Source organism: Lissotriton helveticus, chromosome 5_1 (genome assembly GCF_964261635.1).
Source record: "Lissotriton helveticus chromosome 5_1, aLisHel1.1, whole genome shotgun sequence".
In the NCBI taxonomy this organism is placed as follows: domain Eukaryota; kingdom Metazoa; phylum Chordata; class Amphibia; order Caudata; family Salamandridae; genus Lissotriton; species Lissotriton helveticus.
This window is the reverse complement of record NC_136065.1, coordinates 595,747,422-595,819,510: the sequence shown is the minus strand read 5'-3', so window position 1 is coordinate 595,819,510 and position 72,089 is coordinate 595,747,422.

Below are 72,089 nucleotides of genomic sequence, written 5' to 3'. Positions count from 1 at the left end.
CAGATCTCCCATGATTAGGTATGACATGTATGATCGATCTTCTATTATATGAATGATTGCTTCCATGATATCCTCAAATAGGGCATCTTGGTTAGTGCCGGGTGGGGCATATATGTTAAAGAGCAGAATTGCCTTTTGGGGAGCTGTAATGTGTGTTTTCAGTGACACCTTGATACACTGAAAGTTTTCGGAAATGGTCTCGACGATTTCTTGAGCCCATAAGTATTCCTCGCTTAACAGGATTGCCAATCCACCCTTAGCATGGCCCCGATTGGATTCTTTTGCAGGAATATCATAAACATAATAGCCTTTCTGGCAAAAAGATTTTGTTGCCCAAGTTTCCTGTAAAACCAGGATATCAGGTTGATTTTTAGTTGCTTCGATCATTTTATTAGTTGTTTTTCCGGCCATATTCCATGAAGTGATCTCCAAGCCATTGCTAAACAGTATATTGTTGGTGGTTAATAATTTTTTTACTGTTTAACGTCTCCGAGATCCAAGCCCAAGACTTTGTGGTTTTTTTGACCTCATTTTCTTCTAAGTCCTGGCTCCATACTACCCTTTCACCATTATATACTATTCTGTCTGTCTATGTAAAATGGTTTACTTTCTGGGGGTGAGACATGTCTCACCCCCAGAAAGTAAACCATTTTACATAGACAGACAGAATCCGTTACGAGAAGTCCACCCAGTTAGAGGAACGGGTGGCGAAATGCAACGAGTGTTTGTATACACTCCAATCACAAAGATGGAACTTCTTGAGATGAAGAAATTAATTCCCTGTCATGACAAAGATCCAGCAGGGTTCCATAGAGAATTAAAAGACATGCTCCGTATGGGAGAATACACGTATCCAGATATAATTAAAATGTTAAAAGTTCTGCTGCCCGCAGGGGTGTATGAAAAGCTCAAGGAAAAAGAATGGGAGGTGGGAGAGAAAAAGATCGATTGGGCAGTTCTAGAAGCTGAAGACAAGGCACGAGTACCAGGTACCGGTCTTGGAGATAAATGTAAAGAATTACCGGAATTATTAATACAAGTTTTACCCAGATTATTGACAACTAGAAAAGAAGACTGGGATGCAATCTCAGCCTGTAAACAGAAACAAGACGAAGATATTAGTGATTTTTATTCTAGATTTGAAAAATGTTTTAGTATCAACAGTGGCCTCAAGACAAGTAGTGAGTCATACCCTCACCTTTTTGTTACCAAATTAGTCGAGAATTCAAATCCATCAATTAAAAATCGAGTTTTGAAAGTCGAAAGTACCTGGCAAGCTAATACCCCGTCCCAGATGTTGCAAATGCTTCAATACCACCAGAATAGAATCAGAGAAGAACAAGAACACGAAAGAAAACGTATGAAAGACACGAAGATGAAAGTACTAGTTGCACAATCTGTTCCTCAAGACAGTCAGAAGAGGGGTCCAAATCAAGCCAGTCATCCTGCAGCTCCCGTTAAAGGGAACTGCAATTATTGTAAACAACCAGGTCATTTTATAAATGAGTGTGCAGTTCTGAAACACAACATAGCTACTGGTAAGACTAAAGAAAGACCACGTCCGTCTAGACAAGAACAAGTTTCACAGATTCCTCAGCCACAGAATGCACCACAGACAGTTACAGCACCGCAGCCTATCGCTGCAACACAGCACGTCACACAGCAGATGTACCAGTATGCACAGTCTGAGTATCCAGAGTACCAGCAGTATTCATGAAACAGCCTAGAGAGGGAGGTAGGCTTGCCTCTCATCGAGATACCTGTAGATCAAGAAGGTCCCTATGTTCATAGTCAAGTATTAGGGAAAGACAGAAAGTTTTTGATTGATACAGGGGCAAGTAGGACCACAATTAGTCACGCCGAAGTTCCAGGGGCTCCGCTCTCAGGCTCAAGAAATGTTTCCCTTGGATTTTCAGGAAAACCCATCGTAAATGAAATATCAAAGCCAGTTACTCTAGAAGTAGGTCCATTGTCCCGTACTACTGATCTGTTACTTACTAAGTCATGTCCAGAAAATCTATTAGGCATTAAAACACTGAAAGAGTTAGGTGCAGTTATATGCTGTTCCCCAGAGGGAATACGATTGTTCCTACGTGACTTTAAGGGTCACTATGTATTACGAGATTTTGATTCAAGACTGTCTAATGTCCCGCAGCATCTATGGGCACAAGGTCCAACTGATGTTGGTTATATGCAAATCACACCCTATCGTGTGACTCTCAAGCCAGGTGTAGTGTTACCACGAATCAGGCAGTACAGATTGCCACCTGAGGCTGTAGCAGCCTTATCCAAAATTATTGACGAGCTCATGGCTCAAGGAGTGGTTGTAGAAACTGACTCCAATGTATGCAATTCTCCGATCATTCCAGTTATGAAACGTACTGATCCTAATGCACCCCCAGTATATCGATTAGTGATTGACCTACGAGAGCTTAATAAATGTATTATTCCTCAGTACCCAGTTGTCCCAGATATCTCTTCCCTATTGACAGCCATTGATTCCGAAGCCACGGTCTTTACTGTCATTGACCTCAAGAACGCATTTTTCAGCGTTCCTATTCATCCAGACAGCCAGTTCCTTTTCGGATTTTGTTTAAATGGAAGGAGCTATATGTTTACACGAGCTCCTCAAGGTTTCACAGAAAGTCCTAGTATTTACAGTCAAGCACTTAAGAGACAACTAGACAACATTCACATGCCAACTGACACTGCCCTGCTCCAGTATGTCGATGATCTTCTGATCACAGCCCGTTCTGAACGTGCTTGCGAGCAAGCATCCCTTACAGTCTTGTATTTCCTAGCCGAGATGGGGCACAAGGTGTCCCCTTCTAAGCTTCAATTCTGTGTCCAGCAAGTGGTATACTTAGGACACTTACTGTCCAAGAGGGGTAGGCAGTTGACACCAGACCGTATCCAGTTAATAGCGAGTCTTCCTCAGCCCAAGACCCAGAAGGAGGTACGTGCTTTTATCGGCCTTACTTTTTATTGCAGACAATGGATTTCTCAGTATGCATTTCTAGCCAAGCCACTGATACAGTTAACGACACAGGAGGCAGCCGTATCGACTGTCCTCCCTTGGACATCTGAACATACACTTAGTTTCAATGAGTTAAAGAAAGCCCTATGCCAAGCTCCAGTTCTAGCTACACCGAACTACAGTAAGCCTTTTACACTTTTCGTCACTGAACGTGAAGGTACAGCATTATCTGTTCTCACACAAGATCAAGCAGGACAATACAAGCCCTGTGCTTATTTTTCGAGCACATTAGATCCTGTAGCCCAGGCTCTGCCTGCGTGCCTCAAGTCAGTTGCAGCCACAGCACTAGCTATCAGACAAAGTGATTCCATAGTTTTAGGACACACCCTGACAGTACAAGTTCCACATTCCGTGGAAGTTCTTTTAAACCGAACACAAACTCAGCACTTGACAATTGCACGTTTAACAGGTTATGAATTGACACTGTTCCAGCCACACATAGAAATCAGACGCTGCAACGTTTTAAATCCTGCTACACTGTTACCATCAGTTACTCCGAATTCTGCCACACATGACTGTGTGGAAGTAGTTAACATTACGACAAAGCCAAGACAAGATCTGACAGATATTCCGTTACCAGATCCCGACCTGACACTTTATGTGGATGGTTCATGTATGAGAACAAGTACAGGAGAACTAGTCGCCGCTTATGCAGTGACTACTGACACTGAAGTTATTGAAACCCACCGCATTGACACTCTGTCTGCTCAAGCAGCAGAGCTAGTTGCTCTGACACAAGCCTGTATACACGCCAAGAACTTGAAAGTTAACGTTTACACAGATTCACGCTACGCATTTGGAGTCGTACACGACTTCGGAGTGCTCTGGCAGGAGAGAGGTTTCATGACTTCTCATGGAACCAAGATTCAGCATGGTCTCCTTATTCAAGCTCTGTTAGATGCCATACATTTACCGACATCTATTGCTATCATGAAGTGTAAAGCACATACGAAAGTTACTGACATTATTTCCCAAGGTAATGATCTAGCAGATCGCACAGCCAAGCTTACAGCACAGACTCCAGACATTTCAGTTAATCCGATACAGACACATACTCCAGATCCGATTACATGCATGACAGTTAAGGACCCTACACAAGATGTCATAGACATACAGTTACATGCTACTCCTGAAGAAATCAAGAAATGGTCCGAACAAGGAGGGGTCCAGACAGATCAAGGATGGTTAACGAAGGGTAGAGCCACATGGTTTCTCCCCGACTCTATGGTTCAAGTTATTATTAATACCACACATAGTCCAGCACATCTAGGAGAAAAAGCAATGTTAGATAGTATCCAGAACATTTGGTTCAACAAGCATTTACGAGCTGCAGCCAAGCAGAAAGTCCATACCTGTATGATATGTTGTCAGTTTAATCCAGGTAAAAGTGTCCCGGTGGAACAAGGTGGATTCCAGCCCCCTGACCACCCTTTTGAAGTCCTCCAGATGGATTATATTCAGATGGAGCGATGTCGAGGTTTCAAGTATGTCCTTGTAGTTGTATGCGCTTTGTCCAGGTGGACAGAAGCATATCCAGTCCCAGATTACACAGCCGCGACCACTGCCAAGCAGTTGGTTCGTGAGTTCTTCCCTCGTTATGGACTCCCTAGAGTCGTATATTCTGACAACGGCCAGCCATTCTCATCCGAACTCATGAAGCATGTTTCCCTTCTGTTAGGGTACCAGTGGAAGTTCCATTGTGTACGCCATCCTGAAGCAGCCGGTCTCGTAGAGAGACATAACCAGACTCTGAAAATCCGAATCGCCAAAGTATGCAAAGAAAAAGGTGTGGACTGGCTAGTAGCTCTGCCAGTCGCTTTATTTTATATGCGCATGGTCGCACATTCCAGATCAGGTCTGTCCCCGTACGAGGTCGTTTTCGGCCGCCCCCCAAATATGTGGGGTACTCCTAGACCCCGAAGTATTACCGATGTTTCAAGTAATATGTTGACAGATTACCTAGCTTCCTTGATGTCTGCCCTCAACTCATGTCGTTCACAGGTTGCCGCTGCATTTCCAGACAATACCGAGGTGGCACCGCATGAAATCGTTCCAGGATCCATGGTGATGGTCCGCAATTTTGACAGATCAAGTCCGTTGGAGCCTCGTTGGAAAGAGCCCCGACAGGTCCTCCTCACCACCCGTACAGCCGTGAAGTTGGAAGGACGCAAAGGCTGGGTGCACCTTTCTCATATAAAACCATTTAATGGATTGAAACCCGTCTTAAAGAACATTTCCCAGGATTTGAAGGATTGCCAAAATATTGTTCTCAAGGACTGTCCCGCAAAAGACATTGCTACAACCCCTCCCCTGTTAGAGAAAACTCCGCAACAGGAGTACAAGCTCAAACTCCGGTCTAGTAAGATAAGTCAGTCAGTTTGATTGTCTAAGTCCTCCCCTAGGTGAAACGGTTAGACTGTTTCTGACATGTATAAAATAGACCCCCATAGTGAGAGAGTCAGTCAAAACTCAATTCGATGTATCGTTTTTCTAAGTTTCATTTTATTTCTCAGCATTATGATTTCCTGCACCAGTTATGCATTTTTCCTGTATTTCCCAGTTCTTCATGTAAATAAGTCTGCTAATGCTACAGTAGAGCACATGTTTAGTGATCTGCCTCCTCATGAACTCTCTTACCGCCTCGCTATGCGAAACAACTCATTCATCCGCATGTTACATTACTCACACCAGACCAGCAATGCCACTAATTGTTGGGTGTGTGGTCGACTCCCCCCTTTCCAGACCCCGAAGGGAGTTCTGCCACTTTTTCCTTATCCGTTTTCACATAATGGTTCGTGTGGAGCATGGTCCACGTTAACGTCATCCTCAACAGATATGTCTTTTCTTAACAGTACATGTTTTCCAGACAAGCAAGGTCTCCCCCACAGAACCGGGTTAGATCTAGAAAATGAAGTGTATAATTTAGGTAATTATTCGTCGAATTTCATGGTCCTGAATGTTCAGTCTGATTCTACTCCAGACTTACCTGCTATTTCAGTACTACCAGTTAAAGGCGAATTATGTGTCCGAAATAATGGTTCCGTACATGTAGGACATAGTGATTGTACTACCATTGTCAAGTATAGTGACAGTGGGAAATCTATTTTCAAAGCTTCACGTCATTCTTATTTTATTTGTGGTCAAACTGCATATGTTCGTCTGCCCCTCGATTGGGAGGGAACCTGTTACATTGCCTTCCTACTGCCACCTGTTTTTCTAGCCCCATCTGATTATCACAGGAATACACATCTAGTACACATTAGACATAGAAGGGAGTCCCCAATTGTCGATTATACTGAAACTGCTCTAGAACAATATACAGATTTCAATAGAGGTTTCTTCTTCTTTATAGGACCTATCCAGAATAGTAAGCTAATCCGTAGGTTAACCAGAACCCTCGAAGCTGTAGTAAATGAGACTGCCTCTGCTCTAGGTAACTTAACCGAAGAGCAATCTGCTATGAGATTTGTCGTTTTACAGAATCGTCTCGTCCTTGACGTCATATTGGCCGATAGGGGCGGGGCCTGTAGAGTCATCGGATCTAGTTGCTGCATTTTCATTCCAAATAACGCGCCGTCTGTTTATTCAGCTATAACCAGACTCCATAAAATTGCCCATCTGTTACACCAAGATCCAGGCACCTGGACATGGTCCGGTTGGTTCTGGAATATAATTTCCGCATGGGGATGGAAAATATTGTCCTTTCTAGGTATTGCAGTAGCGATCATATTCAGCTGCTGTCTCTGTATACAATGTGGCCCTGCGATTTGCGGCATTTGTGCTACCTCTTGTATTCCTAGTCCCAAGCCCCGTTCTAAATCCCGTTCCAGGATAATTCGAGACGAACAAATGATACTGTATGAAATGATAGACGGTATCATGAAAATTGATGTTTCCTGATGGAAACGTAGTGACAAGGAGGGAATGTGGAAAAGTAAATTTTGCCATGTTCTGTGTCCCTACGCCTCCTCCATCATATGTTATGTGTGCATGATTAAATATGCATATGTATTCCCTATGTTTGATTAATGACGCAATTATAGTTGTGTCCACCTCTAGTATGCCAGTTTCCAGTCCTCGTGAATACTACGAATATCAGGCCTATGTAAAGCTACGTTGCCACGTTTCCCAGTGTGCACGTTATTTCACTGAAAGTCCCCGTCTCTAGGCCTCAAAAGGGCCTGGACTCCAGATTCAGCTCATGTCTCCTAAAAGCCTCGCTGAGGAGCGATCCAGCCCCCACCTGTATCCTCGACCCTTCACTTACTTCCTGCCACGCAGTGCCCGGCCCAGCCTGGCTCAGTCTCTGAGTCTGCCAAGAATATGTTATGATTCCAGTTATCAGTTCAGTCCTCCTTCTCTGCATTCCTAAGCTACTGAACTGCATCAATAGTTTCCGTCATTGTCTAGCCTTCTCGGCTCCACGTTAGAGAAATACTGTATTTAATGGTCATTTAGTATTCTTCATCACGCACTACATGTAGAATAATGCATGGTCCAGTCTTAGAATCAAGTTAGCCTTTCCCCTCCTGACTTCTAGTTTATATCAACATGTTCTCTAAACATCAGATACTAGATACTGTTTAGGTACATGTCGCCCTGACTCTCCAGACTTCAGTCTCTGCTCCTAGCACAGAGTTCATAGCCCCCAGCTTCTCCCAGTGATACGTCATTGCAAGTTTGCGCGCACCATCAGGTTAGAGGTCCCGGCTCCTCAGGTAGCCCCCTCCATGGTTTCCGCCCCATTCATGACATATTCTGTTACGTTTACATCACATGTCTATGTATACGCCCTGTTACACCTCTTTTCCCCCTTATCTTTCGCGACTGCTACGCGTCACGCCTTCTGCTCCACCCACTGTTACGCCTACTGCAATGTAATGTTATGTGTTTGCGTTATGTATATATGCTCATGTATTGTTATTACAAGTTATTCCCCTTCCCTTCCTGCCCTTGTCCCGATCCTGTCCCCAGCAGCGCTGCTGGGCCCTGTCATCCTATTACTATGCAGGTTGTCCTGTTCCTGTCCTTTATGCTGTAATAAACCTGCAAACTCCTACTACCTCGAATCTTGACTCTTATTTTATTGAGCTATCTGTTATTCATTTATACATTCAAAAAATAGGGTATTATTTATTTATTTACCACAGTAACATTCCTTTCCATAGTAGTATCGGAGTCCTTTCCTTCTGATTTAATTGGGTTTGCTTTATATAAATCACTCAAATAAGTTTCCCAGTCCTGAGGTGAGACTGGGATAGCTTGAAGTTTCTTTTTTGTTCCGGTTATTTTAGCAATTAGAGACCAATATTTTCGCTGATTATATTGTTTAGCAGCTATTTGAATGTCAACCCAGTTGTAGTCCTGCAGCATTCTTTTCTGGTTGTATTTCTCTCTTCGTAATTGATTTTTTAGTTTATTAATTTCTGCCTGAGTTGTTATTGAGAAATTCAAGTATTGTGCTCTAATGAGTTTATTAAGCCTTTTTGCAGTAGGTGAGTTCCAGGTATTGTTTTTATTGTTGTTCTTATTTTTTCCAGAAGTGACCAGTTGTAACTTATTTAAGATAGCACACTTGAGATTGTTAACTATACATTCGAAATTTGTTATTGGATCGTCTGAATGTATATTAGTTAGAAGTTGAGTGTGTGCAATCAGTGCGGTTATGTTGTCCAAGGTAGATGAATTCCAGAAAATCCGCCTCTGATTGGTGTTGACTTCAATTGTGCTATTATAAAATGTTATCTGGCTTATAGGGGAAGGGGTGGCCATCCAGAGGGTAGTTAGATGTAACAATGCATGATCACTCTCATCTATAAAGTTGGTATGCAAATGCGTAACTGTCTCCAATGAATCCATTCCGCAGATTATATAATCGATAATTGAGAAAGATCCATTTCCCCGTCTAGTATAAGATGCCGGTATATCTCCTTCCACATTGCCATTCAGGATTGTCCCATTTAAACTTGGCAATAATGATAATAACAATTTACCTCTCTTGTCCGAATTTTTACCTTTAGGAAATTTTGGGATGGACATTTCCAATGTTTCTTCTTTGTATAGGTTTACCCATTTTCCAATTTCAATGTTTGAGATTTTTCCGTTCAGATCTCCCATGATTAGGTATGACATGTATGATCGATCTTCTATTATATGAATGATTGCTTCCATGATATCCTCAAATAGGGCATCTTGGTTAGTGCCGGGTGGGGCATATATGTTAAAGAGCAGAATTGCCTTTTGGGGAGCTGTAATGTGTGTTTTCAGTGACACCTTGATACACTGAAAGTTTTCGGAAATGGTCTCGACGATTCCTTGAGCCCATAAGTATTCCTCGCTTAACAGGATTGCCAATCCACCCTTAGCATGGCCCCGATTGGATTCTTTTGCAGGAATATCATAAACATAATAGCCTTTCTGGCAAAAAGATTTTGTTGCCCAAGTTTCCTGTAAAACCAGGATATCAGGTTGATTTTTAGTTGCTTCGATCATTTTATTAGTTGTTTTTCCGGCCATATTCCATGAAGTGATCTCCAAGCCATTGCTAAACAGTATATTGTTGGTGGTTAATAATGTTTTTACTGTTTAACGTCTCCGAGATCCAAGCCCAAGACTTTGTGGTTTTTTTGACCTCATTTTCTTCTAAGTCCTGGCTCCATACTACCCTTTCACCATTATTCACATGAATTTTTAGGATGTCATTTCCTAAACAGTTTAATACAGAATCTTCCAAATTGATAGTGTTTTTATACTGATATTTGTTTTGTATGTCAGAATTTAAACTTGAAGGGCCATTGTACCTTTTATTAGGTTTGTTTTCCTTTGGTTCAGGTCTTTCAATTACATCATAGCCATATTTGTGTAATATCTCCTTCTCTCTGAGAATTATCCCGGGAAGTACTGGTGACCAGAATGATACCAACGCTAATTTGCTGTTTTCTTTTTTGGGGAAGATCACCAAGTCTATTTCTTTACTTGTCAGAGATTGTAGAGGCAATATTTTTTGGAGAAGATTGATTATTCTTCCTCGATTGAGTGGCACGTTATCGATAGGGAAGAGTTCTTCAATTATTAGATGTTTTGACGATGTTCCTTCCCCGCGTAAAGATATCTTATCGTCATCTTCTCCTGCTCCTTTAACTCTCAGCCCTATTTTTGAGAGTAGTGTGGCCGGGAGATATTCATCAGCTCTTGGATTCAATGATTTTACATTCTGTATGATTTTTCTGTCACTAGTTGCCTCTATTGTGGTAGTATTGGGAATTGTAGTGACATTTTGACCCTCTCGGATTTTTAGAGGAGTGATTGGTTTTTGAAATTTGAGTTTACGCGCTTTCTTTTTAAGAATTCTTCTTTGCGGCTTTCTTCTCCTTTTTTTCCCCCCCTTCTTCCTGGGTTTCTTTTGTTTTAGAAATCTTGTCTCCTTGATCTGCATCAGGTATATTTTTAGTTATGGTTTCCTGATCATCTTTGTCACACACAGTTTTATGTGAATCTATTTTTTTGTTAGGATTCGAAAAAATGGAGTACTGTTTGAGAGTATTTGATGGTTCTTCTCTGAAGAGTTTCTTCAGGGAATATATGGTAGAGTCTTTGTGATTTTTCCGAGTTTCCTTTATTTTTCTTTCTAGTATTACTATTTCTGATGTTTGTGTACTAATATCACATTTTGTTAGATTCTGTGTATTTTTAGTGATATTTGTTATGTTACTATTCTGATCTTGCATCATATCAGATGTTTGTTGTTTTTTCGTTACATCAGCTGATTCTTTTTTTCTTTTTTCCTCTACTAGAAATTTGAGTATACCAATTTGTACATCAAGGGTTTGATCCGAATTTTCAAGAATGTGACCTAAGAAAGTAAGGACCGATTCCAAAATTTCCTGTAGAGAGAAAAGTGCCTTTGACATTGGTGTTACAGAATTTGTAGAATTAGTATTAAGAATGAAAGGGTCTGGAAAAGATTCTAGTGCAGGATCATGTTCTAATGATTTTTTTTTTCAGAGAGCTAGTGAATAACTTATCTGGGCTTGACTGTAGTTCTGATTTATTATCTGCTGACTTCATGCTGTTACCATAGGGATCCTCAGTGCGGTCAGGGCTACCTAAACGTTTTATTGGAGTTAAAGATGTTGAGTGTGACACCTCATGATCCAAGATTTGTAGATCCTCTGATGATAAAGTTATCTTTTGATTACATTCAAGATCTAGATCGCTTAAGTTTTGAGTGGATTGATGGTTCAAAGAAGAGAGCTGTTTTTCCTCCTTAGTTTCCAAAGGATCAAGGTTTTTTCCTACTTCCAGAGCATGAGTGAGTGATTGTTTTTTTGGTGATAAGGCAGAAAAATAATTGCTTATTGCCGGGGTCCTAGTTATCCGGCCATGTTTTACTGCTTTGTCAGAGGATTTCCTAACTGCTTCCTCGGTGCCCATTCGCTTCATACATATTGTGCGAGATCTTAACTTTTTTAATGCCATTATACTTTCCTAAGATAGACCTGGTGGATGTGAGTTTTAACTCCTACTCCGATGATTTATTTGAGAAATTTTCTTTTAGAATTTGTTTAAAATCTTCTTGAGGTTTGGGTACAGATTTCTCAGGTATCGATGACTGCTCCAATCTCCTTTACCCGTGCCTCAATCTCAGTATTTCAATTTATTACACTCCCCAACCTACCTTGCAAATTTACTACTTGACACCAAATTGCCAAGTACCAAGGATCAGAGATAGGAATGTAAATAGGATGGCCCGTCCCGTCCTTGTACGTCCCAGGACGGCCACAGACGGCCCGCCCTTTGCCCGGGCTTCGCCTGGCGTCCCGCTCGCGTCCCACGAGACGGGGGTGACGCTGTATTTCAGCGCCTCCTGGCGCGCAAATGTCGCGGCGGGTGCCGCTAAGGATGCTGGGTTCTGTAGTCTTTGGCCCTCGCACCGCGCTCCACTCGGCGGCCAGACCCCGAGATGGTAAAGGGGTCAGGCGGCGGGAGGCGGGTGGGCAGAGAACCAGGTTTTGGCAATCCTCGTCGTGCAAAGAGTTTCACAGATCAACAGGAGACACAGCAGAGTAAGTTGCAGAATACTCAAGATTGGGATCTTATTATCTATGGTACTGACTCATCAGAGGAAAAGGGACTGTGGTGAGAGATCTACAAGAACATTATGAATCCATCAAAAATATCATCACCAAACGTAAGCAACTTTTTCCGATGGATACTTCTTCCTGAAGATTGCAGACTTTAAGAAGAAGTTCCAAAGCAAAAATCTTAGGGAAGTAGGAACGAGTAGTGCTGATTAACCCTGGAGGTCAAGTAACAATGCCTTGGCAAACTGTCTGTCACTGCGTGATTGGCCAGTGAGGAAATAATGTGTAACAAATGTATACAGGAATGGCAACTGTAACACCTGTAGACAGAGCAGCGGAAGCAGCCATAGACCTCCAGAAGTAAGCACAACTGCCCTCTGGGGTCTCTCCTAGCCGAGGTGTAGTAGATCTTGACGCACAGAATGACCCAATGTGAAACCGTGCGTTTGGTCACTGCTCTGCCTTTTTGGGCCCCAGAAGAGCCCACAATGAGCTGGCCATCCACTCTGCCCACTCGCGTGCAATGTACTTGGAGACTGCACGACTGGTTACCAGCTCAGCAACTGTAGGATAGTAGAACCTGCTTCTTATGGCTACCCCCACTTTTTGCTTGATATAATGCTGTTTTTTACTAATCTGATGGGGATCCTGCTAATTAGGACCCCGGTCTATCTGCTTTCTCCTTAAACTGTTATGTTATGTACTTAGGTACACTCCAGATTGGATACTGGGGTGCCGTTGTCAGTCCCTAGTATATGATGCACATATACCCAGGGCATAGGTACCACTGAGGTCTCCCATGGGCTGCAGTATGTATTATGCCACCCATGAGAGACCATGCTAAATGGAACTACAGGCCTGACATTGCAGCCTGTGTAAGTTGGTGCATGCCCCACTTACTAAAGATATAGGTTTACTATACCTAAGGGTAACTGCACTTAAAACCTATAAGTCACCCCTACAGCAGGCCTTTACAATCCTGAAGGCAGGGTGCTTGGTTCTAAGTGAGAGGGCGCCCCTGCACAAGAAGGGCAACCATGCAGCCTACAGAGTCCATTCTCCCAGGTTGTCAGTAATGCAGCTATAGACTAACATAGAGGAGCATTATGCGACCGGGTGATGACCAACTCTAAAACGGCTGAAACAAACACTTTCGTGTTTGGTGTCAAACATGTTGGAATCATACCCCACACCAGTAACCGTTGTGCAAGGTATGATTCCACCTATCAGAAGCCTCCTTCGTGGGGCTCCTGTTGTTCCCTGTACCAGCCATCTAGTCCCAGACAGCACAAAATGGTTACTGCCGACCAGAGAAACATTTCTGTCCTCCTGCTTCTGAGCCAAGCTCCAGCAGGGGAAAGCAGGACAATAGGCATCCTGTCACAGGGAGGTGTGACCACCTCCCAGACAAGATTTAGTATATTGGGGATGGGTTGGTGCGCTTGCCAGCACCTGAAAGTCTGCATTTGGTGTCCCTGTGTATAGTCCAGTTCAAACTAGTCCTGGGAGCTGTTGGCTCCCGCTCTGGTGCAAAATTGGACAAAGGACACAGAAGTAACCTCTCCTCTGTCCAGACCCTCCCCTGGGAGGGTCCCCTGAATTTTCCCAACCCTCTACCGTGGGTACTTAAGGGCTTACCTGGCTGTATGTCTTTAGATTAATCGTGGACAAGATTAAAACCTGAAACCATTGCACCTTGACCATCTGGGGACTCTGGACCTTGTTTGGGCCTGACTTCATCTCCCTCTCAGTCTGCTGCACTGTCTGTGCCTGTGCACCTTACAGGATCCATGCAGGACCTGTGGAGCATCAAAGACAACTGAAGATAATCTCCCTTGAGGTGAATGAGTCACTCCCCTGCTTTCGCAGGCAACACAAAACTGTGGATCAGTCTGTTTATCCACAATTCAACATACCGATCCTACGGAGTCCGGAGGGTCCAGCAACACAGTAGGTGGGTTGCTACATCCATCAATGCCCAAGCTGCCCACTCACTCAGTTTGAGGTCAGAATCCCTCGTGGGGGCTGCAATAACAAAACCCCTTTGCACCGGTGTACTTTTGCAAGTGCAAATGCTTGTTGCCAATTCTGCAACAAGTGCATTGGGTTACGAGTAGCCCCAACCTCTAGCAACTTCTCCTGCAAAAATCGTCAACCACCTCGCACGAGTGCTCCATGGCCTGTTGTTTTGAAGTGCTGATTGAGGTCCTCTTGCGACTCCAGTGCCTCCGGCCTATGGGTCCACTTGAGGGTTAATTTTGCATTTCTTGGGCTCCAGTGATTGCTCAGGGCCTGCTGTGACTCCCCTGCCTTTGGCTAGTCTCTTGGGCCTTGCTGGTCTGAACCTTCCTATGCATTGACCTTCTGCTTGTGTTGCTGTTGCCAAGGCCTGTTGGTAACCTGCCGCACAATGGCCCCTCAGCACTCGACATCCTTCGTGAGACAGCTCGCATCCGGCTCCTGGTTATCCTCGCCATCTCCTGGTCCCCGCAGCTGCAGAGTCAAGGACACCATCAACTAGCCGGAAGCACCCGACATAGGTGTGCATTCGTCTACTGAGCCCCTGGTCACTCCCAAGTGACCCAGACTCTGTCCCCTCTGCTTTCAGGTACCTCTCGACAACAATCCATGTTTGGATTTAATCTGACACTTTTCTGCCTTCCAGCAGCGGCACTTCTTCGAAGTCCTCTATTGTGTTTGACAGAGGTTTCCGAAGCCCCTTCAAACCTCTGCACCCAGCTTCCCTGGGATAGGTAACTTGGGTACTTCGGTATCCATGGGTGGGGTGGCTCTCCAACCTACTGTCTTCCATGGGGTTTCTTCGTAATCCAGTGGGAAGGGTCCTTAAACTTTAAAATTCCAACTGTGACTTTCACATGGACTTGTACGGAGCCTGCGGTTGTGTTCTCACACTGCACACACACTTCGTGGGGTCCCTATCTACTTACCTTGGGTGGTTCCTTGGGGTCCCAGCAATTCTACGTCCTCTCGACACTGCCTTGACTTGAGTCGTGATTCTTAAACCACTTTTTTAGTATATGGTTTGGTCCCCCCGGGGCCCACTGTGTATTAGTGCTATTTACTGTGATTTCTTTGCTAAAGTATTGTGTGCTTTGTGTCTATCTCCGTGTAGGAGATACTGTAACGTACTAGGTAGTGTTATATAATAAATACATATTTTTATAACTACTGTGTGGTTCTCTTTCCATTTAATCTATACTATGAGATTGCATTCTGGTAAAACAAGCTGCTTTACACTCCTTCATGACTAAGCCTGAAGGCTGCTCTCCACATCTACCCCTTGGATAGCTTTCTAAGGTTGTCTGAGACCACTTAAATCCCCATAAGGGTTGTCTGGACTGGTGCAAGGTGCCCGTTTTAATTAGTGGACAGCATATACCAGGCCAACTTCTCACAGCAACCATTCCTCCTTTTTGGTGGAATCAGTAGGAGGAGGGAAGAAGGATGGAACGATGATAGAATTGAACAATAAGAAAGGCCGAAACCCGCTGGGCAAGTAGGCTGGCTGAGCAGGTACTGAGGACTGACATATCTGGGTAGAAAACTATATAAAGGGGACACACCAAGCAGGACAAAGAGTTCTCCAACTTTTTGAGGTAAAGTTACTGCTACCAATAACACTGTCTACAAAGTAAGAATTTTAACAGTACAACTACACATCAACTCAAAAGGAAATGGCATTAACCATTAAGAAAGTCAACACAAGATTTAGATCCAACAGGAGAACATTGAATTAAGTATGAGGAAACAGGTAAAGCAATGTTATCAAAAACGTGCCACAAAAGATAACCTAAAAAACAATGGCTGATCAGGGAGGCACACAATAACCTACAGGACAGCCAAGTAACCCTTGACTACAGCAAATTTAACCCAAGCTGTGCAAGGGACGGTGCAAAATGTAGGACATCAGAGAGGCGTGATTTAAAGTGGTTCAAGCCTTCTGACTCACACCACTGCACACGTGTCTTCCAGTGATCCACATAAATGGATTTTGTATCTGGTTCTCTGGGAGCCAAGATGACTTCAACTTCATCAAGGAGGCAAAAGGAGAAAGGCTATCATAAAAATGGACTGCCTGCAGCTCTAGCTCATTCAAGGGCAGACACTGCTCCAACCTGAACCAAAGGCTTACGTTTTAAAGATGCTCAGAGAGGCCCCCAAACCCAGCGAAAAGGCACCCATAACCGCAGTAGTCTGCACTTCTGAATGAATAAATGGATGTCCCACCTTGACATTGGAGCAATCAATCCACTAGTGCAGGTCCAAGGGGATTGAATGGAATGTCTGCACTTGTGCTGAGATGGTCCCTTACTGTTGGAGCTATTGCTGTCGCAGGCACGACTGGAAGGCCATCATCAGGCATCTGGCATGTGAAACCAACATGAGGACCAACACCATGACGCCAAGCAGACATAAGGCCTGAAGGAATGGTAAACCTGTTTGCGTCAGAAACTTTGGAATCATTCCTTGCATATACAAGATCGTCTGAGGAGGAAAGGCTTTCAATGGAGTTGTATCCAGCAACACTCCTATGAAGGTAAAACTCGGCATTGGAGTAAGTTGGGGCTTTTGTCCATTGATGGTAAAGTTGAAACTGTGGAGAAGAGCAATCATGCTCAGAAGATGTTTCTTGACTAGTGCAGGGGAATGAGCCTTCACTAGTCAGTCAACCAATTACGGATATACATGGACTCCCAGTTGTCTCAGTGACACTCCCACAACTGCCAGCACTATTGCAAAAGGATGCAGTCATCTGCCCGAATGCCAAGACTATGACATGATAGTGAAAGACTCCAGGATGAATCTTGGATAACGCCTGTGAGCAGAGAGAACTGAAAGATGGAAGAAAGCATCCTAGGGTTCCAAGGACACCAGCCAAACCTTCGTATTAAAGGCAAGCAAGACTTGCTCTCAGAGACAGGATCTTGAACTTGCCCTGCTGAATGAACATGTACAGAAGGTCGAGATCTCAGATGGGCCTCAGACCCCATCATTCTTGGAACCAACAAATAAAACAATTAGAAGACTGTGCCCCTTTGTTCCACATATAAGGCTCCTTTATTCAGCAAGAAATTAAATTCTGCATCCAGCATCAAGGTGTGTATCAGAACCCACATCCTTGTCAAAGGAGGGCAGTCCAAAAGGAGGCAAAGGAAGAGTAGGGCTTGGCCCTTGTGGTCCCGCTGGGTGACCCAGCATCTGTCATGATCGTCCCCAACTCCGCTGCAAGATGATGGTCAATCCTAAGATTCACCTATCCAATGAAAGTAGTGGTACATTTGCTGAGGTGTTAGACTGGTTTAAAGGGTTGTCTCTGCAGGGACTGATGACCTCTAGAATAGGTCAAGAAGTGTCTGCACTGTGATGGAACTTTCTTGCTGGTGAGGCTAAATCCAGACAGCGTGAAACTCCCCAAATCCTGCTTCATGATGAAAGGGACAGTCCATCTAGGTGGAGTAGATATCGATTGGAAACCCAGTTGAATATATTGAGACATGGCGGAGTTTTTGAAGTTAGTGCCCATGGACCGGTTACTATATCTGCGAAATGCAAGCCACACTTCAGGATCCGCTTTAAAGTGACCAAATAAAAGAAAAAATCTTCATGTGATCCAATAAGCTTAATTCCCACAAGGAACACACATAGCAACTTAACAGGCATGTACAGACGGACAGAGAGTGAGACCCCCTGAAGCAAAAAGAAATCCGTCCCATGGTATCCAGCCATTTAGACTTTCTGTCCATTGGGGCCATTGGGAAGGCATTGGGGTCCAGTTTGGAAGTCGAAGCATGAACCATCACGCTCTGGCAAGGGGTTTGACTACAAGAATTTGGAGCCCCCCAGAGCAAGTCTATGGCGTATGACAGCTTGTCTCTGGACTTTGGGAACTGAGAATGGCTTTTTCAAGGCTGCTAAAACAGGTTACATTAGTGCTTTGTTAAATGAAAGCAAGTGCTCCTCAACTGTAGAAGTAGGTTGCAAGATTTACATGTGTTAGACGTTGGTTTCTCTGAAGGCATTGTCAGTTCTAGAGCTTCTGCAACCTTATGTAGCATTGTAGTATTACCTATGTCAGATGTCCATAGGGCTAAGGAGTGTCCCCTTCTGAAGAGTTATTGAGCGCCTGGTGTTTTCTTTGGTTTCGCGGAGGACAACTCAGTCCTAGAGCTTCTACAATTTTATGCAGCATTGTAGTACTTACCATGTCACATGGTCATAGCAATAAGGGATGTCCACTTCTGGAGCAGTATCAAGTCCACTAGAATTCCGTAAGACAAGATAAAGGCAGCATTGAGGGAAGTCACATTAAGCAGGTTCTCTGGCTTGTGTTACTAAATTACCATTTAGGCCTTTCGAACTCTAAATGATGCAAGAGTCACACTGTGGCCATTACTAGACAGTCCATCGTTTAGTCAGATTTTAACTATTTGTAACACATGTACAACTTGAGGAAGAGATGGACTGTTATTTTATTTTTATTTTTTATCTGTTCACTTGTGAAAACTGGGATTAGTGCCCAGACCTGCAGGTTCCAAGACGAAAATCAATGAGCGCACATGAATATTGTAAAATAAGAGCTGCTTTTTGAATTGGGAAGATAAAAGCACACTGCAAGTGCCACCGCTCCACTCCACAACAATAAAACCAAGAGCTTGCCAACAGAATAGATTTTGAAAGAGAAAAAAAAAAGAAAATCGTATAAACGTAACAAAATATGTGCCTGAAATTCTGAATTGACATCCCGATGAGGGGCAGCACGGAAAGATATATGGAGGACGTAAGAAGCACATTTTTTACATCCTCCTTTAAAAGAACAAGCATTTGCAATGCAATAGGCCTCGCATTTACGCAAGTTTGAGCTATTGGCATTGCAAATGACTTTTAATGTACAGATTTAAGGCAACCAAGATATAGACCAATGATTAATGCTAATATAATAACAAAAGACATGCGAAAGAACCAAAGACAACAAGTAATTTATCAAAAATACAAAAATCAGCATTTATTAAATAATTAGACAATAAAGAATATTGTTTCAGCAAATCAATCATTCACTTTCATATCCATCATACAGACTCACAAGCATACTGAAGACAAACTAGGACAAACTAGGAACATTCTTAGAATGGTAACATATTGTGCAAAACTGATAAATTAACACAATATATAAGAAACAATGTCAATAGAAAGTTAAGTGGCACAAATTCAAATGACTTGTGATTTTTGTATTTTTGATAAATTAGTTGTTGTCTTTGGTTCTTTCGGATCTCTATTGTTATTATATTAGCATTAATCATTGGTCTATATATTGGTTGCCTTAAATCTGTACATTAATTGATTTTTCTGTACCTTAAGCAACGTTATCGGAACTGTAGGGGGCCTCCTCTTTGCGAATGTAAATGACAATGCCTTTTATGTTTTGGGTTTTAAAACATAAATAGGCTTCATTCATGAACGACAGGGGGCGGACAATATCTGGCTGGTACCACAATGGTTTATTAAAGGAACTTTGAACTTTTTGATATCCACGAATACAGCGTCCTTCATTTTGAAAAATCCTTGCCTATAGACTTTATCAACCACACATGGTGGAGATCTAAATTTGTTGGCAGTGCATTTCAAAGTTTGGTATCAAATAGATTTTTCCCAAGGATTTGGGATATACTCTCAGGGCAGGGAGTATTTGAAACTTGCACGCCATTTGAAAAATTAAGTTTATACAAATATTGGTGATATTTGAGTTGGTGCTTTGAAGGTGTTAAAGTGGTCCACTGCCCATATTGTGTTGTATAAAATATCAGGCGAGTAGGCCACTTGGAGGAAAAAGTCCAACGTCGCAATAATCCCGGCTTTTCTAATATCCCTTGATGCCAAGAAGGCTTTCGACCGGGTAGACTGGTCTTTTCTTAAAGCAGTGTTACAGAAGATAGGCCTGGGCCCGGTCATGATTGCCCATGTAATGGCACCCTATGCGGCGCCAACAGCGCAGACCAGTCTCAATGGTCTCCTTACCTCATCTTTTTCCATCTATCGGGGCACGCGCCAGGTGTGGCCTTTGTGGCTTTTAGTTTTTGCTCTGGCCATAGAGTCCCGGGTGATCGCATACGCCAGTCGGCGGAAATGAAGGGCCTACCATTTGGGAGGGACAAACATAAGATTGCTCTCTTCACTGATGACTTACTCTTGACTCTTACCAACCCCGAAAGCTCCCTCCCCACGCTGCTTGCTATACTTTCTCAATTCGAGCGGATATCGGGGCTCAAGATTAACCTAGCTAAGTCTCAGGCACTTAACCTTTCCCTCTCCCCGCAGCAACTTGAGGAGGTTGGTGACAGCATCCCCTTTCAATGGGCCCCCAATCAATTCACTACATGGGCCTTAACGTCACGGCCACTTTGGACTCTTGGACCTAGACAAATTGACCTACTTGTAGATTATCTGTCAGAGACGATCTTCGGCGATGGAAATCGCTACCTGTTTCATGATTATGCCGTCTCAACGCTGTCAAGATGTCTATTCTCCCCTAGATCCTATACATCTTTCAAGCTCTCCCAACTCCTATCCCCAAAGGAACATCCTGTGCCACCCAAGTGAGGTTACCGCGTTTATCTGGGGTGGGGGAGATCGAGGTTTTCCATCAAACTATTAATGCTGCCAAGGGACCAGGGGGACTGGGGTGCCCAGATTTCTTTGTCTACTATTGGGTGTCTCATCTACGCTTTGTCTCCGAGTGGGTGGTTCGTGAAAGCGAGAAACACTGGTTTCATATGGACAAAGTGGTTGCTTGCTGCCCACTCTGGGACTTGGCCTGGTTACCGAGGGGAGCTCGCCATCGCAGTGCCTACATTGCCACTCCAACACTCACTGTTTTAGAGATATGGGACAAAATTGCAGTAACCCGAGGCCTTACCTCTTTCCCCTCCCCTAACACACCCCTGGCCCACAATCCGGGGTTTCCACCAGCCCTCCAGCCTACATCTTTCCCGGCATGGGCAGCAGGAGAGTGTTGTACCATTGCAGATCTATTTGAGGGAGAATCCTTTAAATCCTCTGAGCAATGTAGGCAAGAATTTCACCTCCCCAACGCTGCACATTTAGAGTACTTCCAAGTCTGACACTGGTTGCATACTCCCTCTACATGGAGGGCACCAAGCGCCAACTCACTCCTTTTGAGTCTCTAGTCCGCTCTTTTGATGGCTTGATCTCCAGGACCTATAAGGTCCTGCAGCACTCACATGCACTGCCACCGCACTTCTATCAGCAACGCTGGCACAAGGACCTTGAGGAAGAAATCCCCCTGAACAATGGGAACTACTGTGGAGGGATATCCCTAACACTTTTAAAGCATTACACAACAAGAGACAGCTCACAAAATCATGACGAGTTGGTACTACACCCCCCTCAAATTGCAGAAGATGTTTCCTACTTTCACATCCCTGTGTTGGTGCTGCCAGGCTGCCTTGGGCTCCTTCATGCACATATGGTGGTCTTGCCCGCTTCTCATGCTCTTCTGGAAGGAGGTGTTGAGCCATATCAAGGAGGTAGTCGGATTTCCCATTCTGAGTGCCCCAGGGGTAGTAATCCTTGTACTTCGGCCAAAGTCTCTTAAAACAATGACACACTCGAATTAGCGCTTGATCTTCCACATGCTTAATGCGGCGAAACAGGTTACAGCATTACAATGGAAGAAGGCCCGCCCCCCTCCTCGGTATGGTTCACCCGTGTATGGCAGGTAATGGTGATGGAGCTCCTCTCTCATCGCCTGGTGCATACCAATGGTAAATTCAAGCACAATTTGCAACCCTTGGTCCTTGGTGTTACACCTCTCTATATTGGAACATGCTCGTTTTGTTCCACCTCGCCTAAGGGCCCTAAAACTTTTTGATGACCCCTTGCTCCCCAGGGGAGAATCCTACCAGGAAGTGTTGGAATGACCTGGGTTGGGATGGGCGGTTGCTGCTTGGGGTGGGGTACCCAGGGCTCTTACCGGAGGCTCTTCCCTCCTCCATCCACACCAGTTTTCGCAAATGAGGTGTTTCTCCTCCTCCTCCTCTCCCCTCCCCTTCTTTTCTTTCCATTTTATTCCTATTCTCGTATCTAGATCTGGCCTCTGATCGTTTCAGGCTGGCAGAATAGGGTTCCCCTTTTATCCTTTGTTGCAGGTTGAATTATGTGCCTTTAGTGGCTGTTGGTCCCTGTAGAGCTTCTTTTAAACGATGGAGACGCTCCTTTGTTGTTTTATTTAACATGTTGCATGCTGACAACACACTCACTGGCACATGCATCATCGGTACATTTTGAGATTCCTTATTTGCGAAATTTATGGAATCGCAAATAAGGAATCGCAAAATGGAATGCATCAATTTTTTCGCAAATTTTATGCGATTCGGTAAAAATCGCAATTTTTAACCGAATCGCATCAAAATGCGAATTCTTAATTGCGAATTCGCATTTTTGTGAATTCGCAAATTGCGAAATTGCACACATGATGCATCTCAATACAATTACTGCCAGGAAGCTAGGAAAGCAATCAAATGCACCTGAATCTGCATTTGAACTGCAGGAGAGACTTCTGGCAGTTGGAGCTGTGCCTGTTGGTAGTGGAGGAGCCTGTTTTAACCTCTACAGCAATGGATTCTGAAGATTTTTCTCAAGAGCAGCATGCAAGGAAAAGAAAAGTGAAATTTAGTGAACAGGAGTTAGAGATTCTTATAGAAGAGGTGACAGCGAGAAAGGATCAGTTGTTTGGCAATCAGTCTGTGACGGAGCGAGTATTCCAGGAGAGGAAGTGAACACTGACTGGTGGTCCACCACCCCCCTATTACCCACTTCCTTTGCTTCCCAACAGCCGCCTGACCCCCCTTTGAACGAGGAGCCGGAATAATACTGGCAGAGCGAGACAATGAGCGGCGGCCCCTTTAACTACGAGGGAAGGGACGACATAGCCCCTCCCATCTACGGCCACGACAGAACTTCAAAAGAGAGACCAGCCCCGGAAGCAGCGGACGGTGTTTCCCAGGTGGAGAAAGGAGTATTGAGTGCGGAGTACGGAGAGAAGTCGGGAGAAGGAGAACTGAGAAAAGCGACGGAGAGCGGAGAAGGAGAAGCGGACCTGAAGCCAGGAGGCCACCGGTTTCACGCTTCGCCCCGCCACTCTCCCACGGGAGGGGCGTGGCTCCAACAGGTAGGGGGCCGAGTGGCGGGTTGGGTGGGACGCTGCGTCCAGCCTCCTGTAAAGCTCCAACCCCTAAACCCCCTCCCTACACGAGCACTTCCCTCACGGCGTGTATATACTGCACTGATTCACCGGTTTCCATCACTCCCGGCCCCGCCGACCTGTATGGTCTCATATTGTGATCTGACACGGTCTCTCTCTCTCCCTCTTTCAACACGCCCCGGAGCCGGAGAGGAGGAGAGACGAACTCAGAGAAGAGACCTTTCTGAAGCAAGCTGGAATCATCGCGGAAGACGCCCTTTGACCCAGCAGTGTTTGCCCGAGAACGGATCACAAGTCGGCAAAGACGTTGTTATATTAAAATAAAGCCTTCGTTGAAAACACTACTGAAGGATTCAGCCTCTCACTTGACGTCCTCCCCCTTAGTAACCCCGGTGGAGATAGACCTGAGCCTTGCTTCCACCCCTACTCTGGGACAAGTGGTGTCAGAAGGGGGATCAACAACATCCCCCCTCTGTAGTAACAAGATGGACACCCTCATTGAGCACCTCATTAAAGGCCAACAAAAACTCGAGTGGGCAGTTGAACGACAGATGTCCTTGGCTCAAGCGGACAGGGAACTGTTTAAAACCTCGATCACTGCCCAAATAGAAGGCCTGAAGAATGTGCCACCTCCTATCCCGATACCAGCTGGCGAAGCCCGCGTGCATACCCCCATCCCACCGGTATTGCGCTACAAAAATACATACAGGGGGATGACCCGGATGCCTTCCTACTGAATTTTGAAAGGGCCGCCCCGGCATTAGGGTGGCCCGAGGACAAGTGGCCATTCTTTCTTGCCCCACTCCTGACAGGGGAGGCGCAATCCGCCTACCAGGCCGCGAATCCCCTGGGAAACACCCCATACGCGGTAGTGAAGGAAGTAATATTGGATCACCTGGGCTTGGATCAAGAAGCCTACCGAGTAAAATTCAGGAAAGAAAGAGGCCTTCCTGAAGAGAACCCCAAGACCTTATTCTTTAGGCTGCGGATGGCCGCCAATAAATGGTTAAGACCTGAAGTATGTAGTAAAGAGGAAATCCTCAATAAAATTTATTTGGAACAGTTCATGGACTCCCTGCCGTATGAAACTCAAAGATGGCTGGGCCAACACGCCGGGTTGGACGTCGACCAGGCCATTGAAATGGCTGCACACTATGCCCGAGCCCAGCCTAGAATCAGCGGTGGGGAAAACGAGAAGACCAGCAAGACTCTTCCACCCATTAAAGTCGAGAAAAAACCCCGACCAGGGGTAGAAGCCCCAAGACCCCGACCATCAGGAATGATGTCCCCCAGAGGGTACGTGTGCTTATATTGCAGGGGGCACGATTTAGGTGTCACTCTGCGTTGCATTTATTTTTAAATCCTGTTGCTTTCTAGGCAGAGGGCACGATTTTGGTGCTCGCACTGCGACTTAGTGATTTTAATATGTTTCCCGAGCATTACTTGCTCCTGGGGTGCACGCTGCTGTGAGAGGGCAGAGTGGCACTTCACCAGGCGCCTGCACTGCGTGTTTATTTTAAAAGCTTTTTGTATTCTTAATTTCTGTGCCACTGTCACTGCATTTATTTTTGTGTGTATTCCCACTCCCCGTTCCTCCCCGAGCCGAGCTCGTGGTGTGGAGAGAGGTCTTACTTTCTTCTTTTTGCACTCACTTCCGGCGGAAGTGGGGGGAGCGGTCTAGTCTTCCTGCCGCCTCCTCCCTACATAACCGATATTTTGGCCGACGCGCAGCGGACGCGCGCAGCGGGCGCGACTGTGGCGCACCGGAGTCGTGCCAGAGTCCTGCCCGTCTGAGCCCGTCCGCGACCAGAAGGGACCAGGGGTCACCCCCGCCTCTTCAAAAGCTACTTTTTCGTACTCCAGTGAGACCCTGATGAGTCTCAAGCCTTTACAATGTTCACGGCACCACCCCCCTCTGTCCTGCCTCCATGCCCCTTTAAGTTGTCCGGAGTGCAATCTATCCTTATTATCCCTTCCCTCTTTGATTGATATAGCCTCCTCTAATTTTCTGCAAACCCCATCACGGCACAAACCCTTTAATTCCCCTGCTGACCTCACTTTTATCAGCCTAAATTGCAGGTCCTTACCAAAGCATAGGAACGACATCCTTGACCTCATCACTTCCACTCAACCAGCTGCTATGTTTCTCACAGAGACTTGGCTGAACGACAGCTCGGACCCCGACATAGCCTCTGCCCTCCCCAATGACTACACTTATGTAGGTAAAAATAGAGTGGGAAAAGAGGGAGGCGGTATAGCAATCATTTTTAAAAGAACCTATTCTTGTAAATGGGAAGACCTAGCTATTCCTAATTGTGAAGCCGGCCTGTTTAAACTTCGGCTCTCCCCCAACTACACTCTTTTGGGCATTCTCGTCTACCGTCCACCTGGCACGGCCAGTACTTGGGCCTCTTCATTTCCGGACTATATTGCTCCATTACTCTTGCACTCTACCAATTTGTTGGTCCTCGGAGACCTTAACTTACATCTTAACGATGCATCCTGCCCCTCCAGTACACACCTTATACAGGATTTAGCAGCTCTGAACATTTCTCTGCATAACTCTGGCCCCACTCACAAGGCAGGAAACTTGTTAGATCCCATTTTTTCCAATTTAGACACTATAGCTTGTAAACCCCCCAGGCCCATTCCCTGGTCAGATCATTACATAATTAGTTTTTCTATAAAAATTGACTGTGTGCCGAATTCTTCGGGTAACTCCACGCTTCCTAGAGCTGGCAGAAATTGGAAGAATCTAGGGGCATATTACCAACGTTAAGCGATATTTATCGCTAACGATGCTTAGCAACGAATTTTTTAACGCTAAGCATAGTCAGAAATTATCGCAGATAAACCTTGCTATTATCAAGGTTTATCGCAAATGCGATAAAAAACGGCCGCAATGCATGAATATCGCTGAAAAGTCAGTGATATTCATGCATTACCGAGCTAATGCTCTTAGCCATGTTATCCACCTCCCATTGGATAACATAGCTAAGAACTGCTCAGGGCAGGTGTTAGTTTTTGGAGATATTCGCGCCTAGCGCGAATATCTCCAAAAGTTGGTAATAGGAGATAGCGATGTTAGCGACTGTTTCCAGTCGCTAACATCTTGGCACGCCCACTTTGCATGTCATTAGTGATAAATATCACTGACATGCAAAGTGGGGCCCAAGATGGTCGCTATCTCCTACTAGCTGTTGCTAACTGGTGTTAGCGACAGCTAGGTAATAGGGAGATAATTTTATCTCCGCTTTCTTGGCTTTTAAAGCCAAAAAAGCGGAGATAAACCCCCTTGATAATATGCCCCCTAGACTTCAAAAAACTGAATGCCTGTCTTAAGGATACTAGACCTTCTATTAACATGGCCACCATTGAGGAGGAGGCTGTTTTACAAAATTGGCTTACCTCCGCGGTCAATGCATGTGTTCCCTTACGCAAATATAAACACAACTTGCGTCATTCCCCCGCCCCATGGTTCACTGAGCAATTAAAAAAGGAGAAATCTATATGTAAAAAGTTGGAACGGAAATGGCGTGTGGATTATGACAGGGGGCGAAACGAACTTACAAAGATGCTCTTACTAAATACCACTCCCTTTGTAACACAGCCAGGGCGGAACATGTAAATGGAACCATTCTTAATGCTCAGAACCGACATAAAGCCTTATTTAAAGCAGTGCAGGAACTTTCGGGCATGTCCTGCATGCCCAAGGCTCCCTGCCTGAATGAAATGCAATGTAACTCCCTGGCAGAATTCTTCACTGCCAAAATCGAGACCATCTATACTAATTTTGGAGCTCCTTCTCACACTACTTCCCCTCCTGAGCAGGTCATGTCCTTACCCTTGCATGAATTAGAAACAAATACGCTAAGGGATACGCCCTCCCCGTCTCAGCTGACTGCATGGGACCCCCTCACTATCACCTCTCTGCAGAATATTTTGGGTTGCATTAAATCTGGTTCCCCCTTGGACCACATGCCCCCACAAATCCTTTTATCTCTTGATTCGCATGCACTCACTTTAATTTTGGAACTCCTCAATGCCTCACTCAAAGAAGCCAAGGTCCAGAGTATGTGGAAGCACGCGATGATTGTGCCCCTACTGAAGAAGGCCAACGCTGATCCCAACAATCCAGCTAATTTCCGTCCCATCTAACTCCTTCCGGTCTGTTCCAAAATCCTAGAAAAGGATGTTAACAAACAGCTTACCACTCACATTGATTCAGGCAACTTTCTCCATCAGTCTCAGTCTGGTTTTAGGGCTGGCTTCTCAACCGAGTCTACTCTTCTTGGGGTCTCTGAGGCCATTCGATGCCAGGTAGACAGAGGGGAAACTGTGGCACTCATCCTATTGGATTTGAGTGCCGCTTTCGACACTGTTTCCCACTCCATCCTTCTTACTGCCATCAAGTCCATCGGCATCAGTAGCTCAGCTCTCGGTTGGCTGGCCAGCTATCTCTCTGACCGCACGTTTCAAGTTTTTTCCCCCTCCTCAGCTTCAAAAATCCATCATTCCACTCATGGCGTTCCGCAGGGCTCTATTCTGAGTCCACTATTCTTCAACTTATATGTTAGACCCCTTGCTACCATTGCGGAACAAGCCGGACTTATTATTTATTCTTACGCTGATGATACTCAGATCATCTACTCACTTTCCACAGGCCAACATTCCATCACATCATCTCTCCTCTCTGGTCTCAATAATATAGCTAGTTGGATGCATAACAACAAATTAAAACCAAATGGGGATAAGACAGAGCTTCTCCTGTTTGGCCACAACACCACACTCTGGGGCCCCCACCATTGGCCACAGCAAATGGGTCCCCTACCTGTTCCCTCCAAAACAGCTCGCAACCTAGGCATCATATTTGATGATCAGCTGTCGATGAGGCAACATGTGATCAAGGTCTCGGCCACCTGTATTACCATCCTCAAGTGGCTGAGAAAGATCATATGGATGCTTCCCCATGACACCCAGAGAACCGTAGTCCAAGCGTTAATTACATCTCGGTTGGACTATGGAAATGTCCTTCTCCTGGGTGCATGTAAGGAGGTGACTCGTAAACTTCAGACGGTCCAAAACATGGCTGTTCGACTACTCTGCAATCTCCCGAGAACCTCTTCCACCTCGGCTTCTTTGCGCAGTCTACACTGGCTTAGAATCGAAAGCCGTTCTAAATTTAAAGCCCTCTGCATTATGCACCGTATCAAGTCAGGTACTGCCCCTCTTTATTTAAGCACTTTGGTTCACCCCTATTGTCCCCCCCCGCAGTCTTCGTTCGTCTACCCAACATAGATATCAGGTGCCTCGTATTAGGAGAGCCAGAATGGGCGGCCGCTCATTCGCTTATTTGGCTCCTTCCCTGTGGAATACTCTACCTCTTTCCTTACGCACTGAATCCTGCTATCTAAGGTTCCGCAGAGACCTTAAGACCTGGTTATTTAACTTATAGACCCTTTTGTTGGTAAAAGTCTGTTCTTTGTAACTACCCCGTTCTCTCTCTTTTGTTTAGCGCCGGGAAACCTCCGGGTAGATGTGCGCTGTATAAAATTAAATATAATAATAATAATAATGTTCAAAGGGCCCCAATGCTATGACTGTGGGGAGTGGGGCCACATCGTGAGGATGTGTCCCCGTAAGAGATCCCCTGAGGAGCCGATGGAGGTTGGATATCTCCCTAAGACTGTTATGTATTCGGCCGAACTGGGCACATCATTCTACGTGAGTATGAGGATGAATGGTTTTAGTGTGAAGGCCCTCCTAGATTCGGGGTGCCGACAGTCCGTAATACAGGAGCGCTTTGTCCTTCCCGAACAATATATACAGAAGTCAGAGGTACACATACGCTGCGTACACGGAGACGTGAAGCCCTACCCTTCGGCTTCCATACCAATAGTGATACCGGATAGGGCTCCGTGTACCGCCAGGGTAGGAGTGGTGGATACCCTTCCGGAAGATATGATCTTAGGAATTGACAACCCAGAGTTCTTATCCCTTTTTAGGGAGAATCTCACAGTCCCCACCTCCAGGAAGGAGGGACCCTTCCAGGCTTTCATAACCCCCGAGCCATGGGAAATAGATAGGAGCTTCCGGTTCGCGCAGGCAGAAGACAGAACGCTGTACAACGCCTGGGAAAGCGCTCACCACAGTCAAGGAACCTCTTCCCAGACGTACCCCCGATTCCTGACCAAAAACGACCTGCTGTACAGACAGGCCACGGAGAGTAGCAGTTGTCAGTTGCTAGTGCCAGCCTCCTTCCGGGAACAAGTGTTCTTCTTTGCACACACCCATCTAACGGCAGGCCATGCGGGAAAAGAAAAGACCACCGAGAGCATCATCAGACACTTTTTCTGGCCGGGTATTTACCTTGATGTCCAGGATTATTGTACCAAGTGCGATGTATGTCAGAGGAGGAATACCCATCGTCCCAGTGCCGCGCCTCTGGAACCCATGCCTATCATCGGTGTTCCCTTCGAACGAGTGGGCATGGACATCATCGGGCCGTTGCCCCGATCCACAAAGGGTCATCTATACGCACTAGTCCTCGTGGATTATGCCACGAGGTTCGTGGAGGCCTTTCCACTGAGGACCACCACCACGTCGGCGATTGCTGAGAAGTTTGTGGAGCTGTTCGCCCGCGTGGGTTTTCCTAAAGAGGTGTTGACGGATCAGGGTACCCCCTTCACATCCAAGCTCATGAAGGAAGTGTGTAAAACCCTGGGAATAAAACACCTGAAGACCTCGGTATACCACCCTCAAACCGATGGCCTAGTCGAAAGATATAACCAATCCCTCAAGTCCACCTTGAAGAAAATGTTATCCTCCGAAGGCACGAACTGGGACGGGCTTCTGCCTTTGGCCCTGTATGTTTTAAGAGCCCAGAAACAAAGTAACTTGGGCTGCTCATCCTTCGAGTTGTTGTACGGGCGCCTCCCCAGGTCCCTCCTCGAAATGACCAAGGACCTGTGGGAAACAGAGGAGGCACAAGAACAAAAGAACATGTTGGAATATACCACCCAACTCCGAACCCGGTTGGGCAAATTACGGAACCTGGCCCACACCAGTCTGGAGCACCACCAGGACAGATATAAAAGGAACTACGACAAAGGCAAGAGGCTAAGAAAAATAGAAGTAGGAAAATGGGCTCTGGTATTGTTGCCCTCATTAAGCAGCAAGTCCAAAAACGTGTGGCAGGGGCCCTTTCAGGTCATCGAAACGATAGGACAGACGACCTACCACCTGCGTCTCTCGTCCACAAAGACCCAGACCTATCACATTAATCTGTTGAAGGAATGGCTGGGGCCTGTACCCCAGGGGACCCATTGGATTGAAGCGTCTTCCCAAACGACCTCCTCCACATTGGATCAACTTGTGGTAAACCTGAATCTAACGATGCCCATGAAGAAGAGTTTATACGAAGTCCTGAGGCCTTTTTCGGACGTCTTTTTGGACCTGCCCGGGAGAACGGACCGCGTAGAACACCATATAGAAACCCTGCCAGGAAAGATAGTGAAACAAAGACCCTACCAGATCCCAGCGGCCCGACGTGAGGCCGTACAGAAAGAAGTGAACGAAATGCTCAAATTGGGAGTGATACGCCCCTCCACGAGTCACTGGTCATCACCCATCGTGATGATACCAAAACCCGACGGATCCAAACGCTTTTGTATGGATTTTAGGGCCTTAAACGCAATATCTAATTTTGACACATACCTTATTCCGAGGGTTGACGAATTAATTGAAAAAATAGGGGATGCTCAGTACATCACGACCATTGACCTCACGAAGGGGTACTGGCAGGTGCCTCTTCGTGAGGAGGATCGTAAGAAAACAGCCTTCGTAACAGAGAACGGACTATATGAGTTTACCGTCCTCCCCTTTGGCCTCCATGGGGCACCGGCGACATTCCAGAGACTCATGAACAATGTTTTGCAGCCCTACTCTTCTTTCAGCTCGGCATATTTGGATGACATAGTGATCTACAGCCGTGATTGGGATGAACACCTGAGCCATCTTCGGACCATTCTAACTGCACTCCGTCGAGCGGGGTTACACATTAACTCAAAAAAATCCAGAGCAGCCTTTACCAGGGTCAATTATCTGGGGTACGTCTTGGGGGATGGAACCATCGCTCCCCAAAGCGAGAAGGTGAAAGCCATAGCAAATGTCCCCTTCCCAAACAATAACAGGGACCTGAGGGCTTTCCTAAGCCTAATAGGTTACTACCGCCGCTTTATTGCCAGGTTCGCAGAGGTGGCCGCCCCCTTGACCGACCTCTTGCGCAAAGAGACCAAAACCAGGGATATAACACACCCCTCCCCGGAGGCACTAAGGGCTTTTCACCTCCTAAAACAGACCATGACCTCGGCCCTTGTGCTAATGTCCCCGGACTTTTGCAAACCCTTCATACTTGCCACAGATGCCTCCAACGTGGGAATAGGGGCTGTATTGTCCCAGATAGGTACAGATGGGCAGGAACATCCTGTCTTATATATCAGCAGGAAGATTTTCCCCCGAGAAGGCAGGTATTCCACCATTGAGAGGGAGGGTCTAGCAATTAAATGGGCCGTAGAGAAGTTGCAATATTACTTAGAGGGGAAACCATTCATCCTCCATACAGACCACGCTCCCCTGAAGTGGATGCACCAAAATAGTAGCAACAATCCTAGGGTACTACGATGGTTCCTCTCGTTGCAACCATACTCCTTTTCTGTAATGCACCGCAAGGGAAGATATAACGGGAATGCGGACTTTCTCTCCCGAGTGTTTCCTCTCCCCGTTCGGGAGAAGCCAGGGGGGGAGGTATGTGATGGGGCGAGTATTCCAGGAGAGGAAGTGAACAATGACTGGTGGTCCACCACCCCACTATTACCCACTTCCTTTGCTTCCCAACAGCCTCCTGACCCCCCTTGGAACGAGGAGCCGGAATCATACTGGCCGAGCGAGACAATTAGCGGCGGCCCCTTTAACTACGAGGCAAGGGACGACATAGCCCCTCCCATCTACAGCCACGACGGAACTTCAAAAGAGAGACCAGCCCCGGAAGCAGCGGACGGCGTTTCCCAGGTGGAGAAAGGAGTATTGAGTGCGGAGTACGGAGAGAAGTCGGGAGAAGGAGAACTGAGAAAAGAGACGAAGAGCGGAGAAGCGGACCTGAAGCCAGGAGGCCACCGGTTTCACGCTTCGCCCCGCCACGCTCCCACGGGAGGGGCGTGGCTCAAACAGGTATGGGGCCGAGTGGCGGGCCGGGTCCAGCCTCCTGAGTGATTGTACAGCCCTGTGTAAAGCTCCAACCCCTAAACCCCCTCCCTATACGAGCACTTCCCTCACGGCGTGTATATACTGCACTGATTCACCGGTTTCCCTCACTCCCGGCCCCGCCGACCTGTATGGTCTCATACTGTGATCTGACACGGTCTCTCTCTCTCCCTCTTTCAACACGCCCCGGAGCTGGAGAGGAGGAGAGACGAACTCAGAGAAGAGACCTTTCTGAAGCAAGCTGGATTCATCGCGGAAGACGCCCTTTGACCCAGCAGCGTTTGCACGAGAACGAATCACAAGTCGGCAAAGACGTTGTTATATTAAAATAAAGCCTACGTTGAAAACACTACTGAAGGATTCAGCCTCTCACTTGACGTCCTCCCCCTTAGTAACCCCGGTGGAGATAGACCCGATCCTTGCTTCCCCCCCTACTCTGGGACACAGTCCCTTAAGGTGCCTGAAGGGGTGAAAAGGAAACTTTGGCTGGCAATACAAGCCAAAGTTAATGCAGTAAGAGTAGCACACGGAGACATCACCAACCTACAAAAAAGATGGTATGATCTGCGCAGTCGCGCAAAAGAAAGACTTGCGACCCGCATGAAGTCTGCCAGAAAGACCGGTGGAGGAACTCCCAAAGACAAGCCAACTACACCCCTTGAGGACCTTGTTGAAGGAACCCTTTCCACAGAAGCGGTGATTGGATTAATAGACGTTGACACATCAGAGCTTCCAGGAACTTCACAAGGTAAAGATGCTTTATGTGTTTTTTGATGTAATGTTTGTCTCCGCTGGCCATTTCAAACTACATCATAAGTGATGTTGGTTTGTTTCACTATCTGCTTAAAGGGTTAACCTATGGATGTGAGAGCAATAGTACTTTTCCTAATTGCTGCAATGCATCATGGTACTTGTAGTTTGTTCTTGTCATTTGCAGAAAACTTTTGTTAATTGAGTGTATTTAAAAAACAACATCATATATAGTAATAGGCAACAAACGTAGGCTGAAAACATGTTTTGAATATACTAATGAAGTACTTTATTTTATGCAACATAAAGTACATTTCACACATAGTAACCAAATTTCTGCACTCTTTTAACCATAGATGCAGACCAGGACACAGATTTCATATACTTTGCTGAGTCTTTTACTGAGGATTTGCTGCATTCTGTTGAAAATCATTCTGAAGCATCCTCACCAACAGTCCAGAGAAGTAATCCACGTCACAGAGTACGTCAACTACCAGAGTCAGACAGCGATGTACCACAAAATGATACTGTTCAAGTCCAAGTCACTCCACAAAACCCTGTTCCTCGGCAAAGGCAGCTTGGCAGACGTCATAGATTGCAGCAATTTTTTAGGCGCAGAACACGTCATGGGCAGCGCAGATCAAATAATGATGATGACACCAGTGCCAGTGTGGTGGAATTGAAGCTTTTAAAAATACAGCGTCTGCAAGGAAAAGACATTAGGATCATTAAAAACAAAATAAGTAACATGAGTGATGATTTCAGTGCCATCAGTAGTAGTTTAACACAAATGTCTTCAGTCATGGAAAATACCCATGTGGTGTCCTCTCAAAAACTGGACCGAATAGCAGCTTCCATTGATTCCATGTGTGCAACAATGAAGGCTCAATATTTATTTTAGTCTAAAAGGTCAAAACTGTCAAACATCTCTATGCAAACATGTAGTAGGGCAATGACTAGAATGTGCATGAGCACAGCACAGCTTGTCAAGAATGCAGTTGCCATGCAGAAGGGCCTGACAAAGTGCTGTGATGATGTTTCCAGGGGAATGTCCTCACTCATGATTTTAACAAATAACATGCAAGTTGTGAGAAATAGTGAAATGCCTGTGGATGAGGAGGTCAGTTATGGTGGGGCAGATATAACAGAGCAAGGGAGTAGTAGTCAAGTAGTGGAATGCCGCAGCAATAGGAAAAGTTCCAAAGGAACCAGCATGACCAAGGGCACTGACAATGTCACAAGTAAAGCCTTAGGGGTGAGAGGTAGAAGGAAATAGCATGTTTCAAAAAGTGACATGATACATTGGTCATCATAAGATTTATGCTTTGCAAAAGTTTATTACAAGTCAATACATGTAAATTTACTTTATCAAAGAGCCATTATGATGTGTACATTTTGTTTTAAAAACATTGGACATTTACCTTAATAAACAGAACATGTCACCAAAATATAAGCATTGTAAGTGTCATACCTGTATTAAAAGTAATGTTGTGTGATCTCTGCCCTCCTTCTCCTACCCTCTGCAGCGTCTGGTCCATGTATTCTGGCTTGGGGTTGTTGGGGTTGGTTGTCATTGTTTTGCAAAACATCCTCAAAATCCAATTCAAGTCCTCTCTTAGTTGCTACGTTGTGCAGCATGGCACATGTTGCAACTATCTTACAGCAAACCTCAGGGCGATATTGTGAGGCACCTCCTGTTTTATGTAGTATGCGAAATCTAGATTTCATCACTCCAAAAGTTCTTTCAATTACATTGCGAGTTGAAATATGGGCATGGTTGTACTGTTGCTCTTTGTGAGTAGTAGGAGTCAGATAAGGTGTGAGTATGAATGATCTGACACCATTAGTACTATCACCTACAGTACATGAAAAGGTGGAATAAAAATCTATTAGTGCTAATGGCAAGTATTATTTCACTAATTAAATTTATTTCCTTAAAAATCACTTACCAAGCAAATATCCATCACCAAATTCACCAGCCAGCAGTCTACCATGAATAGCACTGTGTCTAAAAATGTAGGAATCATGGGCACTTCCAGGGAAGCTAGCAACTAGCCCTGTGATAATAGTTTTGGAGTTACATATAGCTTGAATGTTGAGAGAATGGTAACATTTCCTGTTGCGGAAAATGTACTCATTATCAGAAGGAGGACAAATAGGAATATGTGTGCCATCTATGCAGCCTATTTTTTGGGAAACAAGGGGGACCCAATGGGTAGCTATGGACCATGGGTAGTCAATTTTTATGAAGAACAAGGGGTCCAAAGCTCAAACAATTAAACTTATTTATATAGTATAGACCACAATCAGTTACTATACGTTGTCCTTGCCCAGCCGGGCAGGAATTTTATTTATAGATTAGTGCGAAAGTTTTTCAATTTTTAAATACATTTTAACAGTACACAATTTTTACTGTGAGGCACAGTCCTGCGCCATACATAGAGGTTTCTAGAAATGAGGGAAAGAAGTGAGTAAGAAATACTTCAGGCAAGAAAGAAATGAGCGTTCTGGGCACTGTAAAAGTAAAATAATATAACAATGTTTCCCAGAGCAGAACATACATGAAAGAATACAAATGATCAACTGTAAGTCTACTAAGAAAGGTCGACGTTTCGATCCCGCGCTCTAATAAAATGGGATCATCATCAGGACTTAAAACAAATTATCTGCCTGTATATAACATTAAATGCGCCTGTTGAGAAAAAACAGGGAGAGAGAAAAATAGAAAATAGCTAGTTTAGAGTACTAAGTATGCAGAGCGACCACATTTTTCACATTCGGATTCGCAGTGAGCGTTCCATGCGTGGTGATTGAGTGATTCATTTTATCGCATTCGGATTCGCAGTGCGAAATTCAAGCACGTGGAGTGAAATTAAGGGTCAAAATTATCACTTTCACATTTGTTCATAGTAGTGACATTTTTTCTACAACTGCTTTACATTTCATGCTGTGAGTGTGCCCAAAGTGCAGCTGTGGCTATGAGGTCGGTGACTGTGATGCCTTGTGTGGTGAGTGAGGAAAAGTGGGAAGGCGCAATTACCTATGTAAGTGCTGATTGTGACGCTGATTATGGAGACACCTTGGGTTGAGGAATAATGATAGCGGCACTGGGGAGAGAAATCATGGAGGATTAAAGGATTTGTCCATGGCCTCGGGCTAAAAGTGAACGTAAATTTTGAAATCATACCGAGGGTCTAAAAAGCGTGGTTGTGAACCGTTCGGTTCCACCGCAAGCTGGGGTCTCGGTGGATGAGGGTTTAGAGCGGGTTGAGTGGTCCGCTGAAAGGAGGACATAACTGTTAGTGTTATGCACAGGAAAGCGGGGTAAGTGACTGTGGAACAACCGTGGGAGATCTTACCAAATGTCTGATGTAAGATGTCCGCTGAACGACCCAATCAGAAGACCGGAGGGGTATCAAGGGGATGGAGAGGCCAGCTATAAAGGAGAGGTCATAAGGGTTAAAGGTGTACCAAGCTCTTGTCATTGTGGTGGAGGGGAGGTGAAATCACCAACTTACCGATTTTGTGATTCGAGGCTCGATGTCCTCAGGGTTTTTGGAGTCGGCGGTCGAAAATAATAAATCGATCCGCTGGCGGGAAAAGGTCTGAGTTAGTAATGGTTAGGGCGAACACCTAGGTGTTGCGAGCGGCAGGGCACAAGTCTTGGGCTTACCAGGGAGGGAACAAGGTCACCTGACACCGCCACCAAGTGTATACAACCAACATGGCCCCTGCTGTCCACAGTCCTGCCACGCAGTGCGGATTGAACAGCAAGACCGGACCACATCGCGACCTTGTTCCCTCCCTGGTAAGCCCAAGACTTGTGCCCTGCCGCTCGCAACACCTAGGTGTTCGCCCTAACCATTACTAACTCAGACCTTTTCCCGCCAGCGGATCGATTTATTATTTTCGACCGCCGACTCCAAAAACCCTGAGGACATCGAGCCTCGAATCACAAAATCAGTAAGTTGGTGATTTCACCTCCCCTCCACCACAATGACAAGAGCTTGGCACACCTTTAACCCTTATGACCTCTCCCTTATAGCTGGCCTCTCCATCCCCTTGATACCCCTCCGGTCTTCTGATTGGGTCGTTCAGCGGACATCTTACATCAGACATTTGGTAAGATCTCCCACGGTTGTTCCACAGTCACTTACCCCGCTTTCCTGTGCATAACACTAACAGTTATATCCTCCTTTCAGCGGACCACTCAACCCGCTCTAAACCCTCGTCCACCGAGACCCCAGCTTGCGGTGGAACCGAACGGTTCACAACCACGCTTTTTAGACCCTCGGTATGATTTCAAAATTTACGTTCACTTTTAGCCCGAGGCCATGGACAAATCCTTTAATCCTCCATGATTTCTCTCCCCAGTGCCGCTATCATTATTCCTCAACCCAAGGTGTCTCCATAATCAGCGTCACAATCAGCACTTACATAGGTAATTGCGCCTTCCCACTTTTCCTCACTCACCACACAAGGCATCACAGTCACCGCCCTCATAGCCACAGCTGCACTTTGGGCACACTCACAGCATGAAATGTAAAGCAGTTGTAGAAAAAATGTCACTACTATGAACAAATGTGAAAGTGATAATTTTGACCCTTAATTTCACTCCACGTGCTTGAATTTCGCACACTGCGAATCCGAATGCGATAAAATGAATCACTCAATCACCACGCATGGAACGCTCACTGCGAATCCGAATGTGAAAAATGTGGTCGCTCTGCATACTTAGTACTCTAAACTAGCTATTTTCTATTTTTCTCTCTCCCTGTTTTTTCTCAACAGGCGCATTTAATGTTATATACAGGCAGATAATTTGTTTTAAGTCCTGATGATGATCCCATTTTATTAGAGCGCGGGATCGAAACGTCGACCTTTCTTAGTAGACTTACAGTTGATCATTTGTATTCTTTCATGTATGTTCTGCTCTGGGAAACATTGTTATATTATTTTACTTTTACAGTGCCCAGAACGCTCATTTCTTTCTTGCCTGAAGTATTTCTTACTCACTTCTTTCCCTCATTTCTAGAAACCTCTATGTATGGTGCAGGACTGTGCCTCACAGTAAAAATTGTGTACTGTTAAAATGTATTTAAAAATTGAAAAACATTCGCACTAATCTATAAATAAAATTCCTGCCCGGCTGGGCAAGGACAACGTATAGTAACTGATTGTGGTCTATACTATATAAATAAGTTTAATTGTTTGAGCTTTGGACCCCTTGTTCTTCATAAAAATCTATGCAGCCTATGGCATGTGGGAAATGTGCCAAGTTGTAGAAGTCTAACTTGGTTTGAAGCAATTCCTGCGCAGTTGTAGGGAAAGTAATGTAATGCCTTATCCTTTGCAACATAGCATCTAGAAAATTATTAAAAAGCCTAGACAATGAACTCTGGGAGACCCCACCAGCAATGGCTATGACACCCTGGAAAGACCCCGAGGCAAGAAGGTGGAGCGAACAAAGTACCTGAACATGAGTAGGAATGGCTTGGGTCCTACGTGTCTGCTTCTGCAAAATTGGGTCCAAATCTGCAATCAACTCTAAAATAGAATCACCATTGAGCCTATACTTATCATATATCTCTGGCTCAGTCTGCCCTAATAATGTTATACCCAATCTAAAAATTCTTTCACTAATCATCCTTCTCCTCCTAGCAGCAGCTCTCAACCTCATCCTACGTGCAACTACAATGACTGCAGCCATAGTGAATGTAAGTAAGATGCATTGGTGTTCCCCTTATATGCCTTTCAAATCACTTTCACCTGACTCACTTTTAGGGGAAAAAAATACCACCACCTCAGACCTCTTCTAAAAATAAGAATCGCAATTTGCGATTCCTACAAAAATCGCAAATTGCGATTTTTCATGCATGCACTTTTTTGTATTGAATATGCGATTCCTTATTTTTTGCGATTATTTTTAGAAATCGCAAAAACTATTGCGATTCCTAAATTTGCGATTTGGGCTTTAACATTAATGCATCCCAAAATTCAATTTTGCATTCGCAAACGGCCAATTTCTGCGAATCGCACCGTTTGCGAATGCAAAAACGAATGATGCATGTGCCCGTCAGTGTTTGACCTCAGTCCTGTTGAGTTTCTGATACTGCTCCCCAAGATTTTATCTTTTTGCTGTATCCTATTGCTTAGGGGTATAATATTGTTTACCTAGCTTTCGCAACCAGACCAATACAATCATTATAGGGCCCCAGTAGTGGTGAGTGGAATTGCCTAGGCATACTAACTTCGAGAAATAGAGGGCCCCCATTTGGGATCAGTGGACACAGGAATTTATGAGCCAGGAGGCGTCTCCCTCTTTCACTCATGATCTGCTAAGAGCCTACTTATTTGTATTGAGTGACAGAGTGATGTGTTGAGTAATATGTACCCTACTGATGTTGACCAACTTTGTATACATTGTACTCTTGCCTGCTTAATGCTGCCTATAGCCTGGTGTTGTTAATCTTTTCTCTTTGTTTTCAAACTCAATAAAAGAGATTCAAAAAGGCATTGTCATTTACAATACTAATAGCTTAAACGCTCGCAAATGTGAGACCTATTGCATTGCAGATGCTTGTTCTTCTAACCTCGATGAAGCCCGAATCAATGGGCCAAAACGCATCGACTTTACGGAATGGAGGAGTCTGACTGATCATTACTACATACATAAAATTTGGATGCACACCCTGGACTTGGTTGAGGGCCTGGTTTGTCCCTCCAGTGTTCATAGGACTACCTCTAGTGTGGATTGCTTTTGGACTATTGATTTTTGTAGCAACCGATATGTAAAAACGATTGGGTATGAAAGAAAAATGCGTTTCTATATGTGCTGTGATATTTATGTTTTGAATATTTGTTTGTAGGATAAACAGCTTTTGATACTTTGATTCTGAGTTTGCTCGTGAGTTTAGAACCACTTGAATATACACAGTTTGGGATTATCATACCCACAAGTGGGATTAAGTCATGTGTTCCCGAACTAAAAAGTTCTCTGTAATCTGTTCCCACACATTATGTTTTTTTGCCATTTTGCCCTTCTGGTTGTGGTTGCACTGTAGTGATATCTACAAGTCAGGTGAAAAGTACACTTGCCTTCACCGAACAATAATCAGTGGTACAGCACAGATGTCAAATGCCATATAGGGCACTAGTACTCACCATATTGCACCCACAGACACTACCATCCAAGAGAACTCACTAGACAGAGCATACCCCTTACATCCAGCACAGGCAAAGTTAACATATGGTCAGCTATCATGAAGGTTACAACAGCAAGAACCACTATGAATCAACAGACACTTGAGACTGGACCTCTTTCATGAATTTAACACAGCACAGAACACCTAATGTACAGCCAGCAAAAGTTATCTATGCCAAAAAGCTGGCTACTACCATACTCAAAAAATTCCCACCTTGGTATGCTCTGTGTTAATATTCAACAGAACAAACATCAATATCCAAAAGAATACCTTGGACAGAACTCCTATTGTACATACAACACAGGCCAAGGCTTTCTCTACAGTTGGTTATTATGGTGCCTAACAGCAAACACCACCAAAGACACTGCTCCATCTACCCACTCACCAGGCATGTTTATCAAACTAGACGATCTTTAAACAATTGCAGCCCTCATATTGTAGAAAAGCCTCCACTGAAGGCTGCACCCCATACAATGTAGAAAGCCTCTACTCAATACTACAACACCTATCCTCCTAATGTACAAACACACTGCATCTGAGGCGAGAAGGCCCACCCCTTGCCCTACATGAGACAATGTCTCTAGCAACAACATACACCTTCCATGCATACTGAACCTGCTGCGGACCCAAAAAACGTTACTAACAGTTATCAGTGGGCAGGGTCGGATTGGTAACGCGGGTACTCGGGCAATGCCTGATAGGCCGGTAGCTGAATTCCAGTTGTGGGCTGTTTTTTTGAGCAGCTTGGGGGTGATCTGGGCAGTTTCTGCATTGTTCGGATGCCGCCAGCGGTCCAGTGGGGGCCTGAGTTGCCTTTCTGGAGGCAGATGGGCGTCCATTACCTCCCTTTTATCAAGGGGCAGAGGTGTCACTCCTTTTCTCTTGCTGGGCCGGCCCATTCATGTATGCATAATGAGGGGGGAAAGGGGGCCTGAGCAGAAGTGGCATCACTTGTTTTCAGGTGTGTTTCACTAATCCGTGCATTCTTTTTTACCTCCCCTCCCCCCCCACACACTTTTTTAATAAAATTTCGCCGAAGCAGTGTTTTGCGGAAAGGCAATATGCAAATGTGGGCCGCTTTTTAGGTTTCGCCTCGCCGAAAGGCTGCGCAGCAGACTTTCTGCGCAAGGCGAAAGCTTATGTCTAGAGATGTGTACTCATGTCCCGCCCCTCTGTTCCATTGGCTAGCTCCATAAATGGAGGCTAGCCATTGGAACAGAGATCTGTCCGTCAATTGCGGAGCAGATTCAGGGGCGTTCCGGCCATTTTTACTCATCCTGCCCCTTTGTCAACGTCATTGCGGTGGTGGGCGGTTCCTATTTTTTATTTTGGGGGAAGGTTTGTTTTGGTCATTGCAGGCCGACCGCCGCCGGAAGAAGTACAGGTGAGTGCTTTTTCTTGCCTTTCCCGCCCCCCTCCCGCTGTCCGTGCCTTTCCCGCCCCCCCTCCCGCTGTCCGCGTGCCCGTTCCGCCCCCCCCTCCCGCTGTCCGTTTGCCCGCCTCCCTACGCTCAGCATTACGGGGGCAGCCAGGGTGGCTCGCCCTTGCAGTGGGTTCTTTCTTTCACGCTACGGCAAATTCAACAACAGCCAGTTTCTCAGGTAGAAACTCCAGCCCTTCAGGCCAGCCGTCCCTCGGTGACAGTCACACTATTCAGCTCACCAGATTTTCCCGCCCCCCCCTCCCGCTGTCCGTGTCTTTCCCGCCCCCCCTCCCGCTGTCCGTGTGCTCGTTCCGCCCCCCCTCCCGCTGTCCGTTTGCCCGCCTCCCTACGCTCAGCATTACGGGGGCAGCCAGGCTGGCTCGCCCTTGCAGTGGGTTCTTTCTTTCACGCTACGGCAAATTCAACAACAGCCAGTTTCTCAGGTAGAAACTCCAGCCCTTCAGGCCAGCCGTCCCTCGGTGACAGTCACACTATTAAGTTCACCAGAGAGGCACGAGCAGCCCAACAGTACCACTCATGGGTAGACTCTAAGTTGAGCGTTTCTTTGGACATGAAGCTTGCAAGGCCATGACAGGAACAGTCTCTTCAGCTGTGAAAGGCGCTATGCAAGCCCCTCCCTGGCGCAGGAGGGGGTTTGTCTGTATCCCCCACGTGCCATCAATGTCTTACATCCAATCAGTGCTGTATTTCGTGCGACTGGGGCAGCAGGGCACATGAAGCACCAGGGAATAATTAATTAAGGGGCCCGAGGGGCAATCCCCTATCTTCAGTCGTCCTGGTTTAGCTTGTGTGCGTCTTCCGTGGCCTTCCTCCTATCAGGGCGACGTACCGGTCCCCAGTCGCGTCAATAAACTCTGCATCCTCCCACTAGCCAGCCACAACCCAAGCAAAAGCTTCTGCCTCTCTTTGCAGAGGTTGGGGGGATTCCTAAAAACAGTGAGCCAGACAGCACTGCAGCCTCCTTGTCTTAGGCCGTCTGATGGGAATCAGGCCCCTGCCACGCAGCCCAAACAGCTCTGTTGCAACCCTCCCACACCCGAGTGGCACCCTTACTCACCACTCTCTCTTAGCGTGTGAGGGGGGTCCTTGAGGACTCCCCAGGGCCCCTCAGTGAGCAGACACAAGCACTTCGTCGATCTGGCCCTAGTGGCCTCTCCCGGTGTGGCCAGGGCCTACCAGTCCCTTAGCCACCAATTTACCTCTCCTCCAGCTGCTGTCGCCGCCAAAGTGCGCCTATCTTGTGGATTAGTTGGCGGAGGCAGATGGTGTTTCTGGCTGCAGAGAGCTCCGAACAGCAGAGCTTCAGCCAAATGCATCTGCCATCTGGTGGAGCCAGGCCTAGCCCCAACCAGGGAAGTACTTGAGGCCTGAGTTTTTTGGATCAGCCTGAGATCTTCATCTTTGGGACTACGTAAGTTAGAGAGATCAAATTAACAACCTTATATGCTAGGCATCCTGTTTTAATCTCACGGGGGCACCAGCACAGCGCCTGGAAGGCACTCTCGCACCCCACGTCCACGCCAGGATCATGTGCACACGGAGCCCGACCGCGGGGGGCATGCGACGCCCCGGATTGCTGTGCAGCCACTTTTATTTTCTTTGCCATTTTCACTATTTTTTTATCCCGTTCCCGCCCCCTCCCGCTGTCCGTGTGCCCGTTAACCCGCCCCCGTCCCGCTGTCCGTTTGCCCGTTCCCGCCACCCCTCCCGCTGTCCGTGTGCCCGTGCTTAATGCTTGTTTAGCCATTATTGTTTGAATTAGCGAAATGTTGCTATCTTTTTGATCACAATGCAGCCTCTTTCATTTGATGCCCCAATCTACCTAGTTGCACTTATTTGTACCTAATATCTCCAGAACATGTTCTATCAATGCTACTTCCTATAATATGTCTTTATGCTTGTGCCATTTATTGTCTTTGGCGCTTTACAGCGCTCGGCTGGATAAGTAGAATTTCCGCACCTCCATTCATGAATGCAGAGCTACTCGTCCTCTGTCCATCAACTAGCACCAATACCTGCAATTACCCATCTCATCCACACGGACAGCCCACGCACTACCCCTCATCTCACGGCATCTCCTTCATGACAGGAGTTTAAACACCCAACCTCCCCATCCGCCTTTCTGCTGTCACCATCCCCTGCAGTTTGGCTTCTGCTGTATTATGTGTTAGGAGGTTGTCTACCATGCACGGGCGTGTCTGCAGCGTGGATTTATTTATCAGCGTGAGGTGTATTTTTTCTTTCATGGATTATTTCCGCAGGATCGGTGCACTTCTTTGCAGCATGGCATGTGTTTGAGATAATTAAATTGGTGTCGCTATCACTAGTACACTAGTATGCAAATGCAGTGTAATAAGAATGAGGTCACAGGTGAGTGAGAGGTACATTGCCCCCCCACAAGGGAGTCTTTTAAATACTCCACGGAGTCCTACTGGGTTACGTTACCTTGCTTAGGGCTCTTGCACTATTATTATGCCTCTGGATGGCTGTATGTGTGTGAATATGCATGGTTATGTATGCGTGTGTATCCAGCAAGGAGACTAATCATGTTGGGAGCTCAGGCAGTATATAGGGTATTTCTCTGAATGCATGTGTGTGTGTCGTGCAGGATGAATGTGTGGCTGTTGTGGGTATGTTTGCGCCTGAAGAATGTGTGCAATAAACTCCAGAACACACCGGCACGGAAGGTTACACACCAGGAGGACACAGGGGATACGCTGGAATCCAGACCACGGAGTAAACGCTAGAATCCATCATCCGGAACATACACCAGAGCACACTATATATATACACACCTGAACAGAGAGGTGCAGACTCCGGAAGAAACTAAGCACAGAGTTTTTTTATTTAGTGCATTTTTATATAGCGCGGACATTACCCAAAGGTGTCAGAGCGCTGTACTATAGGACCAGTTACTTTACATGAGAAACGTGTTACTCAATAGAACGTTTAAAAAAATAAACAGGAGACTACAAAGGTAGGGTACTCGCAGTGTGGGGGGGGGCTCGCAGTGTGGGGGGGCTCGCAGTGTGTGTGGGGGGGGGCTCGCAGTGTGTGTGGGGGGCTCTGTGTGGGTGTGTGGGGGTGCTCGCAGTGTGTTGGGGGCTCTGTGTGGGTGTGTGGGGGGGGCTCTGTGTGGATGTGGGTGGGCTCTGTGTGGGTGTTTGTGGGGGGCTCTGTGTGGGTGTGTGTGTGGGGGGCTCTGTGTGTGTGTGTGGGGGGGCTCTTTGTGGGGGGGCTCTCTGTGGGTGTGTGGGTGCCATTTGCGAGAGATTAAGCTATTGACATTGTAAATGACAATGCCATTTATTTATCTGTTTTCAAAACCAACACATAAATAAAAAAAATTGTCATTTACAATGCCAATAGCTCTAACTTTTGTAAAGGCAAAACCGTTGCATTGTAAATGCTTGTTTTTAGTGTGCCCGGGCCGATTTTTAATCCCAATCCAAGCATGTCTGTGGAACTGCTTGAAAAGCGATTTTGTTTCACATGGCCCGGACAGTGACACCACTATTCTTCAATGGGTACAAACAAAATCTGCGTAGCTTGTAATCGTCAACATGTAGAAAAGTGTCCCCAAAGGGCTGTTACGTCTGTTCCCTGAGGAGCCGAACTCACTGCGCGTGCTCCTTGATGGATCTGTAGGAATCCCATGACAAGCCCTTAAAGGTACCTGTAATTTGTTGTTTCTGTCAGAAACCAGCTAATGGAGACGGATGCCGTTACAGCAGCACTTAATGGCTGATAGCCTGCTAGAAATTACAGTGTTTTACAAAACACTTAGACGTAATTGGGCATCAACAACGCCATCTTCTGCTGGTAAATAAGCACAATGGCCGGCTGGACACCCAGTTATGCACCCCGATTTGTCCGGTGCATTTCAATTCAAGCAATTCAATTGGACACAGGCCCTTCAACCCGCTTGAGATGAATGAATGAAATAAATCATAGCATTTATAAAGCACACTACTTACCCGTAAGGGTCTCAAGGCGCTGGGGGATGGGGGGTGGGGGGTGGGGGATGGGGGATGCTGCTACTGCTCGAAGAGCAGGTCTTGAGGAGCCTTCTGAAGGACAGCAGTTCTTGGGTCTGCCGTAGGTGGATGGGAATGGTGTTCCAGGTCTTGGCGGCGAGGTGGGAGGATGATCTGCCACCGGAGGTCCCTCTTTGGGTGCGGGGGACTGTGGCCAGGGCGAGGTCGGCGGAGCGGAGCGGAGCGGAGCTGGCGGATGGGGGTGTAGAAAGCTGAGTCGGCTGTTGAGGTACGCTGGTCCGGCGTTGTGGAGTGCCTTGTGTGTATGGGTGAGGAGCTTGAAGGTTATCCTCTTGTTGACGGGGAGCCAGTGCAGGTCTCTCAGGTGGGGTGTGATGTGGCTGCGGCGGCGGATGTCGAGGACCAGGCGTGCAGAGAGAAATCACGGTTCTTAAATTTCAGTGCCTGAGGGCAATCTGTCCTAAGTGGCAGAATTGAAGGTTAAAGGCACGATCCTAAAAGGCATGGCAACTTGGGAGACAAGCATGTGCAATGCAATAGGTCTCGCATTTACGAAAGTTCAAGCTATTGCCATTGTAAATGACAATACCTAATATTTTTGTTTTGTTTTTAAAACATAAAAGGCATGAAACAAAAATCGGCTTGCAAAGGGCCAGATTCTGAAAATCTGGCCCTTTGCGAGCGCAATTATTGCATTTGGGATTCATCATCCCAAATGCAATAATCGCTATTATGGAATTCGCAATTGTGCGAGGAATTGCATTTAAGGAATCTCTATTTGAGATTCCTTACATGCAATTCATGAAATTCGCAAAAATGGGCCGCTATTTACCACGAAGTCAAACCTCGTGGTAAATAGCGGAAACTTAGAAAAATGCACTCAAGTGCATTTTTCTAAGTTGTATGTTACACACACACATGTCCTTGGGACATGTGTGTGCGTAACACCAGCGTCCAATGTCATTTCAGGGGTGCAACAGGGTGTCCTTTGGACACCCCTGCAGTCTTGAAATCGCAAACTCAAAATGCGAATCGCTATTAGCGATTCGCACATTGATATGTCTTCCCATTCATTCCTATGGGCCTTTAGGCCCATAGGGATGAATGGGGAGTTATTCCTTATTTGAGATTAGCAATTAGCTAATCGCAAATAAGGAAGCTGTAGGACTCGCAAACATTTTTGAGATTTTTACATGAATCCCGTTTTGGGAGTCTGTAATAGCGATTCCTTAATAATCGCTATTACAGACTCGCAAAACGGGACTTTGATGAATCTAGGGGATTGTCATTTACAATGCCAATAGCTTAAACTTGTGCAAATGCGAGATCTTTTGCACTGCAAATGGTTGTTTAAGTTTAAAACTGAGCGCAGCGCCGCTTCTAGGACACCACGCTCGGTTTCTTTTAATTTTTTTAACTTTAACACTGAGCGCGGTGTCCCTGAAACAGGCACCGCGCTCAGTTTTAAAGTAAAAAAATAAAATTAATAAACTGAGGGTGGTATCATTTAAGCGGCGCTGTGCTCAGTTTCAAAGTAAAAAAAAAATACAAGAACAGAGCGCGGTGTTCCTGAAGGGGGCACCGTGCTCACTATGCAAGTAAAAAAAATGTAAACAAAAAAAATTATCACGGTGTCCCTAAAGTGGGCGTTGTTTGCTCATTATGGGAATACCAAAAAAGCAGCCGCCATTGTCCCCATCAGTGCCAATAACAAAAATAGTGCTCACCCCTAGATAAAGCAAGCAGTGTAAGGAGCCAAGTAAAAGGTCCAGTCATTATGGGTGGCAACAAATGGAGACAAGGCGGGACTAACAGGCCCAATTTACGAAAAAGAAGCCACCATTTAAGAAGGACAATGACACAAACCCAATGACAAATATGGGCGGAGAGTGGGCGGGGCTGCTAGTGCATACCCTAATACAGCAAGTCGAGCTAAAAATGAAAGGAGGGACATTGTGTTTTTAGGGCTCGCCTGCTGATGCGCTTCAGCGCATAGCTGGCGAAGCTCTATAGGGGCTTATCCAGTGTTTATCCACTGGCGATTCCACTGGCGATTCCTTCAAGTGCATGTGCTTTTTAGGTCATTGCGCTTGCGCAAGCCCTAAAAAGCGCGTGCACAATGCCACCAGCCGCCTGCCTGCCTGCCTCGCATTACCACATCAAAGGCAGCCCTCCGAGCGCATTTCTCACCCCCTAATTATTCACGGCCGGCCGGCAGGCACATCAAAGGCTGCTGCTGCCGTGACTCGCATTTCTCCTCCCTCCTCCCCTATCACTGCCCAGGCCGGCCGTACTTTCTCTTTACAAGGGCGCCCATTCCTGAATCACTTGAAATCTCTCCACATTATTTGCATTTTGTTAATTAAAAAAATTAACTTCAACACAGCGTTGCACATTTTTCTCGACTTCGGAAGGATGAGTCCCAATCTCATTTGTACAAAGTGTTGTAATGGGATTATTGGAGAGTTAGAGAAACGTGCTCACAAGTTACATTTTTATGCAAATCATCTGAGTAAATAAACAATAGCATGGTGCCGTTTGCGTCCTTGACTTGATCTGGTTTTTATTTTTATTTTGCTATTATTCTCACAAAGGCTAAGAAGGTCTGCCTACTTTAGTATTAAGTGCTATACGTCGCATAAGCAACAGCTAACCATTCACTCACCCACGCAACGCCACTCACCCATGCAACGCCACTCACCCACGCAACGCCACTCACCCACGCAACGCCACTCACCCACGCAACGCCACTCACCCACGCAACACCACTCACACACGCAACGCCACTCACACACGCAACGCCACTCACACACGCAACGCCACTCACACACGCAACGCCACACACGCAACGCCACACACACACGCAACGCCACACACACATGCAACGCCACACACACATGCAACGCCACACACACATGCAACGCCACTCACACATGCAACGCCACTCACACATGCAACGCCACTCACACATGCAACGCCACTCAACCACGCAACGCCACTCACACACGCAACGCCACTCAACCACGCAACGCCACTCACCCACGCAACGCCACTCAGCCACGCAACGCCACTCAGCCACGCAACGCCACTCAGCCACGCAACGCCACTCACACACGCAACGCCACTCACACACGCAACGCCACTCACACACGCAACGCCACTCACACACGCAACGCCACACACACACGCAACGCCACACACACACGCAACGCCACACACACACGCAACGCCACACACACATGCAACGCCACTCACACATGCAACGCCACTCACACATGCAACGCCACTCACACATGCAACGCCACTCACACACGCAACGCCACTCAACCACGCAACGCCACTCAACCACGCAACGCCACTCACCCACGCAACGCCACTCACCCACGCAACGCCACTCACCCACGCAACGCCACTCACCCACGCAACGCCACTCACCCACGCAACGCCACTCACCCACGCAACGCCACTCACCCACGCAACGCCACACACACACGCAACGCCACACACACACGCAACGCCACACACACACGCAACGCCACACACACATGCAACGCCACTCACACATGCAACGCCACTCACACACGCAACGCCACTCACACACGCAACGCCACTCACACACGCAACGCCACTCACACACGCAACGCCACTCACCCACGCAACGCCACTCACCCACGCAACGCCACTCACCCACGCAACGCCACTCACCCACGCAACGCCACTCACCCACGCAACGCCACTCACCCACGCAACGCCACTCACCCACGCAACGCCACTCACCCACGCAACGCCACACACACACGCAACGCCACACACACACGCAACGCCACACACACACGCAACGCCACACACACACGCAACGCCACACACACACGCAACGCCACACACACACGCAACGCCACTCACCCACGCAACGCCACTCACCCACGCAACGCCACTCACCCACGCAACGCCACTCACCCACGCAACGCCACTCACCCACGCAACGCCACTCACCCACGCAACGCCACTCAGCCACGCAACGCCACTCAGCCACGCAACGCCGCTCAGCCACGCAACGCCGCTCAGCCACGCAACGCCGCTCATCCACGCAACGCCGCTCACCCACGCAACGCCACTCACCCACGCAACGCCACTCACCCACGCAACGCCACTCACCCACGCAACGCCACTCATCCACGCAACGCCACTCATCCACGCAACGCCACTCATCTATATGCAAAACGAAAAATGTCAAACTCTTCTATTGCGAGACCTATTGCATTTTCAATGCTTGTTTTCCTGCTCACCAGCTCTGCTTCTCCTCCCCCTCCTAAAATGGAAAACACAGAATATGCTGCACTGCCGCCATCAGCAGGGTGTTAGACAGAGGCTAACCATCCCCTGCTCTGTCTCTGTGTGTGAAGGGGGCAGAGGCTGCTCAAAGGAACACTTCAGATTTTCAGGAAGACATGCACTTCGTGTCTCAGTTGCTGCTGATAGCAGGTGAAGCCTGACACAGACCTTGTCACAAGATAACTGACACCCCAAGACCATATTGCGAATTCCTAGATTTCTTTTTTTTTTCTAAATCCGGGGTGGGGGCTTGGCATTCCATACATCCCTTGAGGACAAGAACACAAATATTAGTGTTTGTTCACCCTTTGAAAATATATACCTAAATATTACTAAGTGCTTTTGATCAGGCCTGTATTTGCTGTCTCTTACATACATTTTGTATGAGCTACAGATGATTTGCTGAAGGAACCTACGTATTGGCATGTAGGTCCAATGATTGTCCCCAGCAAGAAATGATAGGGCCCCCAGGTGCGTTATTAAGATCCTTGTGTATTTTAGGTAAAACATATCACGGGCATGTGTGCATTGGTTCTATTGAGGAAAGCACATTCCTGGGGCCGTATTAGATAAAGTGCCTGGGGGGGGTGCAACGGGCATTCGCGCCCGCTTTTCATGCCCACGAGGCACTTTGGTATTACAGAAGGGGCGGCATACACTTGTGCAGCCCCTTCTGTAATACCGATAGCGCTGGTGCACATAAAGCGCCAATGCTATCTTCAGGGGGCGTTCCCTCATTTGCATGTGGGCGTCCACCATGCAAATGATGGAATCCGTTTGCCACTGCGCCCACACCAACTGAATCTGGGAGTTTTCAAAGCAGTGCTCCCGCGTGCTGCTAGTGGCACCGTGAGACTCCATTTTGGCCTCAGGGTGGAGCCGGATATAAGTGCTACCCCTGTGAGTCAGTTTCTTGCTGGCTTGTTTCCTCATCCACAGACACAGAGCACAACACTAGAATCTATACCATTGTGCAGAACTCTAATTTGGGATCTTTTTAGATTATAAAAAGAGACGACTGCACAGAACAGGAAGGTGGGAGGGCCGTGGGGAATCAGGGGTAAATTACAGTATTTGCCGGAAACAGCCTTACCAAAGATAACTTGTTCTTCTGATGCACACTTCTAACTGCAGATTGCTCACCATTAGAAAGCCATACCTCCCAAAGGTGGAGGGTGTGAGGAGTAAGCTCAGATCAAAATGCCCTGCTGACGGAATGGGTAAAATGCCTTACCTGTCGGCCCTTGCTGTTAAGGCAGTGGTGTTTCCTGAATGTGTGCACTGATGCCCCTGTCGCAGCCTGACAGATCTCAAGTACAGTCACTCCCCATACCAGCGTAGTCGTAGCAGCCTTGGCCCTGGGGGCCGTGGACCTCCGGAAGCTGTTTCTTGTCAGTGCGCAGCAGATCTTGATGTAGAGGACTATCTACATTGACAAATATCTTTTCTGCACTGCATTGCATTTCTTTGCTCCATGGGACAGTTGGTAAAGTCTCTCCTCCCCTCCCCTTTTGAGGGATGGAGGAGTGCAAAGAACATTGGAAAAGTGATAGATTGTCCCATGTGAAAAGCAATAACCACCTTATGTAAAAAAGGGTGCGTTGGCTTGCAGTGCCAGTATGTCTGCGTAAAAGGTTGTAAAAGGAGGCTTCAACAGGAGAGCTTGGAGTTCGCTCATGCAAAAAACCAAATTCACTGTGACCAGAGACACAATCCTCAGAATAAGGAGACATAGTGGGCAGGTGTGCATTGGTTTGAATGGTGTGCAGATTAGGAAAGTGAGGGCCAAATTAACATCCCACTGTGGTATCACATAGGGTTTGGGAGGAAATACATGAGTCAAACCTTTAAAAAGATCTCATCACAATGGGTGATTTCAACAGGGACGGTTGGACCGGTAAATGTAAAAAGGTTTAAAGGGTCCAAAGGAAACCTTTAACGGTGCCCAATGCAAGTCCTTGCTGGGCCAGAGATAAAACGGACAATAGGACATCCAAAAGTATGGTCAGCACTGGATCGGTATTGCAGGTGCCACACCAGGCTACAAACTTGTCCCAGTTCCCAGCGTAAAAAGTCTTAGTATAAGGATGCCTGCCAGCCAGGATAACTTCAGCAGCTTCTGGAAGAAATAAGAATGTCGTTGATGAATATCCACGCATGCAGTGGAGAATTTGCAGGTTCGGGTGCAGGACACTGCCCTGCTGCTGCGACAGAAAGTCCTCCCGAAGTGGTAGCCTGATCAGAGGACAGATACACATGCCAAGAAGTTCTGGGTACCACACTCACCTTGCCCAATCTGAATCCACTGCATGTGCTGGGCCCTGTCATTTCAGATCATCTTCAGAAGTCAGGGCACTCTTTCTGGAATATGTCTCCGAGAGACAGCATTCTTGGAAACTCCAGCAAGCAAAGGTTTTTACATTGTGTGTTCTCCGTAGTGGCAAAAAGATCTAGCCACAGTGCTCCTCATTGCTGGAAGCTGCCCTGTGCCACCTCAGACTGTAACTGCTATTTGTGATACACCAGGTGCCACAGCATGAGCTATTCCACCTTGGCATTCAAAGATCCTACCAGGTACGTCACAGTCAGGGAAATGACTTGGTGCTCCAGTCAGGTCCAGAGGCACAGCGCCAAATTGCACAGGACTCCCCGCAGCCCTGCTTGTTGCACTACTACATGGTGGTGGTGGTTTCTGTGAGAACCTGAACCTGATGGATGGTAGGAAGGCTTTCAGCACCAGGGGAATGGCCTACAATTCCAACAGATTGATGTGGAACGGGTCTCTATTGGACACCAGAGTCCTCTGATCTACACCTCTCCCGGATGACCACCCCATCCCACCAATAACATATCTGCCACCACCACCTTCAGGGTGGGGTAGGGATAGGAGTCTGCCACTGGTCCATTGCGTCCTAGCAACCACTGCAGGTCTTGTGCAGTCTCCTTCAAAACCTGGATGGAATCTGACTGGTTCCCCTGGTGCTGGGCCTACTAAAAGTTCAGATTTCAATGCAGTGCCCACATATGCCACCTAACACAGTTGATAGCAGGTTACCAAGAGGCACAGAAGCCTGTAAGCCACTCTTAATGAGATCCAGGACCGAGGTTGAAACATCAGGATAATATGCTGTACAGGAGTACGTATCAAAAGCCCCACAGGACCTCTAGTACGTAACTTAGAAACTCACAGGGTGGCAGACAGAGGCCAAAAGCAGGGTCCTGTACAGGTCCAATTGCAGGAAAAGCCTCTTGCAGTTTGTTGTATTGCTGCATCTCGAATAGGAGGTCAGTCAACTGACCATTGGTGCCCACTTCCTTGTCCTGGGTACAAGTCCAGTACTTCAAGGGTCCTCTCAGACCACAGACAGCAGGTCCAGTCCTCTTCTGTTCATGCCCGAAGATGCCAGTTATTCCTGGCACACATTATTGGGTGACTCCTGGGCATGTCCTAACTAATGAGGTAAAGGTTCCTGGGGCAAACCATACCCATGTTGGGCAGTTTCAACATGGTAAAAGTCTCTAGTCACACTAAACTTAGACTTTGAAGGCTGTGTGTGTGGGGGGGGGGTTTGAGTGTACTATATCAATCCTAGTGTTCGCCCACATTCAACGCCAAAATCTAATTTGAGGCAGCCACACTACCCTCAATAAACCCAGAGATAAATATCTGGTATGCCAACAGCAGGGTTTTCTAGTAAACCGGACAGTGAATATACACGAATGGTCTAGGCATCCTGTTGCCTTCCTTTCAAGTGTGCCTCAAGAGTTATATGTAAATGCAGAGACAGACGTTTGGTGGGACAAAATTAGGGTTTTCTAGCAACCAGAGAGTGGATCCACAAGAATTGTCTTGGCATCCTGTTTTCTTCCTTCCAAGAGCAACCCAAGAGGTGTTTGTAAACCCCAGCAGACCTGTAAAGCAGGATGTGACTCTCCAGCAGGATTTAACATTGTAATGTCCACCACCCTGAATATTCTGTGAGGTTCTGCTGAATCATCGCTACCCATTTGGGACAGCCTTTTGTTTTCTACTTGGAGGCATTCTATACCCTTTTCACACCTATTCAAATGCTAATCACTGGCTTGGAGAAGTTGGAAAGCAAATGAAAATTAGCTACCAGGTAAATCAGTCAGGAAAAAGATAATTTTCTAAAAGTATCTTTTCTTTTATATTTATTAAAAATCCTATTTCACAATTCAACTGAATCTTTAATAACTATTTAAAATAGTTGTTTAATATTTTTTTCTAGCTACTCCCCTTTCCAAGATACAATATTATGATTTTAATCTGTACTTTGTTTTTTACATTGAACAGCTAGGTCTACCACAGTGAACAAAATTGCTTTTGGGTGCTAGTCATGTAAGGACATGTTAATATTACATTTCTACATGCCATACTTTTTAAATGCCTTGCAATCTGCCTTCTGGCCTACATGGCCGGCATAGGAGTGACTTACTATTTAAAATGGAGAGTTAAACCAGTTAAGTGGGTTTAATTTGACAGGTCCAATTGCAGTTTTTACACTGCTAGAGTCATGCTACACAGGCAGGCTTTCAGCCATGTTTACACTACCACTGCCGTGTGTGGCACAAGAGGGTCTGCAGTCCCAGGTCCTGGATACATTCTGTACCACATACTGGAATTTATTGGTTAGTTAAATAGGCCAATAAGGAGTATACCAGCTTAACCATGTTGAAAGGAGAAGCACATGTACCTTACCAATGGTTAGCAGGGGTAAAGTACACAGAGTTCTACAACCAGTAAAAACAGTAAAATCTGGGGGGGTACACCACACAAAACATGGTCATTTCCCACACATCCCAATTGGATGAATTACATATGATAGTCTACTTATAGAGTGAAGGAACAAGTAACTGTGTAGGGCATATAATAACTCTAGTGAATAACTCTTAAGGGACACAATTTATGTTGCCTTAACTGCTGAAGCAAGTATTGCTATCACCCCGAAAGAACCACTGTTGCTTGTGTTATACCACTAAAATGCATCATGGTTTGTTTTTCAATTTTCACTGAGGAAACTCTGAACTCCAAAAGCCTATGGCACATTTTCCAGCATACAGATAATATAGTGGAATAGTTACAGCAACTAAAGAGAACATAACAGCTATCTGATAAAGTGTCCGAATTTAAGGGAAAATACTTGCCACTTACTTTTCACAAGACCCGGAACTAAATGCTCCAGTCATTTGATGCTCTGTAGTAACCCGTAGAGGAAATGCATGGCCCACTGGGAGCAGAGGCATCTTTTAGTCACTATAAGTAGAATGTCTGCCTCAGTTACAGTCGAAGTGTGTGAAGCATCCTGCTCCTCCATAAATACTTCCTGGGGTTTCATGCAAAATTTGGAAGTCAGGGGATAAAAGAAAACCAACACAAAGGCTGCTTTTTACTGAAACCTGGTAAAATATACCGTTTGCTGTGCTTTTACAAATGAGATGAGAGGTGTGGGGCGCAACACAAAGAGTGCAGGTCGTGGATTTGAGTGGGGGGAAGCAGCACCTCATAGAGAGCAATAGAACATATGCACTCCCATGATTGCTCAAAAAATAGAAAAATGTAATTTCATGATAAAGTCATAGAAGGATACAAGCCATCCAAATAAAAGGATGGCTTAGAATGCCAGGCTAGGGACAAACACAAGAAGAGGATGGAAAGTCATCTAATAGAAAGAAAGCCACCAAATGATTAGTGAATTGGCTGACTCAAAGCCCACCCTAAGTATTGGTTTTGTACACAATAGGTCTTCCGCAATAGGCAGCTAAAAACATTTGGAGAAGAGACCTAAAAGGCACATAGTGAGTCCACCTTGGACATCTATACTTGGTGAGGAGCAGGACCCTATGATTTACATGCCAACTTGTATTAGTGAGGGCTCACTGTCCTTTCTTAGGTCTCGCCTGAGACAGCGCATGCGCTGTCTCTTCGAGACATTTAGTAAGTGGCTTTTAAAAGTGCCACCAGAGGCTTTTGCTGGCCTACAGCTTGCGTTCACGAGCTTGTGCCCGAGCACAGCTGCCATCTGTGTTTTTATTGCTGTAATCAGGCTCCTCTGCTTGCACTACCCCCCTCACTTTTCACCCTCCCTCCTGGTCAGCTTCATTTGTGTCTTCTTGCTGTGAATCATGCTCCTCTGCTCGCACTCCCCCCTCCCTTCTCCCCTTCCCTCTTCGTCAGTTTCATTTGTGTCTTCTATCACTCTGAATGCTCCTGCTTCCACCAGGCACACACACCATCAGTCGTCAGTGCCCGTTTTCACCAGGTACACACACAACCAGCCGTCAGTGCACACTTCCACCAGGCACACACACCACCAGCTGTCAGTGCACGCTTCCACCAGGCACACACACCACCAGCTGTCAGTGCACGCTTCCACCAGGCACACACACCACCAGCCGTCAGTGCACGCTTCCACCTGGTACACACACCACCAGCCGTCAGTGCACGCTTCCACCAGGCACACACACCACTAGCCGTCAGTGCACATTTTCACCAGGCACACACACTACCAGCAGTCACACACTACCAGCCATCGGTGCAAGCTTCCACCAGGCACACACCGCCAGCCGTCAGTTGCACGCTTTCACCAGGCACACACACACCAACAGTCGTCGGTGCACGCTTTCACCGGGCACACGCACCAGCAGCCGGCAGTGCACGCTTTCACTGAGCACACGTACCACCAACCGCCAGTGGACGCTTCCACCAGGCACACACACCACCAGCCGTCAGTGCACGCTTCCACCAGGCACACACACCACCAACCGCCAGTGCACGCTTCCACCAGGCACACACACCACCAGCCATCAGTGCACGCTTTCACCAGGCACACACACCACCAGCTGTCAGTGCACGCTTCCACCAGGCCCACACACCACCAGCCGTCAGTGCAAGCTTCCACCAGGCACACACACCACCAGCCGTCAGAGCAAACTTCCACCAGGCACACACCACCAGCCGTCAGTGCACGCTTCCACCAGGCACACATACTACCAGCCGTCAGTGCACGCTTCCACCAGGCACACACGCCACCAGCTGTCAGTGCACGCATCCTCCAGGCACACACACCACCAGCCGTCAGTCCACGCTTCCACCAGGTACACACACCACCAGCCATCAGTACACACTTCCACCAGACACACACACACCACCAGCCGTCAGTGCACGTTTCCCCCTGGCACACACACCACCAGCTGTCAGTGCACGCTTCCACCAGGCACACAAGCCACCAGCCGTCAGTGCACGCTTCCACCTAGCACAAACACCACCAGCCGTCAGTGCACCCTACCACCAGGCGCACACACCACCAGCTGTCAGTGCACGCTTCCACCAGGCACACACACCACCATCTGTCAGTGCACGCTTCCACCAGGCACACACACCTCCAACCATCAGTGCATGCTTCCACTGGGCACACACACACCGCCAGCCGTCAGTGCACGCTTTCACCAGGCATACACACCACCAGCCCTCAGTGCACGCTTTCACCAGGCACAGACACCACCAGCCATCAGTGCACGCTTTCACGGGGCACACACACCACCAGCCACCAGTGCATGCTTCACCCAGACACACACACCACCAGCCATCCGTGCACGCTTCCACCAGGCACACACACCATCAGCTGTCAGTGCACACTTTCACCAGGCACACACACTACCAGCCATCACACACTACCAGCCGTCGTTGCATGCTTTCACTAGGCACACACCACCAGCTCTCATTGCAAGCTTTCATCAGGCCCCCCCCCCCCCCAGCAGTCGGTGCACGCTTTCACCGGGCACACACACCACCAGCCATCAGTGCGCGCTTTCAACAGGCACACACACCACCAGCTGTCAGTGCACGCTTCCACCAGGCACACACCCCCCCAACCATCAGTGCACGCTTCTACCAGGCACACACACCACCAGCCGTCAGTACATGCTTCCACCAGGCACACACACCACCAGCCGTTAGTGCACACTTTCACCAGGCACACACACCACCAGCAGTCAGTGCACGCTTTCACCTGCCACACACACCACCAGCCGACAGTGCACGCTTTCACCAGACGCACACACCACCAGCCGTCAGTGCAGCAGGCAGGCTCTTCTCAGAGTTTCTTGGTAAATATGTGTTTGATGCCTGGGAGGCAGTGAGTCGAGTTTCCTTAAACCATGCTGAGTATGCAGATGCAGTGCATGAACTCCTGTGTGAGTGAGTCATGCTGCCTGGGCTCACTCACTCCACACTTGTAAATTGTGCCTGCACCAGGCTTTTTCTCATTTGCAAAGTTCGGCGCATGCGCACAGCTAGGCAGCCCCCACACCCCCGGGATTGACTGCTTCCTACATCCAGAATGGAAACAACATTCAGAACAATGAAAAGAAGTTAATTTGATGCAAAGAACTGTTAACAAAAACCATGTCCAGCTATTGTAGATCTGGCAACTTAAACAAAACAGCAACAAAAAACAAACAAGCATTGGCATAGCCAATAGGTCTTGCTTTTTGGACCCTATGAGCAGCCGCGGTCGGTAGGGGAGTACCTGCCAGGGCGTTGACGTGGGGAAGGGGAGGGGCAGGGTGGGGGTTAGTAATGTATGGATAATGGAGGTTTGCAGGTAAGTAAACATTTAAATAAATCAAACAAATTTTGTTGCGCACACTGCATCCCCAAATGCAATGCAGTGCGCGCAACGAAATTCGTTTGATTTATTTAAATGTTTACTTACCTGCAAACCTCCATTATCCATACATTACTAACCCCCACCCTGCCCCTCCCCCTCCCCACGTCACCGACCCGGCAGGTACTCCCCTACCGACCGCGGCTGCCTATAAGTATTTAGCTATGCAGAAGAATATCCTTGGTGCAACAACACCAACTGTTGCATGGCTAAACACTTATAAGGTCCCAAATGAGAGACCTATTGGTTATGCCAATGCTTGTTCTGATGAGCTTCCAGTTATTTGTTCCCAGGCACCAATCTAGATTTTAGACTGGACAATATTCCCTGGTCTGTCCAAGACCTACTTCACTCTTTTGTTATGAAACAACCATTGGCCAATCTCACTTACCTAGGCAAGGAAGGATCCAGAAAGTAGGGAAGTGTGTCAGCCTTAAAAATTTGAAATCCACCCAAATATCCAAATCTACAACCTGATCTGTTTCAATGATATAAAGCACCAAGGGCCAAATGTACAAAGCTTTTTTTGAGGTCGCAAATGGCCCGATTCCAAGAATCGGGCCATTTATGACTTCAAAAGAGCTTTTATTTATGTACACACCTGAAATTACGATTTGAGAACACGTTACTGAACTGCAATTTGTGTTTGCTACCAAATACCAATTGGGTATCTGGAACGGGCATCCTCTCCACATACCAAATCAGGATTGGGTTTGTTAATGTTTCGCGGCTAAATCCCAACTGCAAACATTAATCTGTTACTGACTACAAACTTGTAGTGGTAACCCCTTCGCAAATGTAATGCGAAGAAAAATGTGAATGTAAAAGAAAAGTTTAAGAGGAGGCAGTAGTCCATGGGACCACCATATCTTCTTAAACAAACAAAAAAAAACTTTTCTTTTTAACTATAGTCCCGTTTACATGTTTAAAACAATCCTTTGCTCATATAAGTATTCTATAAACAAACCAATTGATCATAACATTTATATTCCAATTTCAACGTAAGCTGGCATAAATACCCGCTTCTCAAACGGGGATAAATTTAAAAACACACATAACACAAAACAAATGACCATGCTCTCAAATCTCTATACCTGCATTATGCACAGCTCTTTCTTTCACTTGTCTTACTCGATACATTTCTCAGACTGATTGACCAATTATTTGATTGCTTGCCAGGAGGAAATACACCTTTCAGTTGTTTCCATTATGCCTGCAAAAAAGCTATAATCAGTTATACATCCTGTCTCATTTGCTTGCAGTATCTCTCTGTTAATTAATGTTCCTTAAATTTAAACAGCCATACTGATTTCATAGCTTAAGACTCAAACAAATTATCGAATCCTCCATACTAATAGAACTTAATAAAGTACTTTTTACTGCTACCTTCTAAAACTCCAATTGTTTTTGTGCATAAACAGAATTCTTTGTCTTAGTGCCTCCATAATTACATTCTTGCATTTCACATATACAACACCTTTGGAGCATGCAGTGATGTAAGCGAGGGTCCCATGGCACTGAAACCTTAAATCTAATTTATGAACAAGGAAATTAAAATGCTCATTCAAAGCTCTGTTTGGTTAATAAATTGGGGCATATTTACAAGGAGTAAATGACACCAGAATGTCACTTTTTCTGACTTTCTGGTGGTATCAACTCCTCCGCCTTATTTACAAGGTGGCGTTAAACCACTTAACATGGCTTAACACCGTCTTGTAAATTAATGAATGACTGAACAGGCATTTATAACGTGCACAGCTAATCAAAAGAGAATCCCGGTGCTGTCATGTAACTCTCCACTATCACCCAGAACAGACTTAGTGGCAAAATAGCCATGCTTTTAGTTGCTTCTGAAGACGGAAAGTTCCACTGTGGCTCTCAGGGCAACCAGAAGTAGGTTCCAAGATTGGGCTCCCAGAAACATGAAGGATCTGCCTCCAGTTCTGACTCGGCGGATCCTAGATATGGTAGCCAGATGATTAAATGAAGACCTAAAGGTTGTAGAGGGGGTGTAATGAAGTATTCTCTTCCTGATGTAACTGGCACCAGTGCCCTGTAGGGCTTTATGTGATAGGACCAGAGCCTTGAATTTGATCCTCTTTCTCACTGGCAGCCAGTGCAGAGCTCTGAGATGCGGGGACATATGAGTCCTGGGCTTCAAATAAAGGACTAATCTTGCTGCTGCATTTTGAACCACCTACAGGCGGTTCAAAGGATACTCAGGTAAACCCAAATATAGTAAATTTCTGTACTCCAGTCTAGAGGTAATTAAGGCCTGGACCACTGCTTTCCTAGTGGCAGTAGACAGAAGAGGTAGAAATGTCCTCAGAATTCGTAATAGCCTGAAACAGCTGCCTACCACCACTTGGATTTGATGCTTTATAGATAAAAAGTTGTCAATATGGATGCCTAGATTTGTTACTGTGTTTTGGGAACAGTAGGTGGAGGTGTGTTTTGGGGCCACCAGGATCTTCAGTCTCCTGATCCGATTCATCTGGATGACATTTAAGTTGAGTTATTGCCAGCCAATTAAACACCTTTGAGAGGCAGATTGTGATCTTCTCCCCCTCAAAGTGTGCACCTCTTTGTCAAGTAAAAAGAAGCTATGTGTCATCCGCAAATGAAAATATTTTAGCCCCACAAGATTCGTCCAAAACTGCCAATGGGGTAAAGTACACATTAAAGAGAGTAATGCTCAAATCTGAGGTCTGGGAGATGTCCACATTCAGATTCCAAATAGCCATTGTATAGGGAGGGGTCCAAACTTCCTGATTTCTATCCTCCAGAAAAGAGGTTAGCCACTTTAGGGCTAAATAATGCCACTATTCATGCAGCACTTAGCGTGAAAGGGGAGGGCAGTGGGTGTGGCAGTGGGCATTCCGCCGCAACACCCATTGCTTTTTTAAGCTGCCCTATATTTACAAGGTATGGGGCAGCACCACAAATATTGCCAATGAATGCCTGGTCTTAAGCTGACGATATGGGGAGAAATGTTTTATATCTTCTTGAATCTTGCTCTTTTCAGCAGCACACCTAGATAGAGCAAATTGCCTGTAAAGATTCTTTATGTGCAGGAAGGTGTTCCTTCCTGCACATATACAATTGCCCCAGCAGAGCAGGCACCCTGGCAAAATGGCGCTAAGGTGTCTGAGCTGGTGCGAGGCAGCTTTTTTAGTGCCAGTGCTAGCTAGGGGTAACGCAGGGCTGCGCCGCATAGATGTGAATACGGCATATTCCAACCTTTTGATACTGTTGAAGTGTGGCATTACCAATTTTGGCATAACACTGCTGTCCGCCAGTTTCTTGTAAATATGCCCCAACGTGTCATACCTATATAGGTGTTTGAATTAAAGGAAATGAACAATGGTTATATATATAGCACAGTAAAAGAGCATTACTTTTAGCATGAAATATTAGGTGTTATTGACTACATACCTTGATAGTACTCATTGTATCAGAGTGTTCCAGTGATCCGGGACTAATGCATTTTCACAGACAAGGCCCAAATTCATTACCCAACAAGTCCCTTCACGCTGGGTAAGTGAAATACCAAACTTACCAATATCCAATTTGTATCATCATCTCAGCATACAATTTGTGGCGATTCAATCTTTATTTATGTTGACAGGGTTTGGCAAATTAATACCTGACTATATTATTCTTATAAATAAAGAATAAACACCTCTAATAAAGACAAACTCATGTGTATATTTATAATGTTTTATCTAAATAATGTGAAATGCTCATCAATACCAAATACTGTATGAATCATAGACCATCACGAGAAACAATAATAGAGATATAACAATATATTGCATCTCAATAACTGTACATACAGGAGTGTAAAGGCGAAGAGACAAAAGGTTCAGAGACAAAATACATTTGCAAATGATTATGCAAATTCAGTTTTCTGTCTATATTAACCCAATTGGAAGGTGGAACCCTACTCTCTGGCCAATAGAGTAGTAACAGGCCATTCAAGAAGATTTGAAGAGGAAAAGACTGTGTCAGGAATCAGCAGACAGGGACAGCCAGCTCAAGAATAGGAGACAGCAACACTGGACTCCCCTCACGCAGGTATAAATCACGCAACTCTCCTCCCGTAACGCCCAAAACAACAACACCTAAACCCTCCCACCGGGAGCCTCAATTATACCCTAAAACCCAAAAGACCAACCCACAATTGTGTCAGAACAGACAATTTCTCATCATTCAATTGGTTAAGGAAGGGGGTGTACTGTCACCCAACTCTTGTCATGTCACTTTAACGCAGGGACTTCATTGTTCGTTTACTCATCTTATCAACTTCCAGCCCGGGAAATACAAATTCGAGCCGCTGTCGTAGTACACATTTCCTCCATCCCGGTCATGTAACAAACTCTGTATCACATTTGTCCATTTGCTCCGCTTTAGAAGGAAGTATTCCTTCTCTTGAACATTATTTTGTGTCTTCATGCAATCTCTTGGCAGTCACATAGAACTCATGAAGGACAATTGTTTTCCATCTTCCCTTTCTCGCTCAGAATTAAACTGCATTTATTTCTTACATTAACCCAAAAGTTTCCTGCAGAGCAGAAAGACATACTTCTATGGAAAACAAACACAGGCATTATTAACCACGTATAATGCTCTCCACTATGCACCCACCCTGTGTTGCATCTACCCATGAGCACCCAGAGTTAGTATTATTTTCCAAGAAAATGTTAATAAAATGCATTAAAGCAGCATTAGTCCTTTTACCTTACATAAGTCAAAATCATTGCGGCCTACTCCAGTACTTTAGTTTGCGCTTGCGCAGTAGCATTTTCCCTTATGTTAGGCCCTTTTCCTCATAAGTTTTTCACGGCACACGGTTAATAAGTGTTACTGAGGGTTCAATTCGAGCAGGTTTTATTTCGCGAAAACCCTGCTCCATCAATCTCCCCTTCGATGGCGTCTTTGAGCCCAACACTGAACCGTCCTAGCTCAACCACACCTCCATTACCACCAACCCTCCAGGCACCTTCGCTCTGCGCCTCTCTCACTCGCTGAATTACCCCACATGCGCAGAAGTAGAGCCGGGGGGCGATCCTCTTCCCACCTTGCAGCACAGTCCTAGAATGACCGCCCATTCCACATCAGGACCGCCACATCACTGCTGGAATTCCCAAAAAGGAAGACCTACAGGGGACCGTCACCTCCCCGGGGCATTATTACAATTGGATGGGGCTCCTCGTGCGCCCCCCCCAAGCCACAGGGACCGCCACCTCCCCGGGGCTATAACTAATAATTAGTGGGGGGGGGGGCTCGAGCCCTCCACACTTCCCCGGGAACCACCACTGCCCCGGGGCATCGAATATGTAAATACGGGGGTCTTTTGTGAACCCCTGGCCCTGGGGACCACCACCTCCCCTGGGCTATTTACATGTTTGAGGGGGGGGCGCGGGCCCCCATCCTGGAGCCCGAATAGCGCTGGGAACTGCCACCCTCCAGGGCCGGCTCCTGCAATGTCCCGGGGTGCCCACCCCTGGGACATTGCTGTTTGCTATGGCAGGCCGGGAGCATGGCTCCTGCCATGCCATAGCAAACCCTGCTTTGCTTTTTGGAAGCAAGAGCAGGAAACCTGTTCTTGCTTCCAAAAAGCAAAGCAGATTGCTTTTGCACAAGGGGAGCTGCTTGTCAGTAGCTCCCCTTGTGCAAAAGCAATGCCGGCTCCTGCAGGAGGCGGGGAGCTGACTGGGACTGTGGGGGCATTGGGGCTGCACCCAGGGTCCCCAAGGCTAAGGGTCGGCCCCGGGGGATGGGGTCCCTGGGGCCAGAGGTGGCCCGGGAGAGGGGCCACATGGCCCCCCTCCCCTTGAAATAGGAAAGGTCGGCCCTGGGGGATGGGGTTTCCGGGCCATAATTGGCCTGAGGAAAGGGGCATCGTGGGCCCCCTCCCACAAAAAAATATTAAAAAAGAAGGCTGGCCAGACCACGGGGGATGGGGTACCCGGGCCATAATTGACCTCTGGAGGGGGGCCACGCACCCCCCCCCCCCCCAAAAAAAATAGCAAGGCTGCCAGGCCCCGGGGGATGGGGTCCCTGGGGCAAAAAGTGGCCCAGAGAAGGGGAGCCATGCGGCCCCCCTCCCATAAAATAACAAATTTATAAAAGAGAAAAAAGAAAGCGTCAGCTCGCCGGAGGCCCCAGCCCCTCCCTGCATGACTCTGCAAACTCGCCCTCTGGCGCGTTCTAAGTTGGGGAATTATGTCCCCTTGAATACTGAGGGTCGCTGGGGGGCAACTAGCCCACCAGGCACATCCAATAAGCGCCACACAGCTGGATTGCAGAGAGGTGATCAGAGGGCATGCCTCTTTTTACACCACTCTGCAAACCCACCTTTTGGCGCACTGCTGGTTGGGCGAGGAGGTCCTCTTACCTCCTGAGGACCTCAACACACAAGTGGACTTCATCCCCCGAGCAGCAGTGCACCAGGAGGTGCGTTTGCAGAGTGGTGTAACAAGAGGGCGTTGCCTCAGACCACTCTCAGTAATCCAGCTGTTTGGGGCTTACTGGAGGTAACAGGAGGGCTATTGGCCCTGGGGACCCTCAGGAGGAAAGGGGACTTAGGGCCAGATGTAGATAATTCTAATTTACCGACTCATAAATACCGAATTTTACCGCTTCGGTATTTATGAATCGGTAAATTAGAAGGAGGCAGATGTAGGTAATTCTAAAATCTCAATTACTGAATCTGTAACATTCGGTATTTACCGATTCTGTAAATACAGAATCGGTATCTCCCATTGATTCCTATGGGCTTTGGAGCCCATAGGAATCAATGGGAAATACCGATTCTGTATTTACAGAATTGGTAAATACTGAATCCTACAAGGGTGCAGGGGGTGTCACTTTGACACCCTCTAGCACCCCAAGTACAGGCATGTGTGACATGTGGCATGTCTATCCCTAGGGGCATGTCTGTGTGTCACATTGCACATTGGGTATTTTACCACCCAATAGGATTGGGTGGTAAAATACCGACTCTTAAGGGCCTGTGGCACTCTTAGGAGTGTCACCTACATATGTATTTACCGAATCGGTAAAATTACCGATTCGGTATTTTACAGAATCGGTAAATTTACCGATTCAGTAAATTTACCGATTCTGTAAAATAATGGCCCCTACATCTCAATCACCAAATACCGGTCGGTAACGGCCGAATTCGGCCGTTACCAACCGGTATTTGGTCTACTACATCTGGCCCTAGATCCCCCAACTTAGAATGCGCCAGGAGGCGTGTTTGCAGAGTGTTGGAGAAAGGGGGCGTGGCCTGGGTCTACCCCTTAGCAATCCCACTGGGTGGGGCTTACAGGAGGTAAGAGGTAGGCTAGTTGACCTTTAAGGACCCCAGCAGTGAAGGGGAGTTCAATCCCCATCGGAGAGCACGCCAGGGAGCGTGTTTGCAGAGTGGTGGGCAAAGGTGGTGTGGCCTGTTATGAGAACTTAGCAATCCTGCTGTGTGGTACTTACTGGGGGTAATAGGAGGGGTAGTTGGCCCCCAAGAATGTCCATGGGGGCCAAGTACCCCTCTTGTTACCTCCAGAAAGTCCCACACAGTAGGATTGCTAAGAAGTCTTCGGAGGCCATGCCCCCTTTCTCCACCACTCTAACTCTACACTAAAATATGGTAGCACTGTGGTGTTCTAACCTGTTAACACCATAAGTAGCACGACTAACCTACCCTGCACTGACCTCCCGGATCCGGCAGTGCAGGGTAGGTCAGTCATCACCTGGGCGCAGTCGTTTGGACTCATTAACCTTATCGTGTCCACCACTTGCAGTGAATAGATGGGGCCAATCGAAAAATAGTATTTAGATTGGCTGCTGCATCAACAGGTACTATACCTCTTGGTGCTACTTATGGTATTAACAGGTTAGAACACCACAGTGATACCATATTTTAGTGTAGAATTACCATTGTTTTCACTAGGTCCTGAGGAATTGCCGCTAAACCCACCTGAAAAATAGGTAAGAAACATGTCGGCTGCACGAGACTGAGCGCAACACTCTGCAGCATTATTGCAGAGAGTCGCCACTCCATTTTTAATCAGGGGGAAGGCAGGATCATTAAAGTCTAATTTCCCTGTTTTAATTCACATGGTTTAGTTGACCTACACACTTGCACTCCTACACTTTTAAGGCCCCTTACACCCACTGCACCATACGGCAAGGAATAAAAGATCTCCGCAAAATAGCCCTCACATAGGGTACCCAGCGGGTATTGCAGCCCCAACCCGACGAGGAGCATGCCCGATTATAAAGCATGACACCCAGCAGGCTGGGTGTGTGAAGGCCCTCATTCCGAATGGAAGGACGTCCCGGTCCCTCCGTTCCTATTAACACAACTATTCACTAGTCTAGGACCATGCCAGTCCCTTGTCCTGCCTTTTTATCCCAACCTGTAAAAGGAACTGCATACTCTGTTCTTTGGAAGATTAAAGAAGTGTTTGCAATGTAATAGGTTTTGCATTTGCGAGAGTTAGATCTATTGGCGTTGTAAATGTAAACATTTTTTGCAAATGTTTTTTGGAGTGGTGTGGATGTACAATGTGTGTAGGGGAATTATGTGGTATGTTGTGAAGTGAAATTATGTTGATAGAAAGTATGTTGTATTTAGTGTATAGGAATTATGTAGAGTGGGATTATGTGTTATGGAGAGTAATTATGTGGTATGGTAGTCTGTGTTGTGGAGTGGTAACCTCAAGTTTAGTCTTTCTCGTTTCTATAGAAGCTCAACTATCAACTCAGTGAGACAAAAAAAGAAGGAATCACTGAGGGGCACTTGTGGACCTAGTCAGAGGTATGAGCAGGGCCACTGGAATTATGCAACTGTTTGGCTGCACCGACTTTCGCACAATTATACATTTTCTGCATTAGCCACATAATTCATCATCTGCTCCCTAATCCGCAGATTTGAACAAAAAAAGCCTTGGTTCTAGCTCAAACGGCACAAACGTTACCAAAAATGCTGCCACAAGTGTTACAGCATGGTGGAAGGCCCTTTTCAACCCTAGAATGGTCACCTGTTACTTATTGCTAAATGTGGGTGTTAAATTGGTACTAATTGTGTGCAAGCCACTCTTGCTTCCTTCTGGGCCTCTCTTGCCTCTTTCTGCATTTCTGTTACTTCTTTCTGCACATTTCTTTTTCTGCACTTCTCTTGCCTCTTCCTGCAAATCTCTTCTACTTTCTGCACCTCTCTTCCCTCGGTCTGCACGCCTGTTGCCTCTTTCTGCACCTCATTTGCTTCTTTCTGTATACCTCATGCCTCTTTCTGCACCCTTCTTCCCTCTTTCTGCACCTCTCTTGCCTTTTTCTGTACACTCCTACGTCTTTCTCCACCCTTTTTGTTTCTTTCTGTACCTCTGTTACTACTTTCTCAATTTCTCTTCCTTCTTTCTGTGCCTCTATCTTACTTCTTTCTGTACCTCACTCGCCTCTTTCAGCACCTTTATTGGTTCTTTCTGCACTGCTCTTGCTTCTTTCTGCACCTCAATTGCCTCTTTTACACACTTGTTTTGCTTCTTTACACCTCTGTTGCTTCCTTCAGCAATTATCTTGCCTCTTTCTGCACCTTTCTTCCTTCTTTCTGCACCCCTCCTGCCTCTTTCTGTACCTCTCTTGCCTCTTTGTGTACCCCTTCTACCTTTTTCTGCACCACTCCTGCCTCTTTTTGCCCCTCTGTTGGTTCTTTCTGCACTGCTCTTTCTTCTTTCTGCACCTCGCTTGCCTCTTTCTGCACTTCTCTTGCTTCTTTCTACACCTCTGTTGCTTCTTTCAGCAATTCTCCTGCCTCTTTCTGCACTTCTCTTCCTTCTTTTTGTAACCCTCTTGCCTCTTTCTATACCTCTCTTGCCTCTTTGTGCACCCATCCTACCTTTTTCCGTACCCCTCTTGCCTCTTTTTGCACTTCTTTTGGTTCTTTATGTACTGCTCTCGCTTCTTTCTGCACCTCAATTGCCTCTTTCTGCACTTCTCTAGCTTTTTTCTACATCTCTGTTGCTTCTTTCAGCAATTCTCTTGCCTCTTTCTGCACTTCTCTTCCTTATTTTTGCACCCCTTCTGCCTCTTTCTGTAACCCGTTTGCCTCTTTGTGCACCTCTCCTATCACCTTCTGCTCCCATCTTGCCTCATTTTGCACATCTGTTCTTTCTCCACTGCTCGTGCTTCTTTCTGTACCCCTCTTGCCTCTTTCTGTACACATGTTCCCAGTTTCTTCACCTTTATTGCCTATTTCTGGACCTCTCTTGCCTCTTTCTGTACCTCTTTTGCCTCTTTCTGCTCTTCTCTTGCTCTTTCTGCACCCTTCACACCTCTTCAGTACCTCTGTTGGTTCTTTCTGCACTTCTCTTGCTTCATTCTACACCTCTGTTGCTTCTTTCAGTAATTTTCTTGCCTCTTTCTGCACTTCTCTTCCTTCTTTATGCACCCTCCTGCCTCCTTCTGTACCTCTCTTGCCTCTTTGTGCACCCTTCCTACCTTTTACTGCACCCCACTTGCCTCTTTTTGCACTTCTGTTGGTTCTTTCTGCACTGCTCTTGCTTCTTTCTGTACCTCTCTTGCCTCTTTCTGTACACCTTTTCCCTGTTTCTGCACTTTTACTGCCTATTTCTGGACCTCTTTTGCCTCTTTCTGCACTTCTCTTGCTCTTTCTGCACCCTTCACGCTTCTTTCAGCACCTCTGTTAGTTCTTTCTGCACTTCTCTTGCTTCATTCTACACCTCTGTTGCTTCTTTCAGCAATATTCTTGCCTCTTTCTGCACTTCTCTTCCTTCTTTATGCACCCCTCCTGCCTCCTTCTGTACCTCTCTTGCCTATGTGTGCAACCTTCCTACCTTTTACTGCACCCCACTTGCCTCTTTTTGCACTTCTGTTGGTTCTTTCTGCACTGCTCTTGCTTCTTTCTGAACCACACCTGCCTCTTTCTGCACTTCTCTAGCTTCTTTCTACACCTCTGTTGCTTCTTTCAGCAATTCTCTTGCCTCTTTCTGCACTTCTCTTGCTTATATCTGCACCTCTCTTGTATCTTTATACCCCTCTGTTGCCTCTTTCTGCAAGGCACTTGCTTCTTTCTGCACCTCTCTTGCTTCTTTCGGCACCTCTGTTGCTTCTTTCCGCATCCCTCCTTCCTCTTTCCACACCTCTCTTCCCTCTCACTGCACCACTCTTGCCTCCTTCTGCACCTCTGTTGCTTCATTCTGCACCTCTTGGTTCTTTCTGCACTGCTTTTGCCTCTTTCTGCATCAATCTTGCCTCTTTGAGCATCACTTTTCCTTCTTTTTACACTTCTCTCTCCTATTTCTGCACCCCTCTTGCCTCTTTCTGCGCCTCACTTGCCTCTTTCAGCACTTCTGTTGTTTTTTCCCTGCAGATCTCTTGCCTCTTTCTGCACCCAACTTGTGCCTTTCAGCACCTCTGTTGCTTTTTTCTGCAGATCTTTTGCCCCGTTTGTACACTTCTTTTCTCTTTCAGCACCTCTCTTGCCTCTTTCTGCACAACTCTTGCCTCCTTCTGCACCTTTGTTGCTTCTTTCTGCACTTCTCTTGGTTCTTTCTGCACTTCTCTCTCCTCTTTCTGCACCTCTCTTGCCTCTTTCTGTATCTCACTTGCCTCTTTCTACACCTGTTGTTTTTTCTGCAGATCTCTTGCCTCTTTCTGCACCTCACTTGCGCCTTTCAGCACCCCTGTTACTTTTTTTCTGCAGATCTTTTGCCCCTTTCTGCACACCTTTTTTCTCTTGCGTACCTCTCTTGCCTCTTTATGCACCCTGTTCCCTGTTTCTGCACCTTTCCTACCTGTTTCTGCACATGTCTTGCCTCTTTCTCTTGCTTCTTTCTGCACTTTTCTTCCTTCTTTCTGCACCCCTCCTACATCTTTCTGTACCTCTCTTGCCTCTTTGTGCACCCCTCCTACCCTTTTCTGCACCCCTCTTGCCTCTTTTTGCACCTCTGTTGGTTCTTTCTGCACTGCTCTTGCTTTTTATGCACATCACATGCCTCTTTCTGCATTTCTCTTGCTTCTTTCTACACCTCTGTTGCTTCTTTCAGCAATTCTCTTGCCTCTTTCTGTACTTCTTTTACTTCTTTTTTCACCCCTCCTGCTTTTTTCTGTTCCCCACTTGCCTCCTTGTGCACCTCTCCTACCTCTATCTGTACCCATCTTGCCACTTTTTACACATCTGTTGGCTCTTTCTCCACTGCTCTTGCTTCTTTCTGCATCTCTCTTGCCTCTTTCTTCACCCCTGTTCCCGGTTTCTGCACCTTTACTGCCTATTTCTGTACCTCTCTTGCCTCTTTCTGTAACTCTTTTGCCTCTTTTTGCACTTCTCTTGCTCTTTCTACACCCTTCACACCTCTTTCAGCACTTCGGTTGGTTCTTTCTGAACCGATCCAGCTTTTTTCTGCACCTCACATGCCTCTTTCTGCACTTCTATTGCTTCTTTCTACACCTCTGTTGCTTTTCTCAGCTATTGTCTTGCCTCTTTCTGTACCTCTCTTGCCTCTTTGTGCACCCCTCCTACCTTTTTCTGCACCACTTTTGTCTCTTTTTCTGTACCTGTGTTGGTTCTTTCTGCACTGCTCTTGCTTCTTTCTGCATCTCACATGCCTCTTTCTGCACTTCTCTTGCTTCTTTCTACGCCTCTGTTGCTTCTTCAGCAATTCTCTTGCATCTATCTGCACTTTTCATCCTTCTTTTTTCTCCCCTCCTGCCTCTTTCTGTACCTCTGTTGCCTCTTTGTGCACCCATTTTACATTTTCTGCACGCCTCTTGCCTCTTTTTACACTTCTGTTGGTTCTTTCTGCACTGCTCGTGCATCTTTCTGAACCTCACCTGCCTCTTTCTGCACTTCTCTTGCTTCTTTCTACACCTCTGTTGCTTCTTTCAGCAATTCTCTTGCCTCTTTTTGCACTACTCTTCTTTCTTTTTGCACCCCTCCTGCCTCCTTCAGCACCCCTCTTGCCTCTTTTTGCACATCTGTTGGTTCTTTCTCTACTGCTCTTGCTTCTTTATGCACCTCATTTGCCTCTT